Source organism: Micromesistius poutassou (genome assembly GCF_964030765.1).
Source record: "Micromesistius poutassou genome assembly, chromosome: 5".
Classification (NCBI taxonomy): domain Eukaryota; kingdom Metazoa; phylum Chordata; class Actinopteri; order Gadiformes; family Gadidae; genus Micromesistius; species Micromesistius poutassou.
The window spans coordinates 4388399-4456028 of NC_140275.1; the positions used below are offsets into that span (position 1 = coordinate 4388399).

Here is a 67630-nt window from a genome sequence, read left to right on the forward strand (position 1 = left end):
TGCACAATGTATACAAATTAATAGTAACTTTATTTTTAACCACTTATTCAATATGAAAGCCTACATGGCTTATTGGCTTGGCTAATTGAAAAATGATTTAATAAATAATTAGAGAGAGAGAGAAAGAGAGAGAGAGAGAGAGAGAGAGAGAGCGAGAGAGATAGATAGATAGATAGATAGATAGATAGATAGATAGATAGATAGATAGATAGAAAAATATATATATGCTAATATAAAATACCCCCCAAATGTATATATTTATATATTAGACTATAAAGAAGTCTTCCATATGTGGAGGTATGGCGAGCTTAGTAGGTATGGTAAAATGGCATTTGTATTCTTTAACAGCATATCAAAACAATCACCAATCATGTTTCTAAAAAATACTGTGTCAAAACCCACTGTCAAACTGACTTTTTTTTGTGAAGTTATGTGTATACCGCTTTAAGGCCCAGCCTGCATTGTAGAGAGGCCGTGGTTCAGAAGGGAGAACTTCAAACAAATGTTGTTTTTTTAGATAGTCTTCAAATTTGGCATTCAACAGCTGAGCCTACGTGTTTTGGATGCAATGTTGGAGCTGTTTAAACGTGTTGTAGAGCTGTATACATATGCATGTATTTCACTTTAAAATGTATATCTCTGCCGTCTTTTGCCTCATTGCTATGAATTTAACACCATATTGTCCCACAGTCAGCTGGTACATGTGTGCCAAGTTTGCAGCTTTTCCCACCTTCGGCACCAAGGTGTGGGTGTTTGGTCAAGTTGTGGTCACTGCACTATATCCAAATGGTCTGACCGTATTGCGATGTGGGTTGCGATGTGAAAGTTGTTCATCATGACAAATGGTGCATGTATCACAAGTTTAATGCAAATTGCAACTTCCTAGTGGTAATGGCAGCCTGTTGAATTCCTGAACTTCAAGGCCTTGTTATAGTGCCACCTATGTGTTATTCTGGCCCATCTTTTGATTCCCTTACTAACTTTACGAGTTCTACAAGCCTGCCAATTTTTATAACTTTTGGAGCTAAAAAGTCAGGTTAAAAATAATAATAATACTAACGAAACAAATTAAACGAATACAATAGGGTTCCTACGGATTTCGTAGGACCCCTAATAAACACAGATCAAATGTTGAAGTATGCCCCCTTTTTGCAGTTTATGAGTTGAGTCATGTCCTCTTTTATTAGTTCAACTTTGCTTCTGGCGGTAGGGGGCGTCACTGGAAGTCTTGTCCCCTAACCTCTCTCTGCTGGGGGTCCTGTAGGTCAGTCTGGTTCAGTCTGGTCCTGTAGGTCAGTCTGGTCCTGTAGGTCAGTCTGGTTCAGTCTGGTCCTGTAGGTCAGTCTGGTCCTGTAGGTCAGTCTGGTTCAGTCTGGTCCTGTAGGTCAGTCTGATCCTGTAGGTCAGTCTGGTTCAGTCTGGTCCTGTAGGTCAGTCTGGTCCTGTAGGTAAGTCTGGTCCTGTAGGTCAGTCTGGTTCAGTCTGGTCCTGTAGGTCAGTCTGGTCCTGTAGGTCAGTCTGGTTCAGTCTGGTCCTGTAGGTCAGTCTGGTCCTGTAGGTCAGTCTGGTTCAGTCTGGTCCTGTAGGTCAGTCTGGTTCTGTAGGTCAGTCTGGTTCAGTCTGGTCCTGTAGGTCAGTCTGGTTCTGTAGGTCAGTCTGGTCCTGTAGGTCAGTCTGGTTCAGTCTGGTCCTGTAGGTCAGTCTGGTCCTGTAGGTCAGTCTGGTTCAGTCTGGTCCTGTAGGTCAGTCTGGTTCAGTCTGGTCCTGTAGGTCAGTCTGGTCCTGTAGGTCAGTCTGGTTCTGTAGGTCAGTCTGGTTCAGTCGGGTCTGTAGGTCAGTCTGGTCCTGTAGGTCAGTCTGGTTCAGTCTGGTTCTGTAGGTCAGTCTGGTTCTGTAGGTCAGTCTGGTTCAGTCTGGTCCTGTAGGTCAGTCTGGTCCTGTAGGTCAGTCTGGTTCAGTCTGGTCCTGTAGGTCAGTCTGGTCCTGTAGGTCAGTCTGGTTCAGTCTGGTTCTGTAGGTCAGTCTGGTTCGGGTCAGACTGAAGCAGGTGGTCAGTGGACACACAACCAGGTCATTTAAGTGCCTACTTTACTGCAGAAATATAATATATAAAATAAGATAAAATGATACATAATTGATTCAGAGAAGAAATTCAGGGATGTACCACATATATAATATACAAAAATACAGTATATATTCTATATAGTCTATGTTATGTAATGTATTCCTATTGAAACAAATTTAATTTGTAGGCTGGGTTATATGGGCGTCCCCAGTTAAACTGATAATGTCTCCCTCGTTTCAAAAGCTCCAAAATTATTTCCTTTTTTCCTCCCATTGAGTGAAGCAATCCCCTTATCGTTCTCCCTCAGCATGTGGAGAGACTGCTTATCTCGACGCGCCAGCAGAGTGAAGCCAGTTCCCTCAGGAGTGATCCCCGCACAAAGACAGCTTTGGGGACATCGACTCCACACCACCGCCCCCACACCCACCCACACCCACCCCTCGCCTCCCAAACCCCTCCCCCGCCCACACTCCTCTCCTCTGGACAACCTTACTCTGGCTTAGCTAGCAGTAGCCGTACCGCCACCGCCATCAATAACCTCCGGGCCTGTCCTCCTGCTTCCCCTCTCAAAAGGCCCCATAGCCGAACACAACAGAACCAAAGCTCCAATGGCTTGTCTTTAATGGCCCCATAACAAAAGCAACGGGGCTAAAGGATCCCCTCCTTTAGGGGCTTGGTAAACAGTGGCCTAATGGTGCAATGATCCCCACTGCAGCGTTTGTGTCGCAGTGTGAATGGGAGGGGAGATTCACGGTGGGAAGTAACAGGCTGTTTAAAGCAGAGCGACGAAAGGTCATGCCGTCGTTATCTCCTACAGCAGACCTTCTTCACGCTGTGGATCACCTGTGTTTTCTCACCCTCCTGCTATTGAATCCAATACAAAGTCTGCGGCCTTTGGGTACATTGACGTCAACCTTTAGAGCAAAGCGTTGTAGTTGCTATGAGGATAAATGGAGAGGAGGATCCCCTCCCCCCTCATGAAGACCATTTAATGCCATGAAGAGATGGTCCTCCAAATACATGTTCCCCCACAGAGATGGTCCCCCACAGAGATGGTCCTCCACAGAGACGGTCCTCCACAGAGATGGTCCTCCACAGAGATGTTTCCCCACAGAGATGTCCCCCCACAGAGATGTCACTCCACAGAGATGTCCCTCCACAGAGATGTCCCCCCACAGAGATGGTCCCCCCACAGAGATGGTTCCCCACAGAGATGGTCCTCCACAGAGATGGTCCTCCACAGAGATGTCCCCCCACAGAGATGGTCCTCCACAGAGATGGTCCTCCACAGAGATGGTCCCCCCACAGAGATGGTTCCCCACAGAGATGGTCCTCCACAGAGATGGTTCTCCACGAGAGCCAACTTTCAGCACACAATGCACACAATTAGGGTCCTGGTAACAAAATACATCTGAGAATATACATAAAAATACACAAAATGCTGACCAATATTACATTTTATATTTGGGACCAAATGGAATTGGCCTCTTGTTGTTTAATGAAGGACTGTGATAGTTTTTTGTCACTTTAGTCTGGGTAACTTCCCTGTGTGCTTCTACCTCTGAGCCCACATCGTTGGGGTGGTGGGACAGCCTCCTCACCTGGGCCCCTTGTACACCGAGGGGACCGCTGCTGAAGGGCCATACTCTCTCTCCCCACCAGAACGTTTAGTCCTGGAGTCTTGAATGTGGGGTCAAAGCCCACTGCAGCTGCAGCAACTTGGATGAGCAGCAAGGCCTATGAATGGCCCCAGCCTCAGAGGCGGTACCCCCCTTCTCGGCCCCAGTTCCCCAGGCTAGCGGCTAATCCCGCTCCCCTAATCGGATTATGTAAATTCCTACTCCACAAAGAGAGACTTTTATGGAAGGCAGCATCTTTGAAACAACACTTGAAGGGTGTAAGAGGAACAATGACAATTGGTTAAACTAGACTTTTTGGGTTGTGAGTGGAAGTGTGAGGCGGAGGAGAGAGCGGGAGGGATGGAGGCACAAGTGAGGGCAAAACGAGGTGGGGGGAGGAGTTCAGGAGAGGTGGCCTAAACCAATGGCTGTGACCCAAGGGCTGCTGGTCTCCCTGTTTTCTCTGATATATGTGTGGCCCTAGGAATGGCTCAACACGATTACCATAGTGCTAACAAAACCATATTGTTGGACTGTCAATCTGGATATGGAAGTTCTACCTTTTGTGGGCTATATCTAACAGCAGCAGCAGTGACACCCTTAACACCACAGGAGGCTATGGATGGCTGTGTCCTCAGGAATAACACATACCAGCAGTCTCAGGTAAGTGAGGGGCTGTTTGGCCCTTTTAACTCAATAGGAGTCCCTCACCTTTCAATGGTGCAATCTTCAGGATTCAACAGAAAAAACACTGTTGATTCTGAACCCATGTTGAAGTATCCCAAATAAGTCATGTGAAAATGACCAAGAGATGATCCTTAATGAAATATGGCCGCTGTATAATCCCTAGTCCACTGGGGCGCCGTAGGTTCTTTCTTTGTCTAATAGGATAAATGTGCCCTGTGGGGGACATCGCGGCTTGGCATTAACAAACATGCTCCAGATTAACACCTCACACAATGCCCTGCACGGCCAGCCCACGCACACACAATGCTCTTCATCCTGCTATAAAACGGGAGACGCAAGCTTCCACCCTTCTTCCTCCCCCACTGGTTTCTCCTCTCTCTCCCTCCTCTCTCACCCTCCTCCTGCTCGTGAACACGTCCAGCTCTCAGAGCGAGTGAGAAGGCGGCAGTGTGAGGACCTGTACGTTGGGCTGCTGCTGCTGCTGGACTCTTTGGGAGGGATCAACTCTGGCTTACAGACTGAACTCATTTTAGAACACATACACACAGGTGAGTGCTTTTCTTCTTCTTTATTCCAATTAGTCACTTAATAATTACTATCTAGGGGAAAAAAAATATTGTGGAAATGATTTGAATTGTTTTATTGCATTAATTATCAAAAGGTTTAAATATTCCTTAGTTCTAATCGCCACCCAAATGGGCGCCAACAGTCTTAGAGATAATTGAGACATTTAAATAGAATACCAGAGATCACTTTTTTGTAAATAAGTGCTTATTTTTTGCTTACGTTAACCAATAAATAGCATGGTTAAATAGCACCATAGCACCTGCAGTCTTCATTAGAGTCCTACTGAGGGTAAACAGTATCCACAGCCCCTGCTCCTCCGCCCTCCAGCGCCATGACCAGGAAGGTGTTCACCAACACACGGGAGCGCTGGCGCCAGCACAACGTCAACGCCGCCTTCTGCGAGCTCCGCAAGCTTATTCCCACCCACCCGCCAGAGAAGAAGCTCAGCAAGAACGAGATCCTGCGGCTGGCCATGCGCTACATCAACTTCCTGGTGCAGATCCTGGAGAGCCAGAGCGGAAAGCCTGCCTCGGGCTCCCCCAGCGCGCTGCTCTCCTTCCTGCGGGGCAACGTGGAGCGCCTGCAGGCCAACCCCTGGGGCTTGGCCAGCGACACGGACGCCTCCTCGCCCGGGTCCGACAGCTCTGAGGCCTGGTAGTCTGCAGCGGTCCACGGACGCAATGGGAGGGCTGCTGGGGGCAACAGGGAGACGGCCTCCATCTTGTCCCTTCCTCGGACTTCATTTTGTGTCCCTGCATCTCTCTGACAACTCCTGAGTGGCATGGTCCTGACCAGCTGACAGCAGCGGTTGCCATGTTGTGGTATGTTAGTGGATTATTGGTGCAATCTGGCTGAAATTGTGGATCAAGCCGGCTATAAGACCCATGTTGAGATATTATGTCCATGAGGCTGCATTATGTTAAAACAAAAAAAAACTGTTCTGCATGGATGTTTAAATCTTGGATGTACAGCATTCCCTTCATGCCTCCATCTTAACGGTCCTCGCTGGCCAATCAGGAACTCATTAAGTTATGCAGTAAGAGGCTGTTTGCGCCGCCAAGGAAAATGGAGGGGATTATGGGATTTCACATTTCAAGCAATAGTTTCACCAGGGCATTTCAATAGATAACAGCTCACCCAATTTGCCAAGGACTGCAATCATTTCAAACGCCTGGGGCACTTTGTAGCGACATGCTAATATTCTGTGGAGAAAACCAGAGCCATCTTGTAGATTTCGATTTATTTACTAAGGTTATTTATTATCACTGACACAACCCCTTTTTCAGCACAGTTAGGGAACCCTTCTGTTAATTGCTTGGTATCCACCTTGTATGGAACAGGCTTTGGGCAGATGAATTATGGCAAAACTGACAATCCCTTTTAAATTATTTGTGTACTCTGTGAAGTGGACTCCCATTTCTTAATGTTAACTCATTTGCTCCTTTGGTTCATTACGCACGTCATCCAGCCAAAGATTATGGATTGTCTGTTGTCAACATTGTTTTAATTCAATACCTTCCAATACCTCCTTTTTAAAGTGTTTCTTTGCTTGTGATTGTACAGTATTATTTATTGATTATTTATTTAATAAACTATTTGTTAATAACACATTTTCAGGACGTTTTTCTTCCTGTTGCTGTTGCATCTTGCCGGCAACACAATTCAGTTTAACTAAGCATGTACAAACAGAAATACTACCACCCATTATGTTTTTTCTTCTGCAGTGAAAATAGAAAATGAATGAGACAACATGATCTTTGGTGAAGGGTACCGTACGTCAATTCAATATCCATATTCAACCTCTTCAAGAGCCACTGTTCCCCAACATCATCCACAACCAAACTAAAGATGACCCTTTAAACTAACGTTACACTATTGGCATATATACATGTCCCTGATACATGTCCCTGAAAATTGACTTATTTCTGTTTTTGACTTTATTGATCAGCAACAATCAAAATATATGTAATATTTAACAAATTTTGCAAATATTCCTTCATGCCGTTAAGCAAAATGAAAAACTTGACAAGTACCCCCTGAAACCTGGTTATGGACCCCACCCCGGGCACACGTACCCCCTGAAACCTGGTCATGGACCCCACCCCGGGCACATGTACCCCCTGAAACCTGGTCATGGACCCCACCCCTCTCTGCTCTCCAGGGTCATATGATGCCGTATGGACGAAAGGCTGATCCTGGTGCTCTGGTCAGAGAGTAGAGACTGACCAGCCCAGAGAGGCCATGTGTGAGGCCACAAAAGAAGGGCTTAACTTGTGGCCCAAAGGTCACTCTGGAGTGGAGTCAAACCCTGACCACCGGGGCCAAAGTAACATGGCACCCATTTAAACAACACAGAGGAGTGGTCAAAAACGATCTGAACCACTCATTCAGAAGGATCTGACCTCTTTAAAATAGAGAAATGGTACAAAAGGTTTACTGAGGCAAGCGAACATTTGAGTTGGATAAAGGACTTTATTTTTTTAGATGTACTCACTCAAGGTTTTTAAGATAAACAAAGACATAATTTATTCGGACATAATAATGCACGAAATTCAGACGGCGAGCATAGGGCCATTTGGAGGCTTTAAACCTGGTCTAACGGGACACTGTAGCATCTGATTGTGTTCTGTTCACTGCTAAAGGCCTTAGACTAACAAGACAAGCTGGAGAGTAAACAGCCTTTGGTGTCAGGGCTTAGTTTCCTTACGGCTATTAAACTGGCAAACGGAGTGTAAACAAAACCAGGAGCAGCTGTATGCTCTGCAGGCCTGGCATCACACAGGTCACACACACACCACACACAGACACACACACACACCGCACACAGACACACACACCTCTCTCACACACACACACACACACACACACACCGCACACAGACACACACACACACACCTCTCTCACACACACACTGCACACAGACACACACACAGAGCACACAAAAACACACACCTCTCTCACACACACACACACACGTGTGTCACGTTTTTATGTAAAAAATCTATATATTTGTATATATATAGACTATATACATATATATATATACATATATATACTGTATATATATATATATATATACCATAAATCCATATATATATATATATATATATATATATATGGATTTATGGTTTGCAAACAGTTGTCACCGTTCACCTTTTCACAATTTGCCATATTTACCTCAAATAGGGCAAAGTTATCTGAAAGGAAAGGTGGGGGTCTCATCCAATCCATCAGTGAGTATCAGCCAATGAGAGGCCGAGTAGGGGCCATGTGTCTGCTCTGTCTGCTGTGCTGTTGATAGGCCGTCTGGTGCAGACTGCTGGCTCCACCGCCAGCCAGCGTGGAGAACACACTCACTGTAAGCAACCTGTTTTGTTATTAAGTTATTAAGCGGGTGATGAGTTTAGCTCAACTAGTGTTCTTAAGATTTATATTTTATTTTTTTCTTTCTTTCTTATTCTCTAAAACATTTTTTTTTCACCTAGAGACTCCATTCCAATTATAAAATGTTCAGATTAGCTTGGAAACGCACACTTCTATTGAGATTTAAAAATATTTAAAACTTTTTAAGATATTCTACTTTTACTACTTTTAAAGTATTCTCTGACACTTCAACTACTTCAGACTTCCTAACTTGGGGATTTTTTAAACCGTTAACCTTTGTTCAAACATTTAACAAATCAACAGACTTTTTTCAGAATCAGAGTTTAACAGTTTTATTTCATACCCGCATGGGCGCAACGTTGGGATCAGAATTGGGGGGGTTACGATTTTTGCCAACCAAATATTGCATCGCATGCTGAGACACAAATGAAGGCTACTCAGATATTATGTGTCTGCTAGGCTGCTTGTCAAGTACATAGGCTATGCAGGAAAATGTGGAAAGGTGAGACACAAATGAAGGCTACTCAGATATTATGTGTCTGCTAGGCTGCTTGTCAAGTACATAGGCTATGCAGGAAAATGTGGAAAGGCTTTGCCAGTAGACTAGACACAATTATCAAAACTCAAAATTCACAGTTGTTAATAACATTAAACAATCACACTGAAACGTGATTGCCTGAATCTTCTCGTCAAACAAGAGACCACTCTCTGTATCCAGCCCGTCCTAGCCCACCTACGACAACAGAGAACATTTCTTCAACTCTCCTGAAGACGCTGAGACATTCTACCAAGAACGCATCCTTTCCCCGGAGAAATCAATTTCTACCACGGAGGAAGGCTGAATCACCTAAAGAGCCACATTGCAAACCTCAGACAGGGCTGCCAACTTTTGGGTTTTTTGCCGGAGTGAGATTCTGTAGAATCTTGTAATGCATACCTTTATAGCAGGGGGGGTGTGGACGGACGCGTGTTTTTAGTTTTTTTTTTGCCGTGAGAAATTGGATGTGTGGCGTGTGCGTGTGTGTAAACAGGCAAAAACGTGTGTCACACGGTGAAACCGTGAGAGTTGGCAGCTCTGCCTCAGATGACTACTATCTTGGCTGGCTGGCTAATCTGTGTTTATTAACAAGCTTTGATTGAGGTTCATGCATTTTCGTTTCAGTTGGAAAAATCTATAGGCTTGCCCTTTATTTAAGCTTGTAATTTAGCCTTTACAATTTAACCACGTTTTTGAGTGACTGTCGCCAACCTCGAGGAGGGGTTTCTTTTTTCTCGTTTTCTGCAGTTAGTGGCTAGGCGAGTTCCTTCCTTTTATTTTCATTCTTTCTAATGTCATTTACTGGACTTTTGGACGTTTTGTGTCCACAAATTAGGTTTTGAGGTTCCTGTTCAGAGTGCATAGTCTGAACATAGTCTGCCTAGGGTAAAACATTAGTACAATATTAGGAGCAGACAACACCACATGAAAAATCGGTTGCATGTACATGTACTATGGCTGCTCGCTGCCCTCTGCTGACGAGCATCAGACGTTTGTACTACGTTTCCAGTTGGAATGTTGGGCTTTTTGGTGGGGTGGGTGGGTGGGTGGGTGACTGGGTTGGTAAGATGTCCTATATCTTATGTAGATGTTTTTTTATTTTTGTTTTTTTATTTTTTGGTGTTTTTTCCCCTTGTTTTAGCAAACATATATGCTCCCAACTGGGACAGCCCAAACTTTATGTCCACAATGTTTTCTCATATTCCAAATTTGGATACCCGTAATTTAATTTTGGGAGGAGACTTCAACTGTGTTACAAACCCTGCATTGGATCGCTCTCAGTCTAAATCAGTCAAACCTACTGCAATGTCTAAGACATTATCAGCTTATATGGATCAAATTGGCTGTGTTGATCCCTGGCATTTCTTTCACCCTACTGCTAAAGACTACTCCACTGTCCATCAGGTCTATTCTCGCATTGATTACTTTTTTATTGACAAGGCTCTACTTTCTTTTGTCAATTCTGCACAATACACTGCCATTGTCATTTCTGACCATGCACCTCACATTTTAGACCTCTGTCTCCCCTCTAGTTCGCACAGACATCAAGGAGGATGGAGACTTAACTCAGGCTTACTAGCCAACACAGATTTTTGTGATTTTGTGTCCTCAAATATAGATTTTTTCTTAGAAACAAACAGGTCTGATCAGGTATCCCCACCACTCTTACGGGAAACGCTAAAATAGTTTATTCGTGGGGGCATCATATCTTTCAGTGCACATTTAACTAAAAACAGGAGATTAAAAGAGCAGGAACTATTGGACGCAATACTGGATATAGACAGACACCAGGCCTCAACAATTTACCCAGATTTAACAACCAAACGTCTGCAGCTACAAACTGAATTTGATTTGCTCTCAACAGGGAAGGCAGAATACCTACTAAGACGTACAAGAGCGACTTACTATGAGCATGGGGATAAGGCTGGCCGCCTTCTAGCTTCACAACTTAAGCATCAATGTGCTTCCTGCTTTATACCACAAATCTCTGACTCATCTCATACCCTGACTACCGACCCATCAAAAATAAACAATAAAAAGCTTTCTTTTACGCTCTACAAATCACAACCCCCTCTTGACACATCTGTTATGGATACTTTTCTTAATAGTCTAGACTTTCCATCTTTAAGCGAAGAACTAACAAAACATTTAGATGAACCCCTAAGTTTGGGAGAAATTATTTCCTGTATTTCTCAAATGCAGAGTAACAAAAGCCCTGGCCCAGATGGTTATCCAGTGGAATTTTATAAGAAGTTCTCTACACAACTTGCTCCTATATTATTGGAAGTCTATAATGATTCTCTAAAAAAGGGTGTTTTGCCTCCAACACTTTTGGTGTTTTGCCTCCAACACACAAAATGTTGATTTCTCTTATATTAAAGAAGGATAAGGACCATAATCTATGTGGTAGCTACAGACCTATAAGCCTACTGAATAATGATGTAAAGCTATTAGCAAAAGTGTTGTCGCGCAGGCTTGAGACTTGTCTTCCAAGCATAATTTCAGAAGACCAAACAGGTTTTATCCTTGGCTGTCAACTGTCATCTAGTGTGCATAGACTTTTAAGTGTGGTTCTATGTCCCTCTGCTTCTCCAACCCCAGAGATGGTGATTTCTTTGGACGCGGAGAAGGTGTTCGACCGTGTGGAGTGGCAGTATCTGTTTACTGTACTACACAAATTTGGCTCCAAATTCATCTCTTGGATTCGCCTGTTATACTCTGCTCCTGTAGCTAGTGTTAAAACTAATTCTGAAAATTCTTCTCTCTTCCCTCTCACACGTGGCACATGTCAGGGATGCTCCTTGTCACCTTCATTATTTGCACTGGCCATCAAACCCCTGTCCAGCATTCTCAGGTATAGTCAGAAGAGGCATGGAGCACAGAGTGTCATTGTATGCTGATGACCTATTGCTATATGTGCAAGACCCTGTGAACTGCGTTGATGAAATAGTGAATCTGCTGGGGACGTTTGGTACTTTTTCAGGGTACAAACTGAATGTTGCTGTTTCCCAGTTAATCAATCTGCCAAATCCATCGCTCCAGGGGCTTTGCTTTTTCATTTTTCCCCCAACGGTTTTAAGTATTTAGGTGTCAATATCTCCCACTCTCTCAATTCTCTGCATAATTTCATAAAACTGACTGAAAATATAAAATCAGACCTTCAAAGATGGCACACATTACCCCTTTCACTTGTTGGCCAAATTAAAACCATCAAAATGAATGTGCTACCTCGAATTCTATTTCTGTTTCAGACCCTCCCTCTTTTTCTTCCCAAATCATTTTTTAAACCATTGGACACTGTTATACTGTCTTTCATCTGGGCTGGCAAGATTCCAAGAATTCAGAAAATAATTTTAGAAAGACCCAAATTGGCAGGGGGTTTTGCCTTACCCAATATGTTGTTGTATTACTGGGCCGCTAACATTCAAATGCTGAAAAAATGGTGCCATCGTCCAAATATTATCTGGTGTGACATGGAAGCTAAGTGTCACTTCCACTTCACTCCCTTCATTACTCTTTGCACACCTTCCTCTGCAGCCCTCCCAATACACTAATAATCCTGTTGTTCTCTCCTCACTGAAAATTTGGAAACAGTTCAGATATCATTACGGGTTAAAATCCCCCTCTGTCCTTACTCCCATATGCAACAATCACCTGTTTTTACCCTCAAGCATAGACAAATCCTTTGCACACTGGAAGAAGATGGGCCTTGTCTCCTTTAGTGACCTTTATGTAGGTGGGTCCTTTGGAAACTTCACTGACCTTGCCACAAAATTTGGTATTTCTAAATTAGGTCTATTTAGATATTTCCGGTTGCGCAATTTCACCAAAACACAATTCACTTCATTCCCTTACTCTGCCTGAAAAAACTGTGTTAGAAGTCATGTCCTCCAGAAATCATGTCCTCACCAGTATCACAAAATAGTATCTCTTCAATCCATGGTCTTCTTTCATCTCAACTTTGTCCTCTTTTAGGGCTGAAGGATATTTGGGAAAAGGAACTAGGTCTTACACCAAATGAAATCTGGTGGAGTGATGTTTTACTCAGAATTAATAATACTTGTATTTGTGCACGTATGAGCCTCATCCAATTCAAAGTTGTCTTCAGAATTCACTACACAAGGGCCAGACTGAAAAAACTGTTCCCTGACACAGATGAATTCTGCATTAGGTGCTCTCAATCTCCAGCAGACCACACACACACGTTTTTCTCCTGCCCTAAACGACACTCTTTTTGGACATCATTTTTTGATACCCCCTCTGCAGTCTTTAATATTTGTATGTCTCCATGCCCTTTGATTGCTATATTTGGTGTGTCTGCTGTTGTGGGAAGATTTACTTTATCAGGCTGATGTTATTGCATTTGCTGCTCTGATAGCCAAGCATCAAATACTGCTACATTGGAAGAACCCGAAGCCACCTAGCGCACATTCCTGGTTAGAAGAGGTAATGTCATTTTTACACCTTGAAAAAATCAAACACACTGTCAGAGGATCTCTGAAAAAATTTCACAAAACCTGGGATCCTTTCCTTTCTTATGCAAACCATCAGCCCTCAGCCAATAGCTAACCCCCCCTCCTTCCCTTTTTATTTGTTTGTTTGATTTTTGTTACCATTTTATTGTATTATTTATTTTATCTACTTATTCTTAATCCTTCTTTCACTGTTTTATTTTACCTATAGTTTTATTTCCCTTTGCCTGTCAGTGCTATCCTATGCATTGCGATTAATAGGACACAAGGGTGGGTGGGAGGGGGTGGAACATGAGAGGGTGGATGGGTAGAAGATACTTGTTCACTATCTGTGTAAAGGGGTGGAGGGAGGGTGAGAGGGAGGGGTGGAATGGGTGGGCATTTGTGTATATTGTCTCAAAAAAAAAACCTGTCAAACCTGTTACTCATTCCCTATACAGCCTGTATTATGCTTTGAGGTTTGATCAATAAACATATTTGAAAAAAATAAAATAAAACAAGAGACCACTCTAGTTTTTTTTTCTCAATTGCAAAATCTTCTTCAATTCAATTCAATTTTATTTGTATAGCCTTTAATCACCATTACAGTCTCAAAGGGCTTAACAGGCCAAGTATTTGTGACACCCCCCTGACCCAAGCCCCCACACGGGCAAGAAAAAACTCCCTTAAGCAAGGAAGAAATCTTGAGAAGAAACGCAGACTGGTCAGGAGTGCAGAGGGAGCCACATTTGACATACATAAATACAGGCAAGACATTAAAACTGATGATGGGGTGCTGGCTGGTTAACCATGAGGAGAATCCAGGCATCCAGTCGCAGTCACCGCAACACACTAGAACAGAGAGAATAGTGAATTAGAAAGAAAAAGTACATAGTGGAAATGTATACTGCTACTCATTTAGTAACTGCATTAGCAGGAGCACGAACAAACACTGAGCGGTCTTCGCATCGTGTCTGTATCGTTTTAGCACCCCTATGTCTCAAACGCAAGGCTGTAGAGGTGCGTTTTGAGCTTTGCTTTGAATAGCTCCACAGAGTCCCTGATCACGGATGGCAGACTATTCCATAGGAAGGGGCCCGGTAGGCGAAGGCTCTCTGTCCAGCCGACTTCATTTTAACCTTTGGTAGCGAAAGAAGGCCAGCTCCCGAAGACCGGAGGGGCCGTGAAGGACTGTAAGGAATGATAAGGTCCTTCAGGTAGGATGGAGCTCGTCCATGCAAGGCTTTATAGGTTAGCAGTAGCACCTTATAATCCGATATGGAAGTTATTGGTAGCCAGTGGAAATAGGAAATAGAATAGGAGTGATGTGATCAAACTTTCTCTTTCCGGTCTATTTTAGTTATGCTTCTAACATGTTGGTCAAAGCACAGCAGAGGGTCGAACAGGACACTAAGATTTCTAACACATGCACTCTGTGATGGCCAAGCCATCCAACCACAGTGAGACTGTCTCCAATTTTCTCTGGTCCAGTTTGGAGCTGATAACATCCTCTTACAAAAAGTTCTTGCATGGCAACTTCCAAGACATAGTTTTGCAAGAAATATCTAAATAACCTAAATCTAAATAAATATATTCCTCCATCTTCGGCGCCACCTTTTTAAATAAATAGCCGTTTCTCGTTTTCCGACGGCGACAACAACACGACTATTGTCTCTTTCTACTTCCAGCTCACGGCCCCGGAAAAGATCTCGAGCATGCACAGAAAGTAAAATCCAATTCCAATCCGATTGACAGTAAACATGCACACTTAATGCGACTATGCTGCTGGTGTCATTCTATCGCTGCTCAATTGAGAGTATTTTGACATACTGCCTCTGTGTTTGGTTCACAAGCTGCACTGTGGCACAGAGGGGAATGCTCCAGGGGGTCATTAAGGCAGCGCAGAAAATCATTGGCTTCCCTCTCTGGATGAACTGCACCGTTCCCGCTGCCTCAAAAAGGCCAATTCCATCCTGAAAGACTCATCACACCCCGGTCACAAACTGTTTGAACTGCTGCCATCAGGCAGGAGATACAGATCCATAAAAACCAGGACAAACAGACTAACAAACAGTTTCTACCCAACAGCCATTATCTCACTGAACGGTGCTACCAAAGCATAGCTTTTATGTTTTACATTTTATGAATGTGGATGTGGATGGGTGGGATATGTGTGGGGTGTGTGGTTTTTATGCACTTTTTTATGTCCATCCATAGTGACTTTTTACTTATTTATTGCTACTTTTGCACTGAACAAGGAATGCACTTAATTTCGTGATAATGAATAATCTAGAGGTCTTAATCCGACTATTCAATTAGATTTTAGTCCAACTAAGGTGTAGACATGCCATTGGCGGCTGGTGGCTTTTAAAGTGAGGGAAGAAGGACTGCACGCTTGGTTGCCATTGGCGTGCTTGCACTGTTAGTGGCGTATGGTGGCATAAGTATGTGAGAATCAAGTTGTTTCAGGGTGTTTTGGTGAACTACAAAATAGCAGGGAGGGATAATTATGTGAATAAAATTTATACAAATCCACCAGTGGCAGCATTGTACTTTGAAAGCTGGTGGGCAGCATGTCTTGGACTACAAGGGCAGAAGGAAAGGATGCAAAGCCAATTAGTCAAATCAGGCCTACTCTTGATTTGTAAAACTAAATAAAAAAATCTGGGCCTATCATTGGGCCTATTTTTGCCCTCAATGACTGAAGCTATTGGTTGTAATTTGGCTATGTTTATTTTCAGCTACAATTGTTTTAAGAAAAATGAAGACACAAGACCAAAAGTGATGCCATTTAAAATTCATCATGCTCTGAATCATTCACTAACATCCTTTCCACAATAATAAACAGAACGGTCAGAGTTACAAACAATTAAAAGAACAAGAACATAATTTCACAACTATTGACATGGGCTCTAGGCCTAACATTGTTTGAGGCAAATGTGGATATTAATGGATGTTTCAGAATGTTCGTCATGGTGTTAGGCCAAATAAGATTGAGGGACTTCATTTATAGATGAAGTCAATCCTCCTCGCTGTTTGTGTTGCAAAGATATCAGTTACCTGGTCATACCAAACAGAATATTTTTTAAGTGATTTCAGAATAACGGCGTCGGCGAGTGTAACTCCACGTTTTCGCCACCCTTTCAGACGACTTGGTAACCCAACGTTGGAGTACCGAAAAATAGGTAAACTCAGCACGTTTATTTTGGCTGACTTTTGGCGGTGGAAACGCCAATATAAGCGAACCGAACCACACCACTCGGTGGAATCCCCAATATAAGCGAACAGAGCCGCACTGTACCGCAACGAACAGTAGCACACCACTCGGTGGAAACAAGGCATACGAGTGGGTTTGTTGGTTCTCGTAGCCTAGAGACTTGAGGGGATAAACCCTCCCTGCTCCACAGCCAGGGCTCCTGCTTATTGGTTCATAGCGCAGCGAGGGCTCCTGCTTATTGGTTCATAGCACAGCCAGGGCTCCAGTCTATTCATGAATAGACGTTGACACGATTCAGATCCCTTAGCTAGTCCCACCCACTCAGAGGAGGACTTTCCTCCTCTCTCCCATTGACCCCCATGTTATCCACCGGCCACCAGTAGTTCCCGTGAAATTAATGGGAGTCAATGGAGGCTGAGGGAGGAACGTCCTCCCCAAAGTAATATTCAATAGGCGATAGGGGGTGCTAATATCCCTTTACCCAGGGAAACGAACATTACATATACAAAGGCATTAAAGTAGTCATATTTAAGGGCATTAATTCATTACAGTAGTCTGGGCAATCTACACTTTTTATTCTCAACAATGTTAAGGAGGATCTTCCTCCCTCTCCTCACTGGAGAAGCCTCCACTGAAATGCATCTTAATAATCCAATCATAGTTGGATTATCCCAATAATTAGATTTTCTTGAGTGTCATGTAAACGCACTGATTTACTGCTTACTCCATTTAGACTCCATTTCAAATCCCTTCACTTGATTTAAGCCATTTCACATTTCTTTACGTCTTAAACTATGTGGCTTTACTAAAACATATTTTTAACCTCACTTTGCACTACAGCACTCATCACCTTTTCTTTAGGAAATGCATTGTATAGTTTGTCTTATATGATCCAATCAAGTAATATATGCCATTTTATCACGGTTACTGAAATGTCCCCAATTTAGAGAAAAAAGGGGTAGAATCCTATGTTTTAGCGATTCTCCCTAAAACACTACGTGAATGTCCACGCTGTGGACGTGTGGAGCTCTGTCTGGGCACAGTGTGTGGACACAGTGTGTGTGGCTCTGTCTCTCCAGCGGTGTGTGTGGACGTGTGGAGCTCTGTCTCTCCAGCGGTGTGTGTGGACGTGTGGAGCTCTGTCTCTCCAGCGGTGTGTGTGGACGTGTGGAGCTCTGTCTCTCCAGCGGTGTGTGTGGACGTGTGGAGCTCTGTCTCTCCAGCGGTGTGTGTGGACGTGTGGAGCTCTGTCTCTCCAGCGGTGTGTGTGGACGTGTGGAGCTCTGTCTCTCCAGCGGTGGACTGCGGTTTCCACTAGAAAGTTCAGCTTTTCAGACACTTACTGTATAGCGCCGGGGTGTGTGTGAAGGGTGAAGCTCCGTCTGAGCAGCGATTTAATCAATACCCCCGTCCGAGGGTTAGGTTTCCCAACTTCAGTATTTTGATATCAGGAATATTAATTGTTTTATTGACATTTTAGATTGTTATCAGCGAGATATTATGGTGTCTATATTGTTAACTTAATTTGCTGATGTAAACATTGCTCTTGCTGCACAATAGCTAGCAACAATATCATTGTTATATTTAAATACAAATCATTTCTAATATTGTTCTGAAAGAACAAGCAACACAGGGATAGTGCAGTGGGGCACATAGCTGCTCCAAGAGGCTTAGTAATGTGCACATTCAAACAAACATTCAAAATTCTAATAGATGGTATGTTTGATATCACTGACATGCTTTTATGTAACACATTAACAGAGTTTGCTTAGAAAAATGTGGCATGAATCATAGGAAGTGTAGATGCAAAACAAAAAAAAAGTAAAAACTTTTGAGGCTACAAAAGTCCATCAATCCATGAAATACAGTTCTGTCGATGCACTGGAATATAAAAATATAAAACCCACAAGAAACTGGCAAAAAATGTTGTTTTGACCTCCACTTCCCCTTTGACTATAAAACTATATTTCAAATAAATACCAAGCCGCTCTCGCCTCGGCTCCTCGGCCAAGTCGTCTTCTGCCTGATTGACTGTTCTCCACCAAGTATGCGGGTAATCATCTATTGAGAGCCCGCTTCCTTATCAGCGTCAGCCACACTGTCTGAGGGCCTTATCACAAGGAGCCAGATCAGCGCAGGGGCCCGGGAAAAAAAGACATTGGGGAGTTGGCTGCCAAACGGCTCTGAGCTCTTTATCCCCTTAAAGCCAATTCACACTGTGGATGTTTGAATATTTCAGCTCAACCCCTGCCCTCAACATACACCCCCACACACACTCACACACACACACACGCACACACACACACACACACACACACACACACACACACACCCACCACTGCACGTCAACACACACACACCCCCACCACCGCACGTCAACACACACACACACACACACATACACACACACACACCACCGCACATCAACACACACACACACACACACACACACCCACCACTGCCCGTCAACACACACACACACACACCGCCCCCTGCCTCTGTCCCTCTCCTCTTCTCTCCCCAGTGCAGCCGTCTGTTGATCTGTTCCCAGTGGATCAACTCAGAGGACGGACGTCTTGGGTGGGTGGGGGTGTGCAGGTGCAGAGGAGGAGGAGGAGGAGGAGGAGGGGGAGGGGGAGGGGGGGGAGGAGGAGGAGGGGGTCAGCCCCCATTGTGGCGCTGGACAGCACCCTCTCTCCTCTGGAGCACCCTCTGAGGGGACTCATGGGGCGACGGGCGAGGCCCACAGACAACTGCACACTAATCTGATTATGCAAATGACTACTTCAAAAAGCAACATGGTGTAACCCTTTAGTCCACGCTGAAAGGAGAGGGCGAGAGAGGGAGGGCAGGGGAAGGACCGAGAGAGAGAGAGAGAGACAGAGAGAGACAGAGAGAGAGACAGAGAGAGACAGAGAGAGAGAGAGACAGAGAGAGACAGAGAGACACAGAGACACAGAGACAGAGAGAGAGAGAGAGACAGACAGAGAGACACACAGAGACAGAGAGAGAGACAGGAATGGTGTTGTTGTGTTGGGGACATTCTACACAATGTGTCAGATGGCCATTTTTAACATCCTCTCCATCCTATTTGTACTTCCTACTTATTTATTTCTCCCACTTAAAGAGGAGGACCAGAGCCCTGGGCTGCATGGTCGGCGGTACAGGTTTAAAGTATTTTTAATCTTTGATCTTTACCATATCATTTATAACAGACTTGGTTACTAAATTTTTATTCAGGTTTAGCTATTATTCTGGGTTTATTCTGGTTTTTACTATTATTCTAAATAGCTATTGGTTTAGGCTGAATAAGCACTGAAAAATCATTATATTGTGCAGTCTTTAAATTCAAATTTGAATATTAAAAGTGATCAAAAATACACACATCTTATCATCCTACTATACCTTTGTCAGGTTTGACAGTGACTGTCAAACTGGTCAAATTCTGTTAAGTTGTCTCTCCTTGGCATCCATGGGGAGGTTCTCCTGCTCATATCATGTGTCTCCATAGTAGTGAGTCTTCACATTAGAACAGGTTTCAGTCCCTTTGAGAGCATGTGCTGGCCTGCCCACCTTCCCATGACGACTCGACTTGAAGCATAATGTAATACTTCCTCTTCTGCTGTTATTTAAGGATACTGGCATTCTGGGAAATAGTATGATGACGAAATACTAGCGGAAGGCAGAGCCAGAGCTTTATGTGTTTGGGTTTTGGTCTACAGGACAAAAGGTAAGCGTCTTTCTGTTAACAGAGAGTTACGATGTGATTACATAAACTGTGTTGCCACACAAGACGTGTATTGTTTAGATTAGCAGTCTAGATCCTGGCATGTGATAATTCACTTTACAAGCTTCAACTTTGGCATGGAGATGCTGGCCAATCCTCGCACACAGAGGACTGAACCAGAGTTCAGCTGAGTTAATCATTGTTCCCATTTGAGACGGAGCTTCACCAGCTGCATTCTCTGCTACTTTCCCCCACACTCCAGAGACTGTCAGGATGATGGGGCTGTGCGAGCGTCCGTCTGCGTGTGTGCTGATGCTGTTGTGCACGTTGGCCGTGAGCGTGCACAGCGGCAACGTGTTGGTGTGGTACACGGAGGGCAGCCATTGGATCAACATGAAGCCGGTGCTGGAGACGCTGGTGGACCGGGGTCATGGGGTCACCGTGCTGCTGCCAAACACCTCCCTGTACATGAGTGCCAGCGAGCCGTCCCGCTACCGCTACGAACCCTTCAACACCTCCGTCACCATGGACGGCTTTGACGAGTTCCTCCAGGCGTTCCTCCACTTCGCCATCTACGAGTCCACGCATATGAGCTACCTGCAGATCTTCTTCAAGCTGGTGGAGCAGATCAACATGGACATCGAGCTGCAGCTGCGCTACTTGGACGGCGTGCTGAAGGCCCCGAGCGTCATGGCCAGGTTACGGGAGGGCCACTACGACGTGCTGCTGGCCGACCCCATCTACGTGGGCAGTGAGATGGTGGCGGAGGTGCTGGACATCCCCCTGGTGTTCACCCTGCGCTTCTCGGTGGCACACACCCTGGAGCACCCCCTCCTTTGTCCCCGGGACTCTGGTCAAGCTGACCGACAAGATGAGCTTCGGCGAGAGGCTGTCCAACTTCCTGTTCTACGCGTCTCAGGACCTGCTGGCCACCTGGTTCTGGAGGGACATCGATAGATACTACACGGAGTACAGAGGTGGGCTATAAACGCCTCCACGAGGGTCTGTTACTGTGCTACGTATGCATTGTTGGTGTGTGTGTTACACGCACGCAAGCAGGAGAGTTGTTTGAGAAGTTTTTTGGCAACTGAAATACCAGCCTCAACTTTAATATAAGTAATACACTTCTACGATGAATGAATGGACTTCAAACAATGGTCGACCGTTGTAACACGTTGACTTGGGGTCACCTGATTATTTTGTCTATGTGGTCGCAGGAGATTTAAAAGGTCTCATAAAATGGTCCTGTACACAAACAGACTAATGAGTCTTATGTTGAGAGAACTACTACTTATCACCTAGTGTAGTGCGATGTGCATGTGTTCACTGCAGCATTGACATTGCGGTCAAATGTATGTTTGACCACAATGTGATGTGTGCAGAAGCAGATCCACAAAAATCTGTAAGGAGTTGATGTCACAAAGAGATCAGACCTCAAAGAGGGTAAGAGGGCGCACAGGTTGGGGGCCCCTCGGACTAACTTGGTGGTGTTGTACGGTCCACTCCAGGGAAGCCCACCTCCATGTGTGAGATGGTCAGTAGGGTGGACATCTGGCTGATACGGACCTACTGGGACTTTGACTTCCCCCGGCCGTTCCTGCCCAACTTTAAGTTTGTTGGTGGGATCCACTGCAGACCTGCCAAGCCTCTGCCACAGGTACTAAGGACACCAAGTCATTGAGACACGTCTTGTTTAATAGCCTTCATTGCATACACACACAGTACTTTAATGTAAAGCATACTGTAAAGTTATTCTAGGAGCCAAATAAACCATTTAATTGCATTGGACCCAACCATCATACACAGACAACTCACATACTAAAATTGCTGATCCTTTCAGAGTTTTCCGATTGCGTTCTGTGCATTGTTAGACCCACCTTCAACTGACGCCTGACTCACTTTTGGTCCCAATAGTTAAAATAAACGCTGCTGTAAATCAATGGCAGGGAAGTAATCACTGTATTTAATCAGACTGTGGTTGTTGTAGGAAATGGAAGAGTTTGTCCAGAGTTCAGGGGAGGACGGCATCGTGGTCTTCACCCTGGGGTCTGTGATTAAGAACATCTCCGCTGAGAGGGCCAACGTCATCGCCTCGGCCCTCGCCCAGGTTCCACAGAAGGCAAGAACCGGCCTTAAAGGACTTTCGTCGTAAACAGGGGAGCTCCAGTTCTTCTGGACTTAAAGCACCGTAACATTTACATTTCTCCATTGATTTAAATTAGTCATTTTTCTATTGATATTAAATCATTATATATATTAAGAGACACCTGAGTTTGTCCAACAATCTCTATAGCATGTGTTGAACTCTAAAGGGCCATGTGAGTAGAGATTTTCTCCTACGCTCCTTTGCATTAAAGCTTTGGACCTGAGATCAATCCAGTGCACTACTATGTAACACACTACATCTTTAATCAATTTGACTAATGAAACAGATGCAGGTCCAAAGTCCCCAGATGGTGCACTAAGGAATAGAGCATTGAGTGAGTGAATAGTCCTGCAGCGTGTCTCAGGATGTACCATCTACAGGTGGTGTGGAGATACAGTGGAGAGAAGCCAGAGACTCTGGGCTCCAACACCAGAATATATGATTGGATCCCTCAGAACGACCTGCTGGGTACGTACAGACACTGTAGACACATTTACAGACACTGTAGACACATGTACAGACACACCTACAGACACTGTACTGACACACCTACAGACACTGTACAGACACTGTACATACACATGTACAGACACTGTACAGACACTGTACAGACACTGTAGACACATGTACAGACACTGTACAGACACACCTACAGACACTGTACAGATACACGTAGACACACGTACAGACACTGTACAGACACTGTAGACACACCTACAGCCACTGTACAGACACACACACAGACACTTCCAAAATACTAAATTATGTTGCAAACTCCATTTCTCCGGACGCCTATGAAGCAGCCCCCTCCCTTTATTAGAGGCAGAGGGGGCAGCTCTCTGACCACCAGCTGCTCTGTCTAATCCTTTTAAACAATGTCCTAATGGCTTTTCATTAGGTATTGTTTTTCTTGTTTCACCATTGAATTTATCCAGATGATGATACTTCATCCATTATGATAAAAATAGGCTGTTAGCAAAGTGGTGAATGGAGTTATTTTCTAATTGTATAATAATCTCCGCCCCCAGGTCACCCTAAAGCCAAAGCGTTCATCACACACGGCGGCACCAACGGCCTCTACGAGGCCATCTACCACGGGGTCCCCATGCTGGGCATCCCCATGTTCGCTGACCAGCCCGACAACATGGTGCACATGGAGGCCAAGGGCGCGGCCCGCGTGCTGAACTACAACAGCATGCAGAGCCAGGACCTCCTGGCCGCCCTGCAGACGCTCATCAGCCAGCCCTCGTGAGTCTCTCAGTTAATGAAGAGGAAGACATCAGCTAGAGCAGGAACCACTTCTGCCCTTCTGGGGTTATCTACACTTTTCAAAGTTTAGACAACAAAGTTGCAATGTGATCTACTGTAACTGGGGTCCTGCCCCGGCTCCACTTTACTCTGCATGGCACTTTCACCTTTTCCTTTGCTGACTACATGTTGATTGTATGCTTTGTGTCTGCTTATTGTCGCCCCGTGAGACTGCTTCTCTCTGGCATTCATTGCAAAATGTAAAGTTGAACATCTAGATGGTCTCACGAGTAAATGCTTATATTCTTATCCTAGAACTTGCAAGTCACTTTTGGATAAAAGTGTCTGCTGCCAAATGTCAGTACTTTATTAATCTGGAAGCACAATAATTCCGTTGAGAATCAATCAAGCCCTCTGAATTCAGCCTACACTAAGATAAACCAGAGAACATGAGGTATATAACGTATGGTTCTAAGGTACAAGGAGAGCGTCATGAGGCTGTCCAGCATCCACCACGACCAGCCGCTGAGCCCGCGGGACCGGGCCGTGTTCTGGATCGAGTTCACCATGCGCCACAAGGGAGCGCGGCACCTCCGGGTGCAGGCCCAGCGCCTGGCCTGGTACCAGTACCACAGCCTGGACGTGCTGCTGGTGCTGCTGTCTGCCGGGCTGCTCCTCACGCTCCTACTGGTCAGGAGCTGTGGCCTGGTCCTGGGGAGGTGCTTCTGTAGAACGAGCAGCCTGAAGAACATGAAGAACAGTAAGAAGAGCAAGGCACAGTGAAGCTTTGGTTTGACCTCGTCGCATTTTTTCACACTGCATTTTGAATTGTGGATTGTCTTTACAAATAGCTTTTTGACACAAGACACCTTTTTACTACAATGTTTCATGTAAGTATTTTCAGGAAAAATGTACTGTTTTAGCCAGAGAAGGACACTGTTGGACTGTAATTGCAAACAGGTGAAATCTGTTAGCATGATTAGTTATGTGCTGGTTCAGATGTACACAAGTCATTTTAATGGCAGAACTAATTCAAGCCAATCACTGTACAAGGTAGTAATTGGTGAGATCAACTTGTTTACCGATTGGTTTGAGTAAACGCCACTCCGTCATCTGCGGAAATGTGATTGGCCAAGATTTAACTGATATGAAAGGTTCATTGGTCGGTTGGATGAGACAATCACACCAAGCTTCAAGAAGTGCTTTTATTTTCTGAAACATTCAGACCCCACCCCTTAGGTTTCCCCAACACCAAGTGCCCCGTAACAATATTGAAGCGCATGAAATAAAAGTACTGCAAACCAAAAAGCAATTTAATAAACTAATAATTCTGCCTGAACTTAAAAGTGATGCAATTCATTTCTTATAAACATGCAGTATTCTCACGCTCAAAACTTAAGGAGAGGCCGGCAGCTCATGATGGAGTCTGACGCCCAGGCAGCGAGAGGCAGTCGGCTCACAGACTCAAACCCTAACATTTCTTTATTCCCCACCATCACCATTTCCTTCCTTTCCCGTCCTCCTTCACCTTCCACAGCACCAGCTCCATGCAGGCGGTGGCGTCGTCCGCCGTGTCGTGGCCACAGACTGGCGGAGGAGAGCAGGGTTAGAACACAAGGCACCAGTCACATCCATTCATAGAGCAACACCATTTCACGCCCTTTGAACTCAGATAGGAGTCGCTTAGGAGTATAGTGGGGCATCTTGCTCAAGGATGCCTCATACAGGTAGGATTGCAGACTTTGGGGATCGAACCCAGAACCTTAGAGCTAGGAGTCGCATACCCTCATCAAGACACTATGCTGACCCCTTCCTCCCCCATTAAAACCAATCCTTTATCTGATCGGTAATCTGTATCCAGCAGTTTCACACAATTTTCCCATTGACATCCTCATGTTGATTAAGTCACAGGACGCCACACCGAGCTGCTCTGGTTCTGAGCAGCCGCTCTGGTTCTGACTCGAGCCGCTCTGGTTCTGACTCGAGCCGCTCTGGTTCTGACTCGAGCCGCTCTGGTTCTGACTCGAGCCGGTGGAGAGCTGACCCCGGCGAGCGCTCAGGACCAGGGTGGCTGCTGGGAGCGAGGCCTCCGGCGGCAGCAGACCCACCGCTCTCCTGGATGATCCTCCGGAGGTGGTCGGCGGTGAGGTGGTTGAGGGTCAGCTTGTGGGGGGGCCCCATGCGGTGAGGGAACACCACAGAGGTGTCCACCACGGTCCCATGGAGGAACTGAGGGGAGGACACAGGAGGAGTCCTTTCAGAGACACTTTCCTCGTCTCATTCCACCATTAGTCGTTTTGTTTCGTCTTCATTAAGGAATGCATTGTTTTCTTTTACAATTACATTTAACTTTATAATTCTCTATTAAGATTACATGTTTTGTTTTTCTAGTTGTAATGTTATTGTGTATCTCAATGGGTTGTTTCAATGCTTCCTACTCTAACTATTCTGTTGTGCAAAAAATACGCAATTAAACCAATATTAACTTCTAGAGTCTTCTAGAGTTCACCAGGCAGAGGGGTCCCGGGCTGACCAATGACCCGTGGCCCCGGCTGCTCACCTTCAGGGCACACAGGCTGGCCTCCAGGCCGTGGCCCACCAGGATGGTGTCCGCTGAGATGAAGAGCAGCAGGGTCTGCTGGACCTCGCCCACCGAGGGACAGTCCTCCTTCAGGTCCTTCTCCGAGATGCCAGAGAACCTTCGGAAGATAAAACACTGATGGTTAACAACACCATGGGCCAATAGAAAAGGGAGTAGGGCCCCTTTCAGGCAGGGTTCAGCCAATAGGACACGATATGATCAATCTGAAATGAGAAGTGGCTCCAATAGGATGCTGTTTGAGTAGGTTGTGTCCTCATCTTTCCACAGTCTTTGCTCATTCTAAAAAACGGTGAGTCTGAATTGCGAGTTGTGGTGAAGGAGAGGAAGGGAGCCTGGAGGAGATATGTGCAGACCTGGTGTTGAAGTCGACCACGTCGTTATCGGGTTTGACGAACGCGTCGTACACCACCTGCAGAGCGGAGTTGACCACCGTGACTCTGGACAGCTCCAGCCCCTGGGTGGTGTAACACTGGACAGGAAACAAGACCACAGGTCACCACAGGTGCTTATTATCAAGCAATTTCAAATCCATTGTTTTGAGGTGGAAATATTCCCCTCAAAAGTTCAAATCTTTACAGGTCTATGAGTAGAGGTTCAGTTTATCAAGCAGAAAAGATTTGCTTGCAGAACCATAATTAGCTGATGTACTCATTTGTCGTCAACCCTTTAAAATTTAGTACTTCCTTAAGGTATGAAAGCCAAAACCAATGCAGCTAAAGGTGAATAAAGTGTATAGAGTGATGTCACCATGTCACAGTCCAGAGAGTACACCCCCGGACAGCTCCTCTCACAGTCCTCTCTCGGGCGGGATGAGACGAAACCATTCATGTCCATCGCATCGTGGACGTGTAGCTACACAGAGACAGAGAGAGACAGACAGAGAGAGACAGACAGACAGAGACAGAGAGAGACAGACAGACAGAGACACAGACCGACAGACAGAGACACAGACCGACAGACAGACAGACAGACAGACAGACAGAGACAGAGACAGAGACACAGAGACACAGAGACAGAGAGAGACAGAGACAGAGAGACAGACAGAGACACAGAGACACAAAGACAGAGAGAGAGAGACAGAGACAATCGTCATCTCAAATGTGAACCAATGGTGGTGGTGGTGGTGTTGGGATGTGGTTCTGTAATCCGTACTCTGAACACTTGGCACCCCGGTGCTCCCATCACTCCTTCACAGCAGCTGTAGCGCGTCTCCACCCCTCCGGGTACTGGTCCGGACAGAGCAGTGTGTTAACCTAAAGCACTGGCGCCGTAGGATAGGTCCCTGCTGTGACTCACCCTTCTTTTCCACTCCTTTGCCGTAGTGGTACGTACACTCGTCCTTGCGAGTGTGCGTCCCTGTGGTGGTCACGGAGTACGTGGCCCCGCAGCGACAGCAGATCCTCTTCAGGGCTTTGAGAGACACACTCAAAGTCAATTGATGTAATTATAATTGAATAAATTTGAAGTATAAATTGAAATAATTTATACTTCAAAATTATTGAGATATTTTATATATAATGACGGTATAAGATAATGCACAAAAATACACGTAAAATATAAATTAAAAGTTCCATTAAAACATTTGAAATACAAATGTAGGGAGGTACAGAGAGGTTAGGCCACATACCCTAACCCATATGTACAAATATAATATAACATCGATCAACTAATTGCTCTACCGCCATTTACCACAGCTTTGTGGTAAGCCACAAGGTTAAACTACACTACACAGTGAACATGTAGGAGGTGCATCAACAATGTGGATGGATTCCAAGGCCTTTGAGCGAGGCGGCGGCGGCCGGATACTGACGGTCAGCGACGCTCTTCTTATGGTCCGCAGACAGGACCGCGCCGCCCGGCCGCTCCGGGTGCTGCAGCGGGTAGTTGTGCTCCATCAGCTGCTCCTCGTTCATGACGTACTCCTTTAAGCTGTCATACAGCCCAGCGTCCCCTGGTGGACACACGGCACCGCGGTCACACAGGTCCCCCAGGGAGACACCGGGCCGAGGGGCCGCCGACTCACCGCGTCCTGCAAGCTGCCTCGTGTTCAGGGGAACGTTGCCCTTTGCTCTCTTGCATCGCATCGCGTTTTCATCTGTGGGGGGGAAGCGTTAAAAGATTAGTCACACACACACACACCACCGCACATCAACACACACACACACACACACACACACACACACACACACACACACACACACACACACACACACACACACACACACACACACACACACACACACACACACACACACACACACACACACACACACACACCTTTGGTAGGAACAGTACTTTGGTTCTTCATCTTCTTCAGTGCGTTTACAGCAACACTGAGATATTTCAGTTTGTTGACACTGCGGTTATAAACCGTCCTTTCCTCCGCCAACGCCTGTAAACAACACCAGACGTCAAAAGAACCACTGGATACCAACACCAGATGTCACGGTACAGTCAAGCGTTCAGAGAATCCCCATTAGAACACAGTGTTAATGGGTCACTTGTTAGACGGTTCAAGACTCTGTGGCGACATACAGTCAGCGCCGCGGTCAAGCAGAGAATCAGGATTATCCATCATTGATCCGTCCCACCTTCTCAAAGGAGTCTTTGACGGTGGGCGAGGTCTTGAGGAACTCCTCAGTGAACATGTTGACGTAGCGCTGGCGCACATCGTGAGGCACTTTGTCCTTCAGCCTCTCCGAGCGCTGCTTCACCTTACGCTTGGTCAACGCCTTAACAAAAGAGGAGCCCAAAATTCAGATTTATTCTTTCAAACCTCATGCGGCGATGCCTGTTTGTGTGTCCCGAAGAGGAAGAGGATACAGGCCACCTTGGGAGGGACCTGGAGGGCCCCCGGGGGTCCGGGCGGCGGGGCCAGGCCCGCGTGGCCCGGGGCGGAGGCCGAGGGGAGCAGGGACGCGTTGCCCACCATGTGGAGCGCCACGGGGGGCTCCGGGCGGTACCGGTGCACCGGCGCCGCGGCCGACAGCAGGATGGTCTGCAGGCCGCTGACAGGCGTCAGCACCGTGGACCCCGAGCGGGACACGGGGGTCAGCACCGCGGACCCCGAGCGGGACACGGGGGTCAGCACCGTGGACAGCGAGCTGGACGCGAGCGGCAGCGGGTAGGAGCCCTCAGGAAGGAGGAAGTGCAGGTTGTTGCCCACCTGGATCACAGTGTTGCCCACTGGGATGCAGTATGCTGATGGAGGACACACACACACACACACACACACACACACACACACACACACACACACACACACACACACACACACACACACACACACACACACACACACACACACACACACACACACACACACACACACACACACACACAGGGTGTCTTCATGCTATATGAATGCAATTCATCATTGTTATTATTCTAATCATCTTAGTTATTATAAAATATTGTGTAAAAACCTGACCTCATCAGAACACTGCAACCCAACAAACATACTGAGTGAAGTCCACGTACCGCTCTGCACGGCGACCGGGGGCTGGGAGGGCTGGACCGGGGCTCCGGACCCGGCTCTCCTCTGATGGGGAGACGCTGTGAGGGGCCTCTGCTGTCCCTGCAGGACCTTGGGGCGGTGGGGCGGCTGGGGCCCCGAGGGCCCCCCCCGCAGGGGAACTAGGATCTGGGGCTGAGGTCTGAGCACAGCAACCGGCTGGTCGATAACAAGGGGTAAGGTTTACTGCTTTTGCCTTTGAGCCTTCACTGTCAAAAGGTATTTTCAAATGGGTTATGATAAAGCAGACAGATGTTAACAACACAGACTTATGAGCTACAGATACTGATAAACGCTTGACTCTCCTTTAAGTGTAAAGGACCCTCACCATCACCAGTGATTATAAACTATGATTCATAGCCATAAGCTCAGTACTGCTTCACTGCGATATGACGATCAGTAGCTGATGTTGAGGGGTTAGACTCAGTGTAGGGAGGTAAACAACATGCAGGATGGAAGAGTGGCCGGAACGTTTGGACTCTGCTGTGGGGACAGAAGGGGTACCTCCGGACCCCTGGGGACGTGGGCCACCCTCCTCTGCGCCGGCGGGGCCGGGGGCTCCTCCTCCGCCGCGTACGTCCCCCAGTCGGCCGGCTCGTCCCCCTGCCACGGGCCGGAGGGAGGGGGGGTCCAGCCTGGCTCCGAGGAGGGTTCTGGGGGACTCGCGTTCCCGGTCAGCGGGACGGGGGCCCCGGGGGGCGGGGCACCCTTCTCGGCCTCGTTGGCCTCCATGAAGATCCGGTAGCACTCCTCCATGGGGTCGCTGTCCGACATGTCCACGTCCGAGTAGCAGAGGTTCTCTGTGGCCGACTCCCCGGAGCTGGACTCCATGAGGAGGACCGTCCCGGGGGGGGCCCCTGTGGAGGGAGGTGCTTGGGGGGACTCTGACGGCGTGTAGCGAGGGCAGCTGGGGTCCCCGTCTGAGGACCCTGCTGGCGGTGGGGGGGTGGCCTGTCCACACGGTACCACCGTGGGCACGCTATTGGCCGGGGACCAGTAGTGCTGGACCGTGTGGGCTGGGGGGTCTACGGTCTGGGCCGTGTGGGCTGGGGGGTCTACGGTCTGGGCCGTGTGGGCTGGGGGGTCTACGGTCTGGGCCGTGCGGGCTGGGGGGTCTACGGTCTGGGCCGTGTGGGCTGGGGGGTCTACGGTCTGGGCCGTGTGGGCTGGGGGGTCTACGGTCTGGGCCGTGAGACGGTAGGAGACTGGGGGAGCAGGAAGTGGATCGCGGCCGGGCTGCGCTGGATGGGTCTTCTTGACAGCGTGGGCCCGAGGCGGCGCCGTTGTCGTGGAGATCTCCCTGAACTCGCCAGCGGGCCGAGCGTCCTGGCAGTGACCTCCGTCCCGACGGCTCCTCCTCTCCTCGCCGGCGGTCTCGGCGTGGGAGCCAGCCAGCCTCTGGTTCTCACTGCGCAAGTCTTCCAAACATTTAGACAAGCCGTCAAACATGTCAACGGGTCGACTCCTACCGACAGCCTCGACCGGTTCTCTCAGTCCCACAGGAGAGCGCTCACCCTGGGAGTGGGAGGTGTGTGTCGCTGTGACGTCAGCCTCGGGGCGAGGGGAGCTCTGGACCATCGATTGATTTTCGATGACATTGTGAACTTTGTTTTTTTTCTGATCTGGGGAGGACGGAATGTCGATGACGAGGTCCCCGTCCTCGGAGTAGGCCTCCACGCTGGCTGACTCAAGGTTGTGACCGGAACTACACGGAACCTCTCTAGCCCTTTTGACCCCAGCCTTATCCTTCTGATCTTTGCCTGACGAACTGTAAGAGCGCAGATCTGCAGAGAAGTTGGACAAAGGGTCATATTCCAGATCGGTCCTTGGTTTGGAGTTATCCACCACGTATTTCCGTGCTTGGGATGAGAGCTTTGGCGTGCGTCTGTGCGACGACGGTTTATAACCATCACCGTTGTCATGTTTGCAGGTGGTTTGGTTGTGTGTGCGCTGTAGTGCTGCGTTCCCACGGTCCCCCTGCTCCGTCTGGTAGCGGGACAGCCTCCTCTGCTCCTTCTCCACCTCGCTCTTCACGTCCTCGATCTCCTTGTTGATACGGGCCAACTCCTGGAGAGATTCACTGCTCTCGGTCAGGGGATAGTTTGGGATTCCTGCTTTACGGCACGAAGACATATGGAGATAAATGTTTTTTTTTTAATATATATATATGCAGCAAGTCGTTTTGATGGAGTCGCATGATTCTCTTGAATTCGGGTCTACAGCCAGTAGTCCAACGAATGAACGAGAACCATGAGACTCCATCAAAACAAAGTAACAACACTACTTTCTATCCCCAAAAATGCACACTACCATCAATCATTTAGCAAAACATTGGATAGGCATATAAATATATTCCATTATTCATTTGCATGTAATTGTCAACAACTGACCTGGAAAACCAGCCAGGCCCACCGGCTCCGGCGACGCAGAGAACATCCCTCGGAGCCGCTCCTCATGCTTGTACAAACAGTGCGGCCTCTCACAAAGTCCACGTCGGAAAGGGCACACCACTTCAGCGAAGAGACCGGACGCTGGCAACATCTGCACAAAAAACTAAACCCGTCAGGTTCGCCTTTATTTATATAATAAAAGTTCTAAACGACGCGTGGAGTCTCCTAATTAGGGGGGGCAGGTGGTGCGCTCCATCTTTATACAAGCCATGCGTACCGTCCAATAGTTTTGTTTGTCTGATTATTTGTATGATTATTCCATTTTTAATCATGTACGAAGTTTAGGTCTGTTGCCGGTTGCTGGTGGCTTTGTATTACGTGTTGGTCGTTTCTAATGATTGTTTGGCGTGAGGAGTGTGCTGCAGAACCTCCCCGCGCCACTGGGGGGCGGCGCTGCGCACACAACTATAGACGGTGCTGCGTTCAGGACACGTGGGGAGGAAGAGGTGGTGCTTGGGAGACATGTGTAACAACAACATCCATGTCCACCAGTAACGTTACACTTGTACTTTCCAAACTTTTTTTGTTAATATTTCACGGTCTTTGAAATGGAAAATAGTGACGATAATAGCGATGAGGATGAAACCGAGTGGAAGACCGGTTTGACAGACTTTACAGTCGCGCCCAGTCCTGATTATGGTGAGCTAAACACAAACCGGAATCCAAAAGATAAATAAATAGTCAACGTCGTACTGCCTCGTGAATAAATGCCCATCCATGTTTTAATGTCATTGCTTTGTGTGTAGGAACTGGGTTTAATAGACTGCAGACTGCCTCCCCCCAAAGAGTCATCCTACACTTTGACTTGGACTGCTTTTACGCGCAGGTGGAGATGCTCAGGAATCCAGCTCTGCGTAATGTGCCTTTGGGTAAAACTGGCTTACTGCATCTACCTTTTTTAAATTGTGCACTCGTATTGATTAAAATATAGCGTTTAATGTAGCCGTTGTTTTTACATTATGTCCTGCTCTCGGTCCTGGTCATTGATAAACAAATAAATACAAAATCTGTGTGTATATCTGCAGGTATTCAACAGAAGTCTATTGTAGTCACCTGTAACTACGTGGCGAGGGAGCAAGGTGTGACCAAGCTGATGTCGGTGGTGGATGCTCAGGAGAAGTGCCCTCAGCTTGTGTTGGTTACCGGAGAGGACCTGACACACTACCGGGAAATGTCCTACCAAGTCACAGGTACCACTGATAATCATAATGTGTAATAATCATGTTTCTCAGTGTTTCTATTGTGTTATAATGTATATCATGGAATAATAAGTCATGTAAAATACTGTCAATACTGTTAGAACTAATGTATGTCATCATTAGTGCTTCAAGATACAATTTTTTATGATGTTATTTTACTTTGTTGCAACTATTCAACCTTATTACGTGGAATATTGTTTTAATGTCATTTAACATTTGTATGTATGTTAATTATTTTAAAAAGAAGCTTTGATCTCTTACTGAATGTGGCTTTGTCTATACGCACTCACCTTGCTGTGATGATTTCATCAGATCTGCTGACGTCCTACTGTCCCTTAGTGGAGCGGCTTGGGTTTGATGAGAACTATGTTGACATCACAGAGATGGTAGAGAAGAGACTGACTCACTGCTCCTCGTTCCAGGGACATGTCTATAACCGTTCTGGTATGCTTTCATTACATCGTGTTCACACAGGCCGGTGTCTCACTGAAACTAATTATGAAACCAGCTTAGTGTCCAATTTAGAAGAAATGATTTGCATTTAACTTTCAGTTCTGTGCTGAATAGTAACAACCAAAGCTTTTGAAACTGGACGAGCAAATGGAAGTGTAACTTGTTGCGTATGTTCTGCAGGCATTGAGACTAACCCTGGGCCTCACCGGAGGCTGGCGGTCGGCTCCCACATCGCGGCGGAGCTCAGAGCGGCCGTCTGCAGCAGGCTGGGCCTCAGCGGCTGCGCCGGGGTCGCCACCAATAAGCTGCTGGCCAAGCTTGTGTCTGGGTCCTTCAAACCCAACCAGCAGACCACACTGCTGCCCCAAGACGTTGAGCACCTCATGGACCACCTCGGCGGCCTTCGTAGAGTTCCCGGTAGAGAAAATGTTATGTTGCTTTAGTCTACATTGTCTTCTATACAACCCACGTGTTATACAGAAGATTCATTCAACAGTAGTTCAAACCGCACACATGTTGGATCATGGCACCAAGGTAGGATTAGTTATTGATGGTCTGCTGAACACTATACAGTATCTCACAAAAATGAGTACACCCCTCACATTTTTGTAAATATTTTATTAAATCTATTCATGGGACAACACTGAAGAAATGACACTTTGATACAATGTAAAGTAGTCAGTGTACAGCTTGTACAGTGTAAATGTACTGTCCCTTCAACATAACTCAACACACAACCATTAATGTCTAACACGCTGGCACCAAAAGGCACTTTTATTTATCTCTCACTTTTGTGTACAAATGTTGCAGTTCCATTAGAATTCCACTGGGGGCGATCGCATGAGTGCAGATTGAATGGGGGTCTATGGGGCTAGACGGCTAAATGTATCTCTTTCACCTGCTTGTCGTTGAAATATCACAGATTTTATTGTAGATACTGCAAGTTCAATATAGATTATAGTTCAAAAGTTGAATGAATGAGTACTTATGTCCTTTCGATTTCTTACAGTTCGGGCCATTGTTGGCCATATACGCTAGCATTCTGCTAATGAATGCTGTGTGCAGAAATGCCAAAGTGACTGAGAACTTGCCGTAAAGCAGGACAGTGACGTCATCATCTTTTTGAACAGATTTTTAGAACAGATAAGTGAACTTAATATAGAAAATTCAATATTCGGCTGAGTGTATTCTTTTAGCCCCCCATTTTGAATGTGACTTTCAAATTACTACAAAAAATGACACCCTGAGTAAAGTGGAATTTGAGGGTGAAACCCCGTCGACTCCCATTCATTCTGCACTCGCCCGCCAGCGCCCTCGCATGGACAGAGATGTGTTACCGCAACCAGTTCAGGAACAGGAAGTCACCAGAGAGTGCCAGCTCTCTTCATATTAGACGTTCTCTGATGGACGCAGAATTCGGTGTAACACCGGAACCGGATTTGTAGAAGCATTCTGAGACCAATGCGGAGGTATTGCGTGCATATAGCTTATTGGGCCCAATTTAGACATTTTCACTTAGGGGTGTACTCACTTGCCAGTGCCAGTGGTTTAGACATTAATGGCTGTGTGTTGAGTTATTTTGAGGGGACAGTACATTTACACTGTTATACAAGCTGTACACTGACTACTTTACATTGTATCAAAGTGTTATTATTTCAGTGTTGTCCCATGAATAGATTTAATAAAATATTTACAAAAATGTGAGGGGTGTACTCACTTTTGTGAGATACTGTATATGTTGTATAAATGGATAAGGTTGTCCTAGGAGGCTGAACTCATTGTAGTGGTGTTCTGTCCTCTGAGGGGTGGGACATCAGACCGGTAAGAGGCTCCAGGCCCTGGGATTGGTGACTGTGCAGGACCTGCAGCTCTTCCCATTGGCCGGCCTGGTGAAGGAGTTTGGAGTCCCTACTGGCCAGCGTCTGAAGAACCTGTCCCTCGGCGTCGATGACTCCCCCGTCGTGCCCACAGGAGCCCCCCAGGTAGGACACGGCTGGAGGGAGGATTAGAGAGTCTCAAAGAGAGAGAGAAGAGGGCAAGATTTTGCAGATCTACGTACATTCAACCCTCCCTTTGCCTATGCATGCACACCTAGTAGAGCTAGGATGAACATGATCCACAGGCAAGATGGATTCCCGAAACAAACAGCAGCTTTTTAGTGTGTGTGTGTGTGTGTGTGTGTGTGTGTGTGTGTGTGTGTGTGTGTGTGTGTGTGTGTGTGTGTGTGTGTGTGTGTGTGTGTGTGTGTGTGTGTGTGTGTGTGTGTGTGTTTGTGTTAGTTATTATTTATCCCGGGCAACGCCGCCGAGGGCGGAGGAGCCCCGGTGGCTCCTCCGGCTGATCTTATGAATCCGAGCCATTGTGATCCATCCACTGTTAACACTTACATGGTACCGTGAAACGGCACGTTTGTGGAAAGCTCATTGTGGGACTGGCTCGTAGTGGCTGTAATTCTGCACCAAGGCTGAATTTCAGGGATGTGTCTTCAAATACTGTATTAGTGGCCCACTAACACCTATAGAAAAGCATCCATAAAGTAGCATGGGACCTTTAAATCCTACCTAGGCTACAGCACGCTTTGAAATGACTTAAATTGTTCTGGTCTCATGTTCTTTTAGTCTCTTAGCGATGAAGACTCGTTCAAGAAGATCACCACCACTAGAGAAGTTGTAGAAAAGACCCAAGAGCTGCTCACCAGTCTGGTGGGGAGGTTGGTAACCGCTGGTTACAGTTGATACGGTCTGATGGCACACAAGACTCTAATCTCTCTGCTTGGTTTGGAAACAAGGATGCAGAGAGACGGCCGGGCGCCCCGGACCTTCAGGCTGACCCTCCGGAGGTACTCTGAGAACAAGGGCTTCAGCAGGGAGAGCCGTCAGTGTCCCGTCCCCCCCCCCCTCGGACACAAGGTGGTCTCAGGTGAGTCTCCCCCCCCCCCCCCACCTCGGACACAAGGTGGTCTCAGGTTGGTTAGATCTCTCAGGTCTCTGCAATAAACCATATTGATTGCGGACAAAGTAGTAATAATTACTACAAATGACGTAGGAAGCCTATTGTTTTCGTTAGTATTATTATTATTTTTAACCTGACTTCCAAAATAGTTTAACTCGTAGAATGAGTAAGGGAATCAAAAGATGGTTCAGAATAACACATAGGTGGCGCTATAACAAGGCCTGGAAGTTCAGCATTTCAACAGGCTGCCATTACCACTAGGAAGGTGCAATATGCATGAAACTTGTTATACTTGCACATTCGTCATGATGAACAGCTTTCAAATCGCAACCCATACGGTCAGACCATTTGGATATAGTACAGTGACCACAACTTGACCAAACACCCACACATTAACTCCTTTGGTGCTGAAAGTGGGAAAAGCTGCAAACTTGACACACATGTACCAGGTAACTGTGGGACTACATGGTGTTAAATTCATAGCAATGAGGCGAAAGACGGCAGAGATATACATTTTAAAGTGAAATACATGCATATGTAAACAGCGCTACAACACATTTAAACAGCATTGTGTCAAAAACACGTAGGCCCAGCTGTCCAATATGGCTGTTAAGGGACAATTCCGGTATTTTGAACATTGAGCCCCCTTTCTGGTTTGTCGAGTATGAAAGAGAGTGGTTGACACCAAAATGTTGACTATTGGTCCTGTCTCGGGTATTTGGCTCATTTAGAATCGCCCCTGTCTGCTTCACAATAGCTGGCTACGGGCATTCACAAACCTGTTGTTTGGTTGTAGTCTTTTCGCTCGGTTCTCCGTCTCAACAGTAGGGCTAGAACCGAGCGAAAAGACTACAACCAAACGTAAACAGCCCCCGTTCCTTTTCTGGTCAACGTGCAATGAGTCTTCCAACAGAAATCAATGGGATGTACAAAATGCGATAAATGTGCAATAAAACACGACAGAAACTGTATTTCGCTACGATACTTAATTTGGAACATGAACAAACACCATTAGGGCGATTCTAAATGAGCCAAATACCCGAGACAGGACCAATAGTCAACATGTCTGTGTCAACCACTCTTATTTTATCCTCGACAAACCAGAAAGGGGGCTCAATGTTCAAAATACCAGAATTGTCCTTTAAGAGGAGATTACATAGTATACCAATGCCAAATTTGAAGACTATATATGAACCACGGCCTCTCTACAACGCAGGCTGGGCCTTAAAGCGGTACACACGTAATTTCGCAAACGTCCGTTTGACAGTGGATTTTGACACACTATGCTTTAGAAACATGGTTGGTGATTGTTTTGATATTCTAACTTCCGATAAACCAGTTTTTAAGGCATACCAATGCCATATTACCATACCAACCAAGCTCACCATAACTGGTATTGCGTCGGCCTCATGACCATGGGGTCGCTGGTTCACGTCCAACCTCAACCAACAACTCTGAGACATGGCATCAAATAATGTTTACCATCAGGTATTCATTAGGCCATCGTCATACCGTTGGACCCCGTCATGGTTACTATATTTATAATTGAAATCAATATTGTTATTATTATTTGCTCATCCTCTTCCGTTCGGTCCAACAGGCAGCAGCGATGCTACTGTGCATCTGGTTACCATGGCAATGAAGCTCTTCAACAAGATGGTGGACGGAAGCGCGGCGTTCCACCTCACGCTGCTCAACGTCTGCTTCACCAACCTGCTGCCGGCACGGGGGGCCCCTGCCCCGGGCCAGGGGGCCATCACGTCGTTCTTCACGCTGGGCAGCTGCCCACCCAGCAGTCCGGCCCCCTCCCGGACTCACGTACCGGCACACTCACCTCATCTCCTCAAATCAATTCAAACTTTATTTATAACGCGCTTGTTCACTTCATTCAATTGCTTGTTGCTTTTTAAAGGGTTGGGACTTTGGGTCTGGTTGGTCCATACTGTTTAATACGCTGTGAACGTAGGCTGAATGTTCCTGTGTTACAAAGGATGTGGACAACAAGCATACCAGAGTGAACCCCCTGTGAGTCCTGAACCAAGCCCTTGTTAGTATCCCTGGTTTGTGTTCCCAACAGGAGGAGCGTCCGCCCAGCCGCTCCCGGGAAGTGGAGAGAAAGCCGCAGTGTGGGAATACTGAGCATGACTTCCAGATGAAGACCCTAGCGGAGCGCAGCGTGGCCTCTGAGGCGGATCAGCCCGCATCAGCGCCAACAAAGAGTCTGGTTGTTCCTCCGGATGTCAGCGCGCACAGCGGAGCGGCCTGCAGCACACAGCCGCCGCCTGAACACTGCTGGACGCCTGGAGGCAGGACCTTCACACTGCCCCCTAACGTGGACCCCCATGTGTTCTGGGAGCTCCCTGAGGACATCCAAAAGGAGCTGCTGTCGCCTGCCTTCACCCGTACCCACCCCACCCCCTCTGCATGGGCCAGCAGGCGGCCAGCCCCCACGCCCCTACCCCTCTCCTGTGGTCCTGACCCAGACCCTGCCTTCACCCGTACCCTCGCCACGCCCCTACCCCTCTCCTGTGGTCCTGACCCAGACCCTGCCTTCACCCGTACCCTCGCCACGCCCCTACCCCTCTCCTGTGGTCCTGACCCAGACCCTGCCTTCACCCGTACCCTCGCCACGCCCCTACCCCTCTCCTGTGGTCCTGACCCAGACCCTGCCTTCACCCGTACCCTCGCCACGCCCCTACCCCTCTCCTGTGGTCCTGACCCAGACCCTGCCTTCACCCGTACCCTCGCCACGCCCCTACCCCTCTCCTGTGGTCCTGACCCAGACCCTGCCTTCACCCGTACCCTCGCCACGCCCCTACCCCTCTCCTGTGGTCCTGTCCCAGACCCTGCCTCCCAGTCCCCGCCCCCCCTCCGGTCACCCGGTGACTCCCATCCCCTCCCCGGTAGGGAGGGGTCTGACACGCTGCCGACTACCACAGGGCCAGGAGAACCCCCCACGGCAGACCCCCAGAGGGCCGGGGGCCAGGTCCCAGGGCACGTGGACCCGGCTGTGTTCTCAGAGCTGCCCCTGGAGGTCCAGAGGGAGCTGATGGTCGGCTGGAGGCAACAGAAGGCTCTGCTGAAGGCGCCCTCCTCTGTGAAACCAGAGAGGAAGTCTACTAGCAAACACAGGAAGGCTGGGGTTAAAGGCGCTCGGCAGAACGACTTGTACCAGTACTTTAAGCCCAGCTAGGCCTCGTACCCTACGTGGTCCATGGCTCTTCATGGTTCATAAGAAAGGTTCATTTTATCAAAGCATTGTTTTTTTGTTATTTTGGCAATAAAAGTGATTGTTTCTTCAATACATGTAAATGGCTATGCTTATTAATATTAATGATATTTACGATATTAATATAATGATACTTAATATTAATGTAGATTAAATATGGGGAGTTAATTTGTGCTTGAGTATGTAGTCCTAAATCAGTACTTAAATTACCCTTAAGCTCTACGTTCGCTCTTTCCATTGCAAAACCATTATGGAAAACAACAGATTCGCTCCTTGAGAATTCCCCGGCTGGCCAAGGTCCATGGAAATCCACAAAGCTGCACATTCGTGGAAGGGAACAATACAGTTTTCAAAGGTCTCCATTTTGTAGAGGGAAACAGGCCTGAGAGCAGCTGACCCCAGAACAGATCTGTGGTCTCATATTAGTCTCAAACTCCTCCCTGAGCCCATGTGAGCCAACGGCTGAGCAGTCCCATCACATCGTTGCGCTAGGACCACTGGAGCTCCCTCCACACACATCGGTAAGATCTGCCCTTTTATTCTTCTATCTATCCTTTTGGATTCCTTGATGGAACATTGGTAAAAAAAAACAACGCTATATTTGCTTTTGAAATTATTATCCAGGACATAATTGACATGCATTGCATATGTAAAATACAGTTGTATTAACTTCATAACATCTGTGAAGTTGTCATTTGAAGCTAGTGCCCTGTGGCTCCTCGTCATCCACCTTGTTGTTTGTAACGCTAGGCTAGTACCCAGTAGCTTTAATCTCATCCTTAGGATTCATTCAACCATTTATCACTGGAGGTGCCCAGTCTTTCATTGTAATTAATGGAAATGATTTGATTGTCAGAAAAAAGGACAAAAAATACCAACTATGACTCCAAAACCAAACAATATAAAACATGAACGGAAAGTCAGAAAGGTGCTGCCTGACCTGTCCAGTAAACAGGAATCAGGTTAAACAGACGCACTCCTCTGTTTAGGATTGGTCACACACATCCCTGCTCTAAGTGTCACTGTGGATGAGGCCGATGACGTGAGTGTCATGCAAAGATCACTCCTGGATGTCATATGAAAGAGGTTTTGTCTGTGAGGCCGTGTGGTCGTTGGGAGGAGCTGTGCACAGATCCGCTCATGTGGAAACCAGCTCCAGTCATGTGCTTCTGTTCTCAGATCTGCTCCTAATGCCAACAGAGTTATGGTGGGTCCATATAAGCTCTGAGAGGCTCACACGCCCCCCCAACCCCAACACACCACACACCACCCCCCCCCCACACACACCACCCCCCCACACACACCACCCCCCCCACACACACACCACACACCCCCCCCCCACACACACCACGCCCCCCCCCACACCCCTCACACACCACACCCCCCCACCCCCCCACACACACACACCACCCCCCACCCCCCCACACACACACACACCCCCCCCCAGACGGAGAATGTCAGATATGCAGCTTATTTCTCTGTTTTATGGTTTCTCTTCTCGTTGAGTGGACTCGTTAGGCGCCTCACTCCACTGAGTCGGGCTATTAACCGCTTATTGAGCACCGTGAGGACACACAGGGGCGCATTTAGCAAATTGGGGGCCCAAGGCGAAGATATGTATGGGGCCCACCTCATCTGATCTTTAAAAGAGAATGGAGAAAAAAAAATTACCAACTGAATGGTGGATAGGCAGGTATAGCTAATCCACGCAGAAGTAAAGCCTGAAAAAAACCCTGCATACACTTCTTTACTCCAAAATGAAGATGGACAGCAGAGAACACACAAAGTGTAGCACTACACAAACTAATAGTCGCGATGGAACCCACCAGAGAATAAGGTTTCAGGTAACAGAGGGTTTTGTGAATGGCAGGTGAATGTATTTCAGTGCTGCTCACCAAACAGACACTGATTCTACTGGCTGGGACTTGATTCACCAGGGAAGGTCCCGTACTCTGGATGCCAGATGGCCGTCGACGGGGACTACGACTACCTGATCAAACTGCTGGCACTCGGAGACTCGGGCGTGGGGAAGACCAGCTTCCTGTACCGGTACACGGACCAACAGTTCAACCGCAAGTTCACCACCACCGTGGGCATCGACTTCAGGGAGAAGAGAGTGGTGAGTGGTGACCACACAGGACACTCTTAATGACAGATGGTCAGCTCCAAGGGAGTGTGTCATCATTCTACCACGGGACACTTCTGCTTCTCAACAGTCTGAGTCACTCACTTTTCAATTACTACTTTCGACCTGATGTTTCCTTGACAACGGATATTATATATTATTATATATAGCTGATTAAGTTGATTAAAAATGAATAATAATGTTACAGATTAAGGTAATTCATATCTTATCATTCTTGGTAACTCATTCCATTTCAATAACGGTACACCCCTTTGTGGCTTAGGCCTTACATAATTCATAACAATGTAAATAGCCCTATATGTAGACGCTTTAGCTCTCAAAACATTGACATTTAATACCATATATGCCTTGTGGATTTGGCATGCCCATCTTATTTTCACGTGGGAGGTGTGTTGATGTAGTAATGCTGTGGGGGGGGGGTCTCCAGAACTACATGGGGACAGCGGCTGATGGGACGTCCCAGAAGAACCTGAAGATCCACCTCCAGCTCTGGGACACAGCGGGACAGGAGAGGTGAGCAGCCTGAACGGGCCCCCTCGGCCCCAACACCAAACCACACCTCACTAATATCATACTGTTATTGTTTTCATTATCAGGGGTTTCAAATGGATTATCTGGTTCTTAAACGAAAACTTAATTGATGAGCAACAATCAAGTTTGAACACATTCAGCCTATTCCAGAAATATCAAAGTGTATAACTTATGCTTGATTACATAATTATATAACAAGTTATCTTGAACCTGCTAAAGTTCCCCGTACCCAAGTGCACACGTCCCGGGTTGGAATGACTGAGTTACTGGCTGATGAAGACGTTATTACATGATGTTAAGGATATACAACCTGTTGATGTTCAGGTTCAGGAGCCTGACCACAGCCTTCTTCAGAGACGCCATGGGCTTCCTGCTCATGTTTGACCTCAGCAACCAGCAGAGTTTCCTCAACGTGAGGAACTGGATGAGTATGTCTGTTCAAATATAGATACAATATATATTATAAATATAGATACAGTATATATTATAAAGATAAATATATACATCATAAATATATATATATATATATATATATATATATTAGAAATATATATATATATAGAGTATATATTATCAATAGATATATACAGTATATATTATAAAGATAAATATATATACATCATATATATATATATATTATAAATAAATATATATATATATAGAGCTTATGAAAGGCAATCTGCTTCAGGATTCTTTAATCGCCGGTCCTTGTGATGGGATAAATGCATTAAGTTGTAAATACCGTTTAATCAAATCTAATATTGTATATCCTCCCTGGTAGACAGGAGTTGATATGGCCTTTAAATTGCTATGGATAGCAACTATCAACGACGGATCGATTGATTACATAAACACTTTGTGTGGCCTCAGGTCAGCTGCAGGCCAACGCCTACTGCGACAGCCCCGACATCGTGCTGGTGGGCACCAAGGCAGACCTCCAGGACACCCGGGACGTCCAGGCGGGGAAGGCCAGAGACCTGGCAGCCCGCTACGGGTGAGTGGGGGGGGGGTCCAACGAGGGGCCGGAGTCTGGGTTCAAGCGGGGGCCTTACACACCTGTAGCAGCCATCTTGGTTCTGAACTCTAGCTGGGTGGGCGGGACTGAATGCGGAATAGAGTCTTAATTTCCTGGTGCCAGGTGAATAAAGCCCATGGACTCCTACGCTGTGGAGATGAAGGTTCTGTGATTTGTGCAGGGTCAGGATTGAAGAGCCTGTATTGAGACTTGGATCTAAGAAATAAATGTCCAGAAATAATTTGACACTTTTCACAGAGGCTTAATCGATGAGGTACACCACGTCAACCTGTGCCAGAGGCCTTCCGTCCTGCCTTTAGTTCACCAGCAGGCGGCAGCATTGAGCCGCTCCCAAACTCCACATCTGCGTTAACACGTCCATGCGCACATACACACACGCTCACATGCACACAATAAATCATACTAGTCTAGAAATGGGATTTTATTAGCGATTAATGATTTATACAACTCGACTTGAGTATAGCGATTTTATTGTTTTCTTTTAGATGTATACATATCATTAAGGAACATTCAAGAACTCTATCCGTCACATTCAGGATGTAGTACAGGGAAAGAACGGTAACACCGGTTACAGTATTTATAATAAAAAATAGAACAATATTTTCAGCAAAAGGAAACAACGCAATATGGGTAGATATAAATAAGGGTTACGGGCCTGGTGAGCCCCGAGGGCCTCTCCTCACCTCCTTTTGGGCCCTAGGATCCCGTACTATGAGACGAGCGCGACCACGGGCGTGGCGGTGGACGAGGCGGTGCGCGCGCTGCTGGGCCTGGTGATGAAGAGGATGGAGCAGAGCGCGGAGCCGAGCGGCGCCGCGCCCAACGGCAGCGCCACCGTCAGCCAGGAGGTGGCGGACACGCCGGTCCGGCGGGGCTGCGCCTGCTAGGACACGAGCTGGACTCGTTTTGTACTCCCAGAACTAGCCTTGTTTTACAAATCAAACAAATGTCAACATGTTGATGTTCCCCATTGGGGGGTGATGGGGTCACCCTCCCTCCCCACATTGTGTTTTGAGATGCGAGTTCAAGTGGAGATAATGTTGGGGTGGTTGGGGACATCGTAGGCTCCTGAGACCACCCAGGGTCTCCCGAGGTCCAGCAGGTCGTTCCTGCTGAGGCCCCGCCCACCTCGCAGACAGCACAACAATGACTCGTTGGTTTATGACCTTTTATAGCCAAAGTCAACGTATAGACGCGTTCCAGGCGCCTGTCGCCTGGTATGGAGTCGAGCCGCCCCGTCGCTTTTGGTATGAACGCGGCTTTAGACCCCAAAGGTTGATAGAACTACAATTGGTAAGTCGTCTTGATTAGCATTAAAACATACAGTATCATCATCACGAACGGTAGGGGACCAGTTTTTATAATGGTTATACACGGTATAACCTTTTAGTTTAATATTTGAATAACATCACAGCATTGCTAATGTAATGCCCCTGCCAAAGCAGGGAATAATGATTAATTATGATATATCGTTCTGTTGTTTAATGAACCACATTTGAAAAATGGTCAACTTAGAGAAAAATACTGTTTTTATTTGACACATTGAAGCATGACTGGCAGGGATATGCAGGCTCATGTGTTATCAGGGAGTATATTCTCAAAGTGACAAAAATAAACACTTCAGTCTTGGTTCTATTTTATAGGTAAACAACCATTATGTTAGTTACAACGAACAAGATGTTAAGTCCTTTACATAAATCTTGACTTTTATACGTGTACATGGGCAACTTTTTGGGGGGGATTATGGAATACAATTGTTCATGCGTGAATTTTAAAGGGTAATCGGAATGAAACCTGTTTGTAATGAAAAAAGAATGATCTCTTTTCTGAATGAATACACATACACCTATACCTTTGATTTATAACGCAAAAAGTAACACAGATTATACATGTTTTGATTCATTATTTCAATATATATATAATCGACCAGAGCCAAGTTAGATACAGACACAAACATTTCTTTCCCCACATTTATCTGCCATTATGTACTTCCCAAAACCAAAATTGGAAAACAAAATAAAACATTCATTTGAGCGATACAAAAAAGAACCAATCCAAATGCTCTACAACAATCCAACATCTTAAGTCACTGCTAATGTACGCTGGAACAGAATAGTGCTCTTTGGTGTACTGACCGAACATTCAAGGTCTCCAATTCACACAACTAGGGCAGTTCAATTAACATTGAATCCTTTAAGTTTTGGCATCAGATCTGCGTCAAGAGGGCTCTCCTCTGTCAAATAACTTTTATATCTTTTATATCTTATATCTATTATTTCAAACATCTGTTCTGACTGTGTGAGACAAAATAAGGGTGTGTATATGTACAACAACACTGCATTGTCAAAATAAATGTAGTCCTTTCCATACGCTAATTGCTATTGGCATCATCTCCAGGAATGACTTTTCCACACAACTTTGCCCAACGCGTGTGTTTCAACACAAGAGCACAGTCATGAGTGGATCATGTGGCCGGCTTTCACTATGGGTGTGATTGGGAGGACGAAGGGAGGGTCGTACTCCAACAAGACTACTGGTCTGGTCCCTGTGAAATATAGGAAGAGATGTCTTTGAAACATCCCCTATATAAAGTCACTGATAACATTATATATATTATATAATATATTATGTTAGCCGTATGCGAATATAAACAATACAAATAAGTTGTAATAGGAATAAAGAAACAGCCTTTAACATATGTTAGTGCCACTCACATGCAATGTCATTCAAATGAATCATGCTCTTTCACAAGTGGGTTATAAAAACAGTGGGTTTATCTGTTCAAATATCACAAAAGTCGAATGTTATACAAGTATATTTATAGATAGTAAAATAATAGCTTTTGCCTTTGTTAACATAATCTACATAACTATGATTTTGTTTCAACATGTAATAGTTTCAATTTAAGTAATAAAAGGGATTGACAAGGTCTGATGTATGTGTCATCATTTATAAATATTGTAAATAAGACTTCCTGATTGTGTGTTAAAAGGCTTTTTAATCGTCAGCTGATACTTAAATCCTCTATAATAATCTCTTGTTTCTCTTCTGTGTCGTCATAAGGTTAGCCTATGGCTTATTCTATGGAATGTTGGTTCTTACTCTGAAACTTTATCGATTCTGTAGAGGAAAACAAACGGTAGCAGGACGTAGAATCAGCTGGAAACAACACTAGGTCTGACTTGTTGCAGGAGCACAGCATTGTAAACAAAACAAACACCATACCCAATATCTGTGCCCCCTACAGTTCTTGAATTTTGACTTTTCCAGTGGGCCTAAGTTAATAAAAACATTATTTCCCACTGTGAAGACATAGAATAGTAGAATAGACTGAAGAAAGAAAAAGGAAAAGAACACTGATCTAACTCCATCCCTGAGATCAGGCAGTGCTTAGAGGGCAGAGTGGGCGTGCCCTGTTAAAGGCCTATATATAGGCCTATATATACGGCGTACAGCCCTGTTAAAGGCCTTCTAGAAGGTTTAAAGCACGTTCCAAAATCAATAGCCAGTCCTTTGTTTCAAAGCAGAGATGGTCAGATGCTCTATAATTAAATAGCATGTGGAATTAATTGGATCTGGCCTGTGATTGTTGGAGCAGTGTTGGTTCCGGCCACGCCGCTATACACCAGCGGAGGCTGGTGTATACAACAAGCCCCCGAGTAAACTTGACATCTTTGTGTGAGAAGTGTCGCTACCGACACGGGCGGCAAGGGCTGACATACATGTGTTGTCGTGGAGGAGGATAGGAGAGGACGGGAATGTCTCAGTTGAAATGTCTCAGCGCCCATCATGCATGTGGTATATGCGCCATAGCAAATGTGGGGAGGGGCGGGATGTATCTGGGTCACAGCCGCTTCGCTCTCGGGTTGGAGGGGTGTGGAGGTGTGGGGTGGGAGGGGAAGGTAGGAGCCTCTCACTCAGATTTTTAGGCACAGTGTGACAGGCTGAGCTTGGTCACACCCTCCCCATGCATCTTGTACAGCAGTCTGAACTCGCTGGGCAGCTGGTGGGTCTCCTGCCACTTGGTGGTGAACTTGGTGCCCTTCTTGTCATAGTAGTGGTAGGGGAGGTCCTTGCCCGTGTTGGGGTCCCAGCCGAACGGCCAGAAGCCGTACAGGTGGATCTCCTCACACATGGCCGAGGCCAGCGTGTACATGAGGATTCCAGTGCTGAGACGCTTGGGGGACAGGTTCTTGGTCTTCCAGTATCTGTGGGAGGGAATGGTTAAGTTAGTAAAGGAAACTGTGATCTGTAAAGATACTTGCACACCGCCCCAACAAACACCAACACTTGACTATAGAATGTTGGTCACCATTGATTCCAATTTCCTTGGTTTATCAATTATACTTAATAACTTAATTTGCATTTAAAGTGTTTTAGTCTAGAGTGACCCCCTCAGGTCCACAGCCGTCCTAGTCTCTAGTCTAAAGTGTTTTAGTCTAGAGTGACCCCCTCAGGTCCACAGCCGTCCTAGTCTCTAGTCTAAAGTGTTTTAGTCTAGAGTGACCCCCTCAGGTCCACAGCCGTCCTAGTCTCTAGTCTAAAGTGTTTTAGTCTAGAGTGACCCCCTCAGGTCCACAGCCGTCCTAGTCTCTAGTCTAAAGTGTTTTAGTCTAGAGTGACCCCCTCAGGTCCACAGCCGTCCTAGTCTCTAGTCTAAAGTGTTTTAGTCTAGAGTGACCCCCTCAGGTCCACAGCCGTCCTAGTCTCTAGGTGTTTTAGTCTCTAGAGCAGTCTTTCCCAAAGACTGAGTCGCGACCCGCACGTGGGTCGCAGGATATTTTGGGTTAGGTTAGGTTTTTTTTACACATTTAGCATTTAAAAAAACTTTCAACAAGAAGCATGTTTTTGATATTACTGTGTTGTTCTGATCATTTTACTGATAACATTGAATCTAGTATGAAAGGCTAGCATACATTGTGTTCGTTTTACTGATGAGAGGAAATAAAAACAATGAGAGCCAAAACAATAACAACATAACTCCGCCTAAATGCATTTATTTGGTCTCATTTATAAAGTATTTAATACGTGTATTATGTTTTCAATAACAAGTGCATAAAACAAAGTTGTGATTTATCTCTTCGAAATGGCTGGTTTAAGTTCATATATAAGGGGACGCGGAATTGGCAGTAAAAACGTTCAGGCATGTTCATTTATGCACAAATTTGTTATTCTCACGATTTTATAGATAAGGCCTTTTGTGAATTGGGTCGCGATGGTTTGTCATTTAAAAAAAATGGGTCCCCAGAAAAAAAGTTTGGGAATAGATAGCAGGTCCACAGCCCTCCTCCACTCTGAAGTCTGGCTGGTGATAAGAGAAGGCAGTGTATGGAGTCCCCCTCCCTCACCCTCTTACTTGTTGACGTCCTGCATGATGTTGCCGGGCCAGGCCAGCTCTATCTTCAGCTGACCCTTGTGCTCTACAAAGAAGTCCACCAGGGTGCGGGTCACCGTGGCTGAGGTGTGCAGGAAGAAGGCAGGGATCCACAGGATGGCCCCCTCCAGCTTCTTGACGTTCAGGAAGAAGTTGTTCCGGTCCTGGATGGTGAGCAGGTTGTTGTAGTAGCGCTCCAGGATGCTGGGGTTGAAGGTGGTCATGTTGGTCTTCCTGCCCACGTCCTTGTAATACACCTCTGTGGGCGCGAAGTTACAGCGGAAGACAAAGTCGGCCTGGTCGATCTCACTGCCGCAGCGGCTGCCGGTGAGAATCCCGCTGTTGCCCACCACAGCACACACGTTGTAGTGCTTGTTGTAGATGGGAGACGTGTCGGGCAGCAGGGACTTGAAATTGTTGCTGATGGAGAACACGTACTTGTTGCTGGAGTAGTCAAAGTGCATCAACTGACCCACGCGGACGCCGTTCTTGGTGAGGGAGAAGTTGTTGGCGATGTCGATGAAGTGGAAGATCTCTTTCCTGGAAGACATGTTTGAGGTTAAAGCCTTCGTCACACACACACTCATAGCAGCACTTTCAGTGAGAATCATACGACCCAGAGATAGATACAGTGGAAGTATTTTACCTTTGAAGATAAAAAGCAGTCCTGTTGAATTTCCATTTAGAGGGTTTTCCTTGCAGCTCTTCGTTCAGTGCGTTCGTCAAGGGGATGAAGGATGGGTCCAGGAAATTCATGGCAAACTGAGACCTGAGGATAGGACGCATTAATGTGTGGATTTCCTTCGAAAGGCCGTCTGGGATGTGTTGTGAAGAACCCCATTTCGGTTCCATGGCCTACTTTACTCCTAGCACCATGGACAGTTCTCCTGTTTGATTCACTTAGTTGACGTTTATGTAAAGAGTCGACTATACCGGGTGAAAACACTATACAACCTAACGTGTAGTGAAAAGGGTAGGACCATCAATAGAATTGGCCGCCTATACTTTCAGTTGCATATTCGGGTATTTTAAAGGAACGTTTCGGATAACAGGCCCAAATCCAGCTTTCACTTCTATTCCGACATTGCACATTTTCATTCAAATTCGCATTACATTAAGACGACACTGTATCGAAAAGCCACTCACCTGAACCCCGCGTGGAACATGATCCTCGGACCCCCCATGTCGTACTTGGAGGAGCTGAGGAAGCTGTCTTTGCGCAGCGACACATAACTGATGAGGGAGAGGATGAGCAGAGCGACGCTCAGGATGACCAGACCCAGGGCGTTCGCGATACGCACCATCTTGGTGCCTTCTCATTCCCCTGCCAGGGCCTATGCAGTCATCGGAAGGGGGAGATTTGGTCAGGGTTCTTTTCCTTATTGTGGTTTCGTACAGAATGTCGCCGAGTGAAGTTACGAGTTCATATTTTCCTGTGAAATGAACGACGCAAAAATAGCCTATCTGTGCGCTGTGCGTGGAGGATGATGGTCGGTCGTATGTCTTGCAGCGCGGATCAGGCTCACTTTCCTTCCTTCCAGCCCCTGTGGTTCCACAGCGCACTGCAACACACTCTCGGTAGCAGCCCGTTTAATCAAGGAGAGGGTTTTCGCTCTCTCTTTCCCTCACGCACACAAACACAGACAAGCCCTTAGTATGAAATAAATCTTGTTTTATAATTACATGAATGGTTGGAGGACCTCCCTCCATTCATCAGCTTATGCCAGACATGCTCCAGTGAGTGCTTATGAAATTATAAATCCGCCTAATATCGTTTCACAATCTAGCAAAAAATCCCGTGAACCAAGCTGAATCTTTTAGCAGTTTTTATTTGATTTATTTTTTTAGGACAGGTCCTACCTGTATGGTAAATTATTGGTAATCTCTTTTTTTACATTAGACAATATATAGTATTCACATGACAACACATGTTTTTGTACTCTTTCTTAGATGTTTTTTTTTTTTTTCGTTTTTGAAAATATATATTTTATTTTTTACAATGCTATTTTAGACAGTAACGTGTGCATTCATAATTCAATGTCATGCATACACTGTCCTTCCATACATAGGCACAACCATCCCATACTACATATCACTTCTCTTCAACATTATACAGCTGTAACACCATATGTATTGTCTTCAGTATTTTAAAAAAAAACAGCTCAACATCTGCTGCTGCAAAACAACCAAACACATATTTGTGCTTTAGAAGGTCTCTTGGAATACATCACGTTAGCATACAACCTGACACCAGACACAGAGAACGTCTCAAATCAAATAAAACCATCACGGCTACAAATACTGACATAAAGCTGCTGAGACATTCAGTCCACTGAAATTAGTAAAAGCTACTTACAGAATCGTAAGTAAACAAAAAAAAGTAAACAAGACACTGGGTTCCACCGGTGCATAAGTGTAAGGACACGGAACAGGTTAGGACTAAAACACACAACACCCACAGCTCCACACAGGGACAGAGGTCACGGGGTGGCATAGGCTCCTCGGCCGTCGCTCCCCGGGGCGCTGTAGAGGCCGTCCTCACACACAGCTCATGTCCTCACACCAGTCCTCGCTGGGGGGAGGGAGAACACGTCATTGAAGGCAGAAGGGAGAGGAGGCTGCATTTAAATAATCTCTTATTGTTGTTACTATTAACAGGTACAGTTTACAGACAGACACGAGCAGACACTTTTATCCAAAGTGACTTCAGATACAGGTCCCAAACCGGCTCCTTCATCACCGGAACCTTCTTAATTGACTCAGTAAACCACCTTGTAGCCCAGTGTAGATACAGATAGATAACAGATAGTTTTGCTTTCCACTAGAAGGACGCCGAGTGCCGCTGCCCAGGCCGTCACCTCTCATCCCGGCCGGCCTCGGGGATGCTGGGCAGGCTGGGCACGTGGCAGCGCTTGGCCCGCAGGCTCTGGGCCGTGCGCCTGGACACCATCCAGACCAGCTTCTTGTTGTCTGGTTTGGTACATTCCCCCGAGTAGTACTGGGCCATGCACTGGGCCACCAGTTCCCTCCACTGGAGCAGCTCCCCCTCGCTGATCTGTGAAGACGTCAACAGAGACATGCCAATAAAGCTTTGTAGTAACAGCCACGGTGCAGCATGTCCGCCCTCCACAGAACCACTGCCAGACATGAGACCCGGCGCCACCGCTGCCCACAGAGATTAGTTCCCCCCTAAAACATTTTTTTAAGAAGCTTACATACTAATGCTCGTCAATTTGGGATAACATTTGGGAGCCATGGGGACTTTGGCCAGACATTACCTTAAAACAATGTGCTGGTATTTAATAATGCTTTAGAGATCCACTGACTGTATTGGATCGTGTTTACCTTAAGGTACTGTTGAAGCTGCTGAAGGGCCTTCATGGCGGTGGTGGACCGCAGTGCTGTCAGCTCCTGGGCGATGAGAGAGAGAGCGAGTACAGATGGCTGGAGGGAAGAGAGAGAGACAGAGAGAGAGAGAGACAGAGAGAGAGAGAGAGAGACAGAGAGAGAGTCGGTACACGCAGAGGGAACAATGCTACATGTCAAAATGTGGCCGCAAACGGATCCTTACTTTAGCTTTGGAGAACACGAGCCGGCACGCGCACGCCTTCAGCTGTGCCTCCAGGGTGCCCATGCTTGGGAACTCCTCCCTTCAAATTGAGTCAAGTCATCTGATGTGATGAAACGTTTTGACCCGCAGTGCCATGCAGACCGGGATAAGGCATCAATAATGACAGTGAAGAAGAGTGAGCGGCCCTCACCTCCCAGCGCTCAGAGATACGAAGATGGCGTGGTAGAGGCACAGAAAGGTCAAGGCTGTCACGGCGCGCGGCTCTGGGCTGCAGAGCTTCTCAGAGATGAGCTTCTCCATGCGACTGAGGTCCGACACGGTGAACCTGCTGTGGCTGATGCGGATGAGCTCCTGGGTGGGCCAGACGGAGCGCTCCTCCTCCACCAGCTGGGCGGCCATGTGGAGGCAGCACACCCCGATGCACGGCAGGTGCTTGGCCTGCACCTGAACGGGTGAACAATGGTCAATAATCGTTTGTGCCAAACATAAATAACTAATCATTGAAAATGTGAGGAAGTTACACATGTATTGTTAAAACAAAAACACACACCTTGACGATGGTGAGGAATCTGTCCAGCATATTGACACCCTGAACAAAGGTCTGGGTGCTGTAGCCCAAGAAGCTACTCAGGCCCCACAGCTCCTCCACATTGGCGTCCCTGCATCTGGCTGATACTGCGTTGTGGTTCTGTAAGGCACACTCAGTCATTAGGGTAGAAGCAGCAATGGGTATAGCCTGCCAGCTATATACATATAGCGTAGTGTTAATCCAAGCCTTATCTAGCTGCTGCCACATTAGATAAGCCTACAGGAGATGTTTTTCTGGTTTGAACCATTAAATATTATAATTAATTTCCAATATCATTAAACAATGTCATTATAATGAGTTTGGCTTTATTGGCATTTGATTTGACTAGATCAATGGGTTTTCACTGAATGAAAACATAAATGTGATAATTCACTGTTTTTATAATTTATCAGGTGAAAATACAAATCATGCTCATCACCTCAGAATTCAATAACTAGACCAAATTCAGATGTTTCTCTTGCCTGCTTGTCTTACAAAGCAGGTCAATTCAATAGCCTACATCAGTTACCTTTATTGACCAGCTAGTAAAAAAATTAATCAATAACATATCGTATTGACAATGAAACATATAGCTGTTGTTGATATTTTTTGTTGGTCCAGGCATTTTACAGGGTTCTTATATCATATCTTTAACATAACACAACTGATTTGAGTTGTTTTGAATATTAGCCTTATACGTTGTTTATTATTATAATAACAAGAACGGAGCTTTTATTATTTAAAGACACGGATTTAGTTCAAATACAATTTATTTGATATATTTACAGCATCATTTTCCAGCCGTATAACCAAGCCCAGACATCTGTAAATAAGAGTCCATCATATCTAGGTCAGTGGGTTACCTCCGCCGGAGCCGCCTCTATCAGCTTCAGGCCTGAGTCCCGGGGTAGAAAGCTGGACTCCTTTGCACAAAATTGATTCAGCTCTTTTAAGATTGAGCTGTCGATGCTCTGGAGATCCTTCATCCTGTAAAACGACAGACACCTTATCTGCTGTGGGGTCCACTGTTGACCTCAGGGGGCGTTTCCTTGTAGTCCATTAGGCCACACCCACTAGGTTTCGGGTATCACAGGCTCTCTGGGCATTTCACTTTCCTCGCAGACTAAATAATTGTGTAGATAACCCAGACAAATGCGTTTTCTTTGTATTTGCGTTATGCCTTCGGTCAATCTGCCTTTCACCCACACACCAGAGCAAAGAAACGGTCGATATTCCTCTTGACGTCGGAGAAGAGTCAGCATCGGGACTAAAAACAAACTAGGTCAAACTATGTCAACACACGATATGCTGTTTTTTTCTTAAACATGCGACAACCACACCGACGACATTGGGGGCTCTTGATGAACAAGTCGATGGCAGAAACAAAAACATGTACTCAACTGAGACAGAAAGACGGCTTGCAATACTAACGCGACTTGCGTTGTTCTTACCCTTCTTATCGCAGCACGCCATCAGCACTTGGGAGAAGCGACTTAAGAAAGCGATTGCGCATCTACGTTGCTTTGTACGGTATAGCGCAGGGACTTCATGGTGCATTGAAGTGCACCTCGTAAACTCGGAATTATGTACTGAATGGTCACGAAAGTGGTTTAAAGGTCCTATATATTATGCTATTTTGTTGTTAATCATTTCATTTGGGGGTACTACTAGAATAGGGTTGCATGACTTGATGTTAAAAATGCCCCTTGTTATTCTTACTCTGTTCATTTCTGCAATTTCAGCATCTTTCAAAAACGTTCTGTTTTGTATCATGTCACTTTCAGCCTTCCTCTAGCCTGGCTATTGCCAGACCAAGGGGTCTTGGTCTGGTCTGGGGAAGGTGCTGTCATTTCAATTTACACGTCTTTATGCTAAACCAGCCAATAGCGCGCCAGGGTGGGAAGCCAGCTTGGTGATTGGCTCCAGCAAAAGCGCATCGGAAGCGGAAAGAAATGTATTGCTTCTCCAGACCCTTCTGCAGGGTGAACTCACATTGCAGGCAGAATGGGCGGGGCTACCCAGTCTAGCCTTTCTCACGAGTAGCCCAGTCTGCCGTGATTGGTCAGCACGCCTACTCTTACTGGTCTGTTTCTTACTGGTCTGTCTCTTTCCGTCTGACTCAGGCGCATAGCCACATAAGGGCGAACGTGGGCCAGTGCCTGTATGATTGACAGCTGGCCCACCCTATCAGAAGTGCAAAATTAGGCAGCTTGAAATAGACCTCTGAAGAATAGGTCCCGCCTCCGAGGCTCCCGGTTCCCTCGGTCAAATGTCTATGGGAAATAACATGGGGTTTTTGTAGGTGGCGAAGAAGTAAAAGCTGCGTCACGTTTTGAACCACACACTTGGGAGGGTCGTGACGTCCAAAGTCTGCGCAGATCTGTGTTAGCATAATGGTGCTATCCATTTGTATGGTACGCCGGTACGTGCTAGTTGTAAGTTGTAAATCTCACAGCTTTCTTTCGGCATTTAACGGAGGAACGCCCCCTTTTGGTCGGTCCCACTCTTAGTTCTGAGAGTAGAGCGAGTTCAGTGATGCCGACCGTACGACTCGAAACAAAAATGGCTGCGCCCGTAAAGAGATTTATTTTCTTTGTATTTGCATCACGCTGGTCATTTTAATGTAGATTTTAAATGCTCTTACACACTTGACTACATTGCTACTTTATTCCGGTCACCAATTTATGCATTGCACGGTGCAATACAATGTAAAGTTGTGTTTGTTTTCGAGCTGGTTTGCTAAAGAGCAGTGGTGGGTGGAGTACTAATCTATACTCAAGTAAAAGTATAATTACTTCCTTCAAAATCTACTTGAGTAAAAGTAAATATTCCAATTGGAAAACCTACTTGAGTAAGAGTAAAAATGTACTTTGTTATATTAAATTACTCAAATTACAAGTTACTTTACATTTGTAAATTGAGTGCTTGGATCAATGAAAAATACATAACATGTGAGTGAGTGAGAGAGAGAGAGAGAGATGCACTCTTTAAACATTTCTTCATAAGTTTCTTTATTGTGTGTATTGTTCATTAAACATACATACAACAATACATACAGCAAAAAATTAAATTTACACAAAAAAATTAATTTCAGCTCTATGCATATGACAAAAGGCAAGAGAGCAAAAGAGCTTCATAGGAACACAACCAATTAAACACTAACCAGGGCCCCGTTTCCCGAAAGCATCGTTAGCCTACGTGGTTCGTAAAGTTCATTGTACGAGCATCGTAGAGTTTTCACACCGTTTCCCGAAAGCATTGTTGCGTAACGAATGTCATTAAAGCCCTCGAAGCTAACGAGGGCTCCAGGGGCACTCGTAGAGAGCTAAGAGCATTGTTACTATAGCCTCAGTCACCAGCTGGACATTCCGTGGTATTGGATGTGTTTTATTAAAACACGTCATCCAATACCACTGAATGTCCAGCTGGCGTAATTTCGCAATACCCCAAAAACAGTGGTTACTGCCAATATATTACTCGTAGACTACTGTTAGATTTAAACAGCAAAGATGCGGTGCAGTGATGCGTGCCTTTCCCACTTACATTGCCCGCACCATCATACCCCTGCCCAACAATATGGGCAGGATCTAGACCAGCAACAGCGACATCCGTGTCAATGCCTCTGCATTTGAATGATAATGAATTAATGGAATGTTGCATTTTTAATGTTTACACCAAATATTCTAGACTAGAGAGTGCACGCCAATCAATGAAACCTTATGCGGAATCAGAGAAAGTCTGCCCTCTTTGCAGCGCAAAGCATATTTCAGAAATCAGCACATTTAGATAAATGCTATAGTTGTCACACAGACACATTTTTTATTTTTCTAATATGGAATTATTTCAGGGGGGGAAATGCCGTGAAAGAATGTACGCCACTAGGCCTAATCAATTGTGTTTTACTATTTGTAGTATTCATATTAGTCTATTATTTTCGTAGGCTACTCTGCTGTTGTCCTTGATCGGGAGATATTGATTTGCTGCCACAAAATATAGTTTAATCTTACAACATTCTTGCGTCTCCCCCACCTACAGAGCCCATTTCAGCACTATGTCAGTGGACAGCTACAAGCCTACGAACGTCGTAAGAGCAGTGCACGCACGTTCATGTTAAGAGGAGTTTCGGGAAACACTCGAAAAAAAATTACGAAGCATCGAAAGATCCTTCGTAAGAATGATCGTACGAACGTGGATCCATCGTTATCGGGAAACGGGGCCCAGGCTGGCTTGGTTAGCTGATTGGCCAATCAGATTTGTCTTGACGCGATTGCGATCCAGCCTACCCATAGCATGCACGCACACTCACAGCCAAACACAACGACAAACAAGTTCCAGAGTGGTCTGCATACAGAGTGTTGGAGCCACTTTGATATTTATGTTTGCAAATTCATTTGAGTGATTAAGATTGATAACGAAAGTTACGTATGTAACTACGGTTCTATGAATCCCGGATGACCGCCAGAGGCGGTGCTTCAGCACTGGATGTCTCCATCTCGCGCATGCGCAGGTCGAGTGTTTATACCAACAGAGTCACCTGTGACCCCTGATGACACCTGCGAGTCTATATCTTCCGGTGACATCAGAGGATCGGTTCCTGCAGAATCTTCTCGCGAGCCCACAAGGATTCTGAGTGACAGGACGCTCTGGCGGTCATCCGGGATTCATAGAACCGTAGTTACATACGTAACTTTCGTTCTATTTCATCCCTACTGACCGCCAGAGGCGGTGCTTCAGCACTGGATGACCCATAACAGCAAAGTCACGAGGAATGCCAATACATCCCTCAGTGAGAGGAAGCAGTAGAGGTGGGCAGCAGGGCCACACCCAGTGGATGGGGAGTGGCCACATTCACCCGGTAGAACCTGGAGAAGGTAGTCGGTGATGCCCACGATGCCGCATCACAGATGTCCTGCAGGGGCACGCCACGCAGGGCCGCCCATGACGTAGCGACAGCTCTAGTAGAGTGGCACCTCACCCCGGATGGCAGGGGGCGACCACTGTGTCTATATGCCTGGGTGATGGCATCCACAACCCAGTGCGACAGTCGCTGTTTGGAGAGAGCACAGCCTTTCTTGGGACCACCGTAGCAGAGGAACAGCTGTTCTGACCGTCTCATGCTTGTGGTCAGACTTACATAGACCCTTAAAGCCCGCACAGGGCACAGCAGTCCTGACTTTTCCTCCCCTGCAGGGGGGGTAAACTGAGCCAGGTGGATAGGCCGGTTAAGGTTCGATGGTGAGAGAACCTTAGGAAGGAAAGCCGCATTCGGCCAGAGGGTGACCCCTGAGCCGTCTGAGTTCCACCTCAGGCATGATTCGCTCACAGAGAGAGCATGCAGCTCCCCGACGCGCCTTGCTGAGGTGATGGCGAGGAGAAAGGCAGTCTTAGCGGACACCCACTTCAACTCCGCCTGTGCCAGGGGCTCAAAAGGTGGCAGACACAGGGCATCCAGCACCAGGGGCAGATCCCACACTGGAGCTCGCTGTGCCTGTGGGGGTCGCAACCTCAAGGCTCCCTTAAGGAAAAGGGACACGAGTCTGTGGCCCCCCACGGTGTTGCCATCGACACGAGCATGTCGGGAGGAGATGGCTGCCACGTACACCCTCAGGGTAGCCGGGGATCGTCCGCCCTCCAGAAGGGACTGTAGGAACTCCAGAACCTTTGGAATTGCACAGTGCACGGGGTCCTCACCCCTGTCTGAACACCATACGGCAAACAGCTGCCACCTGTTCGCATACTGCATTCGGGTCGAAGGCGCCCTGGCGTTCAGTATGGTATCCTGGACGGCGTCTGAACACCCTGTCAGCAGCGGGTCGGGCCCTGCAGTGGCCAGACCCAAAGCTGCAGGTGCTGAGGGTCGGGGTGCCAAATCTGGCCCCCCAGTTGGGACAGGAGATCGACCCTGTCGGGGAGACGCCACGGTGCGCTGCGGCAGAGTCTGTGCAGCAGAGGAAACCATGTCCTCCCCGGCCAGAAGGGGGCTACCAGCAGCAGGCTGTGGCCCTGTTGGAGGACCCTCTGCAGTACCTGATGAATGAGAGGGATCGGTGGAAAGGCATAGAGGAGACTCTCTGGCCAATCGTGGGCGAGAGCATCCTGGCCCAGAGGGCTGGTCTCCTCTGCCAAGGAGAACCAGAGGGGGCAATGGGTCGACTCCTCTGTGGCAAAGAGGTCTACCTCTGCCATGCCGAGGACATCCCAGATGTTGAGCACCACCTCTGGATGGAGCCGCCACTCCCCCGGTGGAGGCTTGCCACGGGACAGGAAGTCTGCAGCCTGGTTCCGTCCCCCCGGCAAATATATTGCCCTCATGCTGGCTAGGCGGGGGGCCGCCCACAACAGGAGGTCCCGGGACACCTGCAGCAACCGCGCAGACCTGGTTCCCCCCTGGTAGTTTATGTAAGAGACGGCTGAGACATTGTCCGTCCGTACCAACACGTGCTTTTCTCTTAGGAATGGGAGAAAGGACTGCAGCGCCATATGCACTGCCCGTAGCTCCAGCACATTGATATGTTCTGAGCGGTCCGGTACGGGCCACAGCCCTTGAGCTGTCCGGTTCTGCCACACAGCGCCCCACCCTGAGAGGGAGGCATCTGTTGTGACAGCCTCCCGACGGGATGCAATGGAGCCCATGGGCATGCCCTGAAGGAGGAAAGACCTCTCCCTCCATGGAGCCAGGGCAAGGAGGCAACGCCGTGACGCCCTGAGTCTCCTGTGCCGGTGCCGCCTGGCATCCAGGTGGAAGCTGTTCAGCCACCTCTGAAGGGGACGCAGTGACAGCAACCCTAAGGGGACCACCGTGGCAGCAGCCGTCAGCTTGCCTAAAAGGCGCATATACAGGACATAGCGCAGACAGCGGTCCTCCCGAAAGAGGAGAAGGAGGCGGAGGATGTCGTCCACACGCCTGGGTGATGGGCAGGCCTTCATGGTAATGGCATCCAGAGTTATTCCCAGAAAGAGAGTACTCTGTGAGGGAACCAGGCAGCTCTTCTGGAAATTGACCCTGAGACCGAGCTGGGCCACATGTGAGAGAAGGGTTGCAGTGTCCCGGGTCACCTGAGACCGGGATGGTGCACAGACCAGCCAGTCGTCCAGGTAAGGCAGAATCTTTACGCCCCGCGACTGCAGGGGTGAAAGTGCTGCCGCCACACACCTGGTGAACACCCGTGGAGAGAGGGAGAGGCCGAACGGGAGCACCCTGAACTGGTAATGGTGGCCCTGAAAAGCGAACCGCAGAAATTGCCTGTGGTGTGGCGCTATGGGGACATGGAAATATGCATCCTTCAGGTCTATTGAGGTAAACCACTCCCCCTCGGCAACAGTACGTAGCACCTCTGCAGTGCTGAGCATGTGAAATCTCAGGACCTTGAGGAATCTGTTGAGTCCCCTCAAGTCGAGGACTGGGCGGAGTCCGCCATCTTTCTTTCTGACAAGAAAGTAAGTCGAATAGAACCCCCCGGGTGGTAACAGGGGGTCTACCGGCTCGATGGCACCCTTGTCCAGGAGGGCAGACAGCTCCTGGTTGAGGGCATGAGCTTTTGCCGGGTCTTGAATGATGGTCATCTTGACCCGGCCGAAGGCTGGGGGCCGGCGTCGGAACTGAATGTTGTACCCGTGGGTCAAGGTGGAAATCACCCACGGGTCCCTGGTGGAAGCAGCCCAGTAACTGAGCTGCTGCTGGGAAAAACCGCTGACGGCCGGCCCCGGGCTCTCAGCGCCTGGTCCCCCGGCCTCTGGAGGCCCTGGGGGGACGACGGGCAGCATCCGAGGTCTGAGGCTGCCTAAAGGGCGGCCGTTGAGGGGCTCGAAAGCCACTGGGGGAGGTCTGTGGCCGCGAGCGGCGCTGGGGGGGAGCTGCAAAGCCCCCTGGCCTGCTGGGAGGAGGCATACTCCTGTGAAGCCCAGAGAGCTGCTGTCGAGTCTGTCTGGCCTGTACTGTGCGCTCAAGCGCCTCCAGAGCAGCCGACCCAAAAACCTCCCCAGGTTCCACGGGGACACTGCGGAGGGTTCTCCGGCATGTCTCAGTGAGAGGGGACTGTGCCAGCCACACCTGGCGGCGAGCCTGGACAAGAGTGGACATTAGTCGCCCCAGTTCCCTGGACATCAAGGCGAAGGCCTGCAGAGACGCGTCACCAAAGCTGTGGACGGACGCGTCCACCGTAGCCTCCTGCAGCGATGCTGAGAGAGCAAGCATCAGATGGGACAAGGAGTTGCCGATGCGTCCCATGCGTGCTGCCGCATCATAGGCCTTAGTGAGCAGGTCATCCGTAACCCTACACTGAGGGCGAGGACACCTAGCGTCTGGCCTCAGAGCCTCCTCTGGCGAGACGACGAGAGCCGCTATAGCCGGCTCAACCGCTGGCATGCGGGCCAAGCCAAACTTGGCTGCATCCTGCATGGCGGCTAGGGTCCGGCCATCCGATGTTGCATGAGAGAGGGCTCTAGTATCCCTCCAGCACGCGTGCAGCTCCCTAAGGTATTCCTCCGACGGAGGCACCGTAAAGGTGGCCGGGGCTGGGCCACGCCTGAAGAAAGCGCTGGCGGGAGCCGGCTGAACTTGCGGGACGTCCAGCTGCAGGCGGGCCAGGGCCATACGAATGATGGCACCCATCGAATTATCCTCGGACCCAGTACCACCACTGTGGGCCGAGGAGCGGGAGCTCACTCCAGAGCCGTGCCCGGAGGCGGTGTCCTGGGGAACCGTGTCCGCCCCATAGTCAGCGAACTCGGTGGCTGATGCCGCCAGGGAGAGCGCATCATCCTCCGGCTCGAACACAACCGTAGGAGGAGCAGGAGCGCCCGTATCGCCTGCACCAGTTCCAGACCGGATGGCCAGGACGAGGGACTTCATCTGGTTCAGCTCCTCAGTCAACTGGTCCACCTTGGAGGCCAGTTTAGACTCCTTGGCCCTCCTCCTGGAGGAGGCACCCGCAGTCTCAGCCGCTCGCCGTTTGGGTCGGCTAGGCTGAGCCGGCGACTGCTGAGCTGGGGTCAACTGTCCCGGCTCCGGCGCCTGGCCCAGCAGGTGCTCAACCTCAGCCAGTCTGGAAGCCCGCACTGCCCGAGGCATGAAGCTGCAGTTCATGCACGAATCCTCCGAGAGCCCCTCTCTCAGGTGCTCAGGGCCGAGGCACGCAGGACACATGTCATGGCCATCTGCAGGCTGCAGAGAAGCCAGACAGGCCGAGCAGGAGTGTTCACCAAACATGGCCGGCAAACACACACAAGCTAAGGACCTAACAGATGCTGGGAGAGGGAGCGAGCGCACTGCCTTCAACAGTGCTGCACAAATGAAGAGAAGCAGAAATCAAACTGGCGCAACCGCAGGTGCCAGCGAAATACGCACTGAGTGGGCCGGACGAAAACGCCGGTAAAACCAGCAAAACGAGGTAGCGGTAGTACAAATGTCGGGAGAGGGAGCGAGTACACTGGCTTCACCAACAAACCACGCTACAACAAAAGGCGGTACAACCAACGGTGTACGATAAATCAAATGGGCAGCGCAACCGCTAATGCCCGTACTAATGACGCTGATGCCGGGAGGGGGAGCGAGTACACTGGCTTCACCAACAAGCGAACTATAACGAAAGGCGATACAACCAACGGTGTACGATAAATCAAATGGGCAGCGCGACCGCTAATGCCCGTAATAATGACGCTGATGTCGGGAGAGGGAGCGAGTACACTGGCTTCACCAACAAGCGAACTATAACGAAAGGCGATACAACCAACGGTGTACGATAAATCAAATGGGCAGCGCGACCGCTAATGCCCGTAATAATGACGCTGATGTCGGGAGAGGGAGCGAGTACACTGGCTTCACCAACAAGCGAACTGTAACGAAGGAGATACAACCAACGGTGTACGATAAGTCAAATGGGCAGCGCGACCGCTAATGCCCGTAATAATGACGCTGATGTCGGGAGAGGGAGCGAGTACGACGCCTTCACCAACCTTACGAAAAGAGAATACTCGAAAGGAAACTTATACACTATGCCCGGTACTCGGGCAGTTGTAGAGACCAACCGGTTCAGAAGAGTGTCCGCGGCAAACCGCACCAAACCTTCCGTTTCAGCCCGTCGCAGCCTTTGGAGGGCGCAGCCCGCAGCTCCGACAAGTTGTCGCAAGGCTACCGGCGACGAGCAGCAGTTCCGTAGAATTTGTCCTAGTTGAGCTAAAGCTCACTGACATACCTCTACCTGCGAGCGAGAAGATGAGAAGGAACCGATCCTCTGATGTCACCGGAAGATATAGACTCGCAGGTGTCATCAGGGGTCACAGGTGACTCTGTTGGTATAAACACTCGACCTGCGCATGCGCGAGATGGAGACATCCAGTGCTGAAGCACCGCCTCTGGCGGTCAGTAGGGATGAAATAGAACACTATTGAAATAATTATAATATTTAAGTTCATGAAATATGGTTTAATAGTATGGTGAATTATGGTTTACAATTACGTAATTCTATGTTTGAAAACTGATTGACTGCCATGTTCTGTCTGGCCAATTGAGCGAGATTCTGACGTTCTGACTGACAGATGTCAAATATAAGGATGGGTTACCTATGACCAGGTGGAGCGGAAGTGGCAAACCGCGTGAATACGATAGGGACATCTTTTTTTGTTTTTGTTACTACCCACCACTACTAAAGAGGCTAATGTAGCTAACAATAACAATGACTAGCCAATGAGAAGCGGGAAAGCTATAAGTGCTGCTAGCCAGGAAAAATGTCACGTTCTCGCTAGAGCAGGTCGGACGTACGGGTGTACCATACAAATGGATAGCACCATAATGCTTCTTCATAATAGTTAACTACTTTAACGGCACCGACAACCAAAACTTCAGTGGAAACTAGATGGAAAAAGTGTGTAGTTCAAAACGTGACGCAGCTTTGACTTCTTCGCCACCTACAGAGTTTGTTATGTACGATCATTCAAAAAACCCATGTTATTTCCCATAGACATTTTGACCGAGGGAACCGGGAGCCTCGGAGGCGGGACTTATTCTTCAGAGGTCTATGGGCAGCAGCTCATTTGCATTAAAGCTACAGACACCAGAAACAGCACATTATGAAGACTGAAACAGAGGGGAATAGCAGTAGGCAAGATTTGTTTTCCTAAAAGCTATTTCAGCAAACAGCTTCAAAAACACGTTTTCTGGAACTCATATAGGCCTACTATGTTTACTTGTTGGGAAAACACCATAATATGTCTCCTTTATATGGGGTCAGAACAGTCTCATTAATAATGAATGCACAGAGAAGGATTCACAAATGTATTTTGTGATTTATATATAAATTACTCTCTTCTCACAAATACATTTCAATACACACACAAATGGATATTGGCATGTATAAATGTAAAATAAATCCATAAACAAAAATAAGTTTCACAAACACATTTCTGATCCACACACAAATGTGTCTTGTTTTAAATAAATGTAATATAAATCCATAAATATATTAATTACTTTTTTTTTGTTGCAATTTTCATCAAAAATGTATTTGGATGTTGTTACATTTATATACAAACTGTTAAACTTGAATTTACAAGACGCTTTTCATTTGTGAACTTGTTTGCATTTGTGTGTGAACTGGTCTGTATTTATATGTGGATTTTTGAGACTCCCCTGACACGGCTGGATTCACAAATGCATTTTTTTCACCAAGGAACTCTCTGTAGCCAATCAGATGCCTCCTTAGTTTTCAGCCAATCGCATGACTGCAATCCCACGAGGGGTACCTCAGCATAGACCTCTGAAGAAGTTGTCGGGAACTGAAGAAGTTTTTGAATGATCGTCCATAACGAACTCTGTAGGTGGCGAAGAAGTAAAAGCTGCGTCACGTTTTCAACTACAACCTTTTTCCATCTGGTTTCCACTGGGTTTTGGATTGTCGGGCCATTAAAGTAGTAAACTATTATTAATGCTAACCGGGAGCTAGTTACAATCTGCGCAGACTTCATACGTCATACTTAGGGAGGAGGGAGTGCTCGCAACCAGTCACAACCTAACATGATGGTCATTCCACAAGCGATTTCAGTGTGTGTATAAAACTTATTCACTGGCGAGGTTCAGCCTCTTTTCTCCACGACTTGACTTTTTGGTTTGACCGTGATACGAGTTTGTTGGCTGTTATTGAGATTTAGATCGATTTGATCGATTTCACACATGAACGAGCAGCGTTGGCGCCACCTCCATAGGCGGGCTCTGGTGCCACTGAACTCCATTTCGGTGAAGACAAAAAAATAAACATTGCCGTTGCTATGCAACCTTGACTGGGAGAGTCGTGACGTCCTAAGTCTGCGCAGATCCGCGTTAGCATAATACTTCTTCATAATAGTTTACTACTTTAACGGCCCGACAATCCAAAACCCAAGTGGAAACCAGATGGGAAAAGGTTGTAGTTGAAAACGTGACGCAGCTTTTGCTTCTTCGCCACCTACAGAGTTCGTTATGGACGATCATTTGACCGAGAGACACGGGAGCCATGTGATTGGCTGAAAACGAGGCAGGCATCTGATTGGCTACAGAGAGTTCCTTGTTGAAAAAAATGCATTTGTGAATCCAGCCGTGTCAGGGGAGTCTCAAAAATCCACATATAAATACAGACCAGTTCACACACAAATGCAAACAAGTTCACAAATGAAAAGCGTCTTGTAAATTCAAGTTTAACAGTTTGTATATAAATGTAACAACATCCAAATACATTTTTGATGAAAATTGCAAAAAAAAAAAAAATTATAAATTTATGGATTTATATTACATTTATTTTAAACAAGACACATTTGTGTGTGGATCAGAAATGTGTTTGTGAAACTTATTTTTGTTTATGGATTTATTTTACATTTATACATGCCGATATCCATTTGTGTGTGCATTGAAATGTATTTGTGAGAAGAGAGTAATTTATATATAAATCACAAAATACATTTGTGAATCCTTCTCTGTGCATTCATTATTAATGAGACTGTTCTAACCCCATATATTACTGGGTGTCTCCCCTGAGAAGTCACACAATATTTCACTGGTTGTTTGAGTCAAATTGCAGTCACATTTTTTTACACCTGGAAATGCAATCCTCTGTGGTCAGTTTTATGAGGGACTTTGTGAATTGATAGGATGCAGGGCTGAGTTGTATTAGCTCTCGATGTGATGAACAGTGATTAACCTCTTTTTTGATTGGACTTTCAGAAGTTTCATCCTAGGACCTGCGACTGTCTTCTGTGAGTACTTGAAACAAACAAACATGTTAACAATTATGTATGAATAAAGAGCTCTTGGCAAAAAGGTAACTACTCGTGTATTACTGATTTAAGCATAATGAATACATTCATGTGCATTAGAATATTTATTTCAACCACTTGGATGTTAATTTAAAACACTTGATATTGGTCGACACAGGTTATCCAAATTATATTCACACAATACATTTTTCCAAGACTTAATTTAAACTGTTTAATAAAGCAAAGTACAGTGATGCCAATCACTGTACCTTGACTGGAATATGAAGAGGCTGAATGACAGGACCAGGAGCCAAAGAGCCTGCTTCAGTCTGGCCGCTCTGTGGGAGCTCTTTGGCCTCAGATGCAGACCTCCATCTCTTCAAGCAGACACTGAACTCCACCGTGATGGGCTCCTGCTGAGGGGCCCCGGGCTCCTCTGGGTTCACTTCACTGTCTTTCCAGGGTTTCCCTCTGCCTGTTGGGCCACAGTAGTTACTGGTGTTAGTATTGGTGGTTCATTAGTAATGGTTCAGTAAAGTAGTTACTGGTGTTAGTATTGGTAGTTCATTAGTAATGGTTCAGTGAAGTAGTTACTGGTGTTAGTATTGGTAGTTTATTAGTAATGGTTCAGTAAATACTTTTTGGTAAAAAGAAAGGGTATATAATTACAAGTAATTACTTACTTGCAAGTACTTCTTTTAATGATTTTGAGTGATACTATACTTGATACACATAAATAATTGTAATATATAATAGGATTAAATAATAAAAAATAATATCTTATTCAACATATGTCTTACATTTACTCTATAAGGGAACTTCTTCCTGTTCCTAAGGCATAGGCCTATCTACAAAATGTATCTATATTGGAAGTAGATAAGAAAGCAAAAACATAACATCATAGAGCACAAACACTAGATACAATAGATGTCACAGTGAAAGGTCAGTTGAATATGAGTTCTTTAACCTCTGGAAGATCCCATGTTCCTCTGGACAGATGTGCTCCTGATCTCCTGATGATCTCCTGTCCGTTTTGATTTCTTCTCCTCTTTCTTCTCCTCTTTCTTCTTGTCTTCTTTTGATTTACTTATTGAATCCTAATATGATAACGTGCAAATCATTTTTCATGAATTCC

General features: G+C 46.9%; 7 protein-coding genes across 8 annotated transcripts; 4 read left to right on the forward strand and 3 right to left on the reverse strand.

The window, feature by feature from the left end:
- Nucleotides 1–5269: 5269 nt before the first annotated feature.
- Nucleotides 5270–5596, forward strand: tal2 (T-cell acute lymphocytic leukemia 2; the record flags this gene model as incomplete). The annotated part of the gene is made up of 1 exon (XM_084467656.1): nt 5270–5596. The coding sequence occupies one exon, from the start codon at nt 5270–5272 to the stop codon at nt 5594–5596; it is 327 nt and encodes a 108-aa protein (XP_084323782.1).
- Nucleotides 5597–20168: 14572 nt separating this feature from the next.
- LOC311343861 (UDP-glucuronosyltransferase 2A2-like) lies at nt 20169–24971 on the forward strand. Its single transcript, XM_084468830.1, is given in 8 exon segments — nt 20169–20258; nt 20518–21074; nt 21076–21232; nt 21764–21912; nt 22243–22374; nt 22782–22869; nt 23430–23649; nt 24126–24971. Coding segments are annotated over 7 exon segments (1599 nt in total). The 5' UTR covers nt 20169–20258; nt 20518–20528; the 3' UTR covers nt 24433–24971.
- A 125-nt stretch (nt 24972–25096) lies between these two features.
- LOC311343859 (uncharacterized protein) lies at nt 25097–32306 on the reverse strand (the record flags this gene model as incomplete). Of its 2 annotated transcripts, none has more annotated exons than XM_084468828.1 (15): nt 25097–25236; nt 25758–25878; nt 26210–26348; nt 26605–26720; nt 26999–27103; nt 27404–27477; nt 27548–27661; nt 28062–28346; nt 28529–28643; nt 28843–28983; nt 29082–29452; nt 29732–29924; nt 30270–30767; nt 30918–31876; nt 32156–32306. In XM_084468828.1, 15 exons carry the CDS (start codon nt 32304–32306, stop codon nt 25145–25147), a joined length of 3474 nt encoding a protein of 1157 aa, XP_084324954.1. In that variant the 3' UTR covers nt 25097–25144. The 2 variants fall into 2 exon arrangements, with proteins under 2 accessions (XP_084324954.1, XP_084324955.1); XM_084468829.1 differs by having other exon boundaries at nt 30918–31879.
- Nucleotides 32307–32676: 370 nt separating this feature from the next.
- Nucleotides 32677–40092, forward strand: poli (polymerase (DNA directed) iota). Its single transcript, XM_084468001.1, has 10 exons — nt 32677–32854; nt 32962–33084; nt 33241–33405; nt 33727–33858; nt 34048–34284; nt 35671–35849; nt 36486–36577; nt 36656–36786; nt 38420–38637; nt 38897–40092. Exons 1-10 carry the CDS (start codon nt 32764–32766, stop codon nt 40010–40012), a joined length of 2484 nt encoding a protein of 827 aa, XP_084324127.1. The 5' UTR covers nt 32677–32763; the 3' UTR covers nt 40013–40092.
- A 1819-nt stretch (nt 40093–41911) lies between these two features.
- LOC311342967 (ras-related protein Rab-27B-like) lies at nt 41912–44648 on the forward strand (the record flags this gene model as incomplete). The annotated part of the gene is given in 7 exon segments (XM_084467815.1): nt 41912–41947; nt 41949–41954; nt 41958–42167; nt 42622–42707; nt 43050–43153; nt 43596–43719; nt 44462–44648. Coding segments are annotated over 7 exon segments (753 nt in total).
- A 3038-nt stretch (nt 44649–47686) lies between these two features.
- On the reverse strand, nt 47687–50439 carry LOC311342990 (alpha-N-acetylneuraminate alpha-2,8-sialyltransferase ST8SIA3-like; the record flags this gene model as incomplete). The annotated part of the gene is made up of 4 exons (XM_084467841.1): nt 47687–47969; nt 49118–49675; nt 49782–49904; nt 50282–50439. 4 exons carry the CDS (start codon nt 50437–50439, stop codon nt 47687–47689), a joined length of 1122 nt encoding a protein of 373 aa, XP_084323967.1.
- A 526-nt stretch (nt 50440–50965) lies between these two features.
- On the reverse strand, nt 50966–54777 carry LOC311343497 (cyclin-G2-like). Its single transcript, XM_084468358.1, has 8 exons — nt 54726–54777; nt 54138–54261; nt 53257–53394; nt 52897–53150; nt 52707–52785; nt 52481–52579; nt 51994–52190; nt 50966–51707 (listed from the first exon to the last, which is right to left on the reverse strand). The coding sequence occupies exons 2-8, from the start codon at nt 54258–54260 to the stop codon at nt 51674–51676; spliced, it is 924 nt and encodes a 307-aa protein (XP_084324484.1). The 5' UTR covers nt 54261; nt 54726–54777; the 3' UTR covers nt 50966–51673.
- Nucleotides 54778–67630: the final 12853 nt, after the last annotated feature.

Bases quoted from the DNA above. Each gene is read 5' to 3' on its own strand.
- poli (XM_084468001.1), top strand. From the start codon at position 32,764: ATGGAAAATAGTGACGATAATAGCGATGAGGATGAAACCGAGTGGAAG. The intron at 33,085-33,240 runs GTAAAACTGGCT...GTATATCTGCAG, and splicing joins TCTGCGTAATGTGCCTTTGG to GTATTCAACAGAAGTCTATT. The intron at 33,406-33,726 runs GTACCACTGATA...TGATTTCATCAG, and splicing joins AATGTCCTACCAAGTCACAG to ATCTGCTGACGTCCTACTGT.
- LOC311343497 (XM_084468358.1), bottom strand. From the start codon at position 54,260: ATGAAGGATCTCCAGAGCATCGACAGCTCAATCTTAAAAGAGCTGAAT. The intron at 52,580-52,706 runs GTAAGGATCCGT...TCTTCCCTCCAG, and splicing joins TCGTGTTCTCCAAAGCTAAA to CCATCTGTACTCGCTCTCTC. The intron at 51,708-51,993 runs GTGACGGCCTGG...CCCTCCCCCCAG, and splicing joins GAGGCCGGCCGGGATGAGAG to CGAGGACTGGTGTGAGGACA.